We start from the raw sequence: 72,089 nt of genomic DNA on the forward strand, positions 1-72,089 counted from the left end.
GAATTACCCCATCCCTCGTCCACATGTCACCCACCGTGGAGATCCCGATGTTATCCCATTGGGTAAAGCCTTTGCTGTTACGTAGATTCCCCAGGGCTTTGGAGTCCCACAGGGGTGTAAGACGTGTGATCACACCCTCCCAGTGTAGTCGTCTTTGAGCTTTGCGCCATAGAGTAACAGTGTGTTTAGTCGGGCCAACCAATTTCGCGGTTAGTCCCTTATTGTAAAGCGGGGCTAAAAGGGTAGTAGTGCCCAGCTGTCGCCGGTCTGCTAGATACGCCGGGTCGTTTTGAGAAGCATGCATCCACTGGTTAATCACCTTGAGGTGAGCCGCCCAGTAGTATAACTCTAAGTTCGGGAGCGCAATTCCTCCACTGTACCAGTCTCTAACTAACTTCGCCTCTGCGACCCTAGCCGGTCGGTTCCCCCATAAGAGGCCCGACAACTGTCCTGATATCTGTCTAAAAAAGGAAGGTGGGACCATTTCCGGTGTATTTTCCAATACGTACAGGAAACGGGGCAGCGCCACCATCTTAAAAAGCGCCGCCCTACCAACAGCGTCAGCGGAAGGGTCTTCCAGTGCCTGACATCCGCCTTCAGTCTATCTAACAGCGGCTTCAGGTTCATGTCCTTAAAGGTCCCGGGTTCTCGCGTGATTTGGATTCCCAAATATCTGAAGGAGATGGTCTCCAGTATCAGAGGACAATCCTCACTCAATTGCGGCGGATTCCCATGCAGCATGTAGAGTACCGATTTCGTCCAGTTAATTTTATATCCTGAGGCTGCACCGTGTCGCTCACACAGTGCCAACAACACAGGAATCCCCTCCGCCGGGTCGGTTAGGTATATTAACATATCGTCGGCGTATAACGACACTCTGTCCTCCCAATCACCCTCCCAGGCTATTCCTCGTAGGAGCCTGGTGGTTCTAATGACCGTGGCTAATGGCTCCAGCACTAAAGCGAACAACAGTGGTGATAGCGGACAGCCTTGTCTTGTGCCCCTTGCCACCAGAACATCTCTCGAGACGTGGCCATTTGCTGTTACTCGCGCCACAGGAGTGTTGTATAATAACCCAATCCATGCGATAAATTTCGGGCCAAATCCCATATGCCGTAGGACCGCAAAGAGGTACTGCCATTCCACCAAGTCAAACGCCATTTTAGCGTCCAATGAGAGGATTGCTGCGGGTTCCCTCAACAACGGGGCTCTAGCCATTACTCCATGCAGACGTCTGAGATTCATCGCCGTACTTCTATGAGGCATGAACCCCCACTGGTCTGGGTGAATTAGTTGGGCAAGGTGGGGCAGCAGTCTATTGGCTAATAGTTTCGCTAAGATTTTACTCTCAGCATTGAGTAAGGAAATTGGCCGGTAGGATCCGCAATCCTCCGGTGGCTTGCCAGGCTTCGGGATCGCCACAATAGTTGCCATGCGCTGGTCAGGTGGTAGCTGCCCCTTTCCCAGACATTCCACAAACATATTAAGCAGGGGTGCAGCCAGCGTCTCCGACATGGTCTTGTACCACTCAATCGGTATTCCATTGGGGCCTAGGGCCTTTCCTGGGTGCAACGCTGCGATAGCCGACTGCAACTCTTCATTCGTCAAGTCAGCTTCAAGTTCTTCCACCTTGTCTTGCGACAGTGTGGGAGTGGGCACTCCCAGAAGAGCTGTCTCCGCCATTTCCTGCGTAACTTCTATTTCAGGGGTATACACTGTTTGATAATGATCAGCCAGGAGGTCGACTATCAGAGCAGGGCGAGTTTGCACCACCCCCTGCGAGTCTTTTAGTCGTAGGATCGACCTTTGCCCCTCCCGTTTCTTTTCCAGCCACGCCAGAAGTTTGCTGGCCTTATCCCCTATCTCGTATACCCTATTCGCCGTTGCCGTCAAATTGACTCCCTCTCTGTGGCGTAGAAGATCGGTATGACGTTGCTGACATAATTGGAGCGCATGCAGCGTATCCCCGGTCGGGTCAGCCATGTGCTCCTCGTTGGCCTTAGCGAGTTCGTCCTCCACGTTCAGTAGGTCTTGTTTCTGGGTGCGCTTATGCCTTGTTATAGTGGAAATGGCATGTCCCCTGAGAACCGTTTTATAGGCCTCCCATAGGACTGAAGGGGACGACACCGAACCCTCGTTCTCCGCGAGGTAGCATTTGGTCGCTCTTTTAAGTGCCTTGGTCACCTGGGGTACCTTAAGATATCCCGGGTAGATCGGGTAAATGCGCTGTTGGGATCGCTCCGGGTTGGAGAGAGTCAGCGTCAATGGGGAATGGTCCGAGATTCCTCTCGGCTCAATCCGTACCTCGTCTATAGTGAAGAGTCCATGGCCTAACGCCAGAAAATAATCGATCCTGGAGAGGCTAGCATGAACAGCTGAAAGATAGGTGTATTGTTGGGCTGTTGGATGAAAGCTTCTCCATAGGTCTATCAAGCCCTGCGCTTCTAGGAAGTCAGTCAGTCGGGACGGTCCGGGAGCCTGAGGTCGTATCGGGAATCTGTCTAAGGTAGCGTGTACCGTCGCGTTAAAATCTCCTCCCACTATGAGATCCCCCTCTGGGAGTCCTAACAAAAACGTCCCCAGTTCTGGGAGTACAGTCGCATGCAAAGCCGGTGGGATATATACCGAGACCACATTAAGCGGTCTCCCTTCCCACTGTCCAAGCGCCGCCGCAAATCGCCCCTGTGTGTCTATCTTCGTGGATTGAAGTATGTACTTGGAGGACCGGTGCATCAGTATCCCTGTACCACGGGACCCCCTAGTGAATTCCGAGTGGGCAATCATACGGTAGCCTTTCCTGTCCAGTGCTTGTACTGCCTAGCCTGCCAGATGTGTTTCTTGTAGCAGGACCAGGGCCGGGCTAAACCTCCTTATGTGTTGTAAGACTATGCCTCTCTTGACCTTATCCCCTAGTCCCCTCACATTCCAAGATAGGAGACGTAAAGGTGTCGCTGGTCCCATCCCAGGGTCTGCCCCCCCTAAGTCAGTCCGCGTGTTATGTGCCATATTGTGTACGGTAAAGGGTGACTACGTGCCACAGTGAACATGATCTAGTAAATTGCCCGAGGCTCGCCCTGCTGCATACGTGTACCTGCCCAACCAATCTTGACCTAGAAAACTACCCGTTAAATACAAAACCTCCCAACCCTCAACACCGCCCCTCCCTGCCCCCCTGCTAAACGGACTTGAAACTGCCCGCCCCCCAACGTAGCAAAGTGCCTACCCCAAACCCAAAACACAGTACTTGCTCGCTGGGGTGAAGGACTCTCCGGGGTCAGCGGCCCCTCATCACATCCTCGGAGGACCTCTGCCCAGTGTCCTTGGAGGCCCACCCGGCCAGAATCACCTTCGGCTTAACATTACAATTGCGAGAAGTCATTGTTCTTCATTTTCCTCACGGTCCGGAGCTTCGCTCAGGGGGGAGTGCTGTCCCGCGTCGTCACCGGGTACTTGGGAGCTCGGTCTCGTTCCATTATTGCGGTGTCTGTTTGGCCTATTGGAGCGGCGAGGCAGGCCCGTTGGTCTCCACCCCTCCAGCCAGTCATGCGCCACCTCCGGGGTATCAAAAAACCAGGTTTTATTATCCGCCACTATTCTCAGTTTAGCCGGGAAGAGCATTGCATAGGGGATTTCTCTCGCTCGGAGTTCCTTCTTAACTTCAAAGAATGTTCTTCTCCTGCGGGCGACCTCAGCCGTGTAGTCTGGAAAGAACGCCAATGTGGAGTTTTGAACTTTAATTGGGGGTGAGTTTCTCGCCGCCTGTAAGATCGCATCCCTATCTCTGAAATTAAAAAGTCGGGCAATGATCGGTCTCGGGGATGCTCCCGTTTTCGGGCGACCCCCGGGGACTCGGTGAGCTCTTTCCACCGAAAAAAATGCTGAGAGACCCTTGGGCTTAAGTTCTTGTTGGATCAGGCCCTCCACATATAGGTCCATAGCTCTAGTGTCTTCCGATTCAGGAACCCCTAGTATGCGGATGTTGTTCCGTCTTGAGCGTCCCTCTTGCTCGTCCAGTTTGTCACGCAGTTCCCTATTTTCTTTCGAGATCCGCTCCATATTGATTTGCAGTTCCGAGACGTCTTCCACTAGTGACTTTGTAACCACCTCCATCGAGTTCACTTTCTCTGACATTTTGTGGAAGTCCGCTCGTATTAGCGTAATTTCCGTCGATATCGACCCCACTGTCACTTGGACCTGTGTCAAGGCCCGCATCACGTCCTCCAGAGTTGCTTTCTTTCCCCCCGCTGCGTCGGCCGTTTTGTTCGCCTGCAGTTTCGCTTCCATCGGGGAGGATAACGTTTTATCATAGGCATATTTCTCGAGTCTTGTCTGCGTGTTTCCGCCCTTCGGTCCCTTACCCGCCATTCCGGCCGTTGTCGCGGCGGTGTATCGCCGAGGAGTAGGTGCCAGGAACAACGTGCGTAGGGAGCCGAGGCCGACCTCAGGTATTCCGGCGACGGCTCACGGAGTTCCAAGAAGTATCGATGCTAGTGGACCCAGCCGGTGGTTGGACCCTCCGATGTCACCGTCGCTCACTCTGCCCTGCAGGCCACATTGGTGGAGGGACGCGCGGTTCGGGCCGGTACTCCTTATGGTCCGCCTGGGAGTCGGCCCAGGTGGTTCACGGCAAGGGGTCGTGGGTCACCCTCTTTCTCAGGCGCTGCCCTCACCGTGTCCCCGCTACGTTGCTGATGGTCGGCAGGGTTCTCGATGTGTAGGTGGCCCCAGTCGGGATCACTCCGGCCGCCGCAGGAGTGTGCCTAACGTTTGCTGTTGCCAGTGTCTCTTTTACGTCACACTCTGTGGCGACCACTCCAGTGACTCTGCCCACTCCCCAGTCGGGTGAGCTAAATGGGGTAATGGCGCCACTCCCTCGCGGTGGTGTACAATGCAAGGCGTGGGGTACGGGGCTTTGAACTGCTGTGCCTCCACCGGGACCCCCTCCGTCCGTGATGGCGAATGGGTTGGAGTGGTGTCTTGGCGGACCCTCTCGCCAGGCACTTTGAGGTCTGAGCGGGGACTCCCGCGGCCCCCACGCTACAGTCCGGGCACCTCACCGATGCAGGCACTGCCTTCCCTGTCCTCTGTTCCGATCCGCCGGCGGGCCTGGATCCAAGATGGCGGGTCCGTGGTCGGACGCGGCTGGTCCGTCTGTCTCAGGGGCGCGGCGCGGGGCGCTCCCCGACTCGGATCTGGTCGCAGCAGACACCGGATGGTCCCGGGTCACAGGTACCTGGAGTCCGACTTCTTCAACGATCTGTGCCCACCTCTCGCCCTCAGAGCTGCATCTTCAGCGGTAGCTTCCGGCTCCTCGCAGCCCAGTCCGCAGCACTTCCTGTCGGGTCCCGGAGGCAGGCAGCCTCCCGGCTTCAATGTCGCTCTGTGGCCTAAACAAGTTGCGTGACAAATTCCACTTCCCTCGGTCGGATTTTCGTTTTGGTTGCTGCCGGTTGTGCCTCCCGGCCCCGGGCTTCAGTGCCTACCCGCAGGGTAGTGGTTACTCATCGGATAGTTAATCGGATTTGCGAGGAGGCCGCTTCAACCTCGGAGCTCGCCTTCTAAGCTGCCGCCATCGTCGGCTGCTAGCCACGCCCCCCAAGATTTTGTTAATTTGTGCCAAGCTGCATAGTCAAATCTGGCCCATCACAATTGATGTGCCCTGGTATTCAATGCTTGCGAGGGAGATAACTCCTCAGTGTTTCAATGCTTATGTATTCTTTTTGGAAAAATGGGAATATGGCAAAACAAATGTTTGAACAATGTTTGATAATTATTTGCACCAACAGATATATGTATGTGTGCGTGTGAGTATATGTATATATATATATATATATATATATATATATATATATATATATACACACATATACACACACATACACACACACATATATACACACAGACACCCACAGACACACAGGTGTGTGTTAGTTTTCATGTATACATACATTCTAGAGTTAGAGATAATACACAAGATTTTGCAGTTCGCAAGGTCTGAGGATGCCATTGAAGTTTTCTGGCAATAAGATATTAAATAACTATGTTGAAGAATGAGAGGTTTATAAATGTTACCAGAATCGCAATGGTTAGACCTAGATACATTTGGCAATTAAATAGTTTTCATATGGCGTGCTTTTATTTTAATATGGCATGACAAAGGGCAAAAGTGATCACTGTCTGTTTGCTTTTTAGGTTGTGCAAAGGCTCGGACATGATTCTCAAATAGAATTTTATAAGAAGTCCTGTGTATTCATATTTTGTTTAGCATGGGCTGTCTGTCTTTGTTCACTTTAATTATCAGTCAAGGATCAGCAGGGCAATTGCAAACCGCATTTTAAAGTGTTTTCTTCTAACATTTACCCTTTAAAATATGTACTGATAAGGGGCAATTTATTATCTAATTCTTATACCGGCAGGAACATTAAAATCCTGTTTTTTGCTGGTTTAAATCTGGCCAGGTACCATCTTTAGTTGGAGTCCTGTGTATACAGTGACAAAATGGACATAGAGCTGTGATAGGACATGAAAGGATAGGTATACTGGGTACAAATATTGTGCATAGGTCAGAAAATAGTATAGCCCAGATTCAGTAAGAGTCGCCTAATGATGATGTCATCAGCAGCACATGCACTAAATCTAGCTATTGTGCTAGGCGAGGCAGCAACATCTTGTCGCAAAGAGATTTGGGCATGGTGCAAAGACCAATTTTCGGCATGTCTTTTAGGGTGAAAGTTGATCAGTCTCTGCTGTTTGCTATGCGTTGCATTGCATGAGAGCCAGCACAAACCTTTAGTAAACCTGGGCGTAAGAATGTACCATCACTGTTGTCCAGTCACCATGAGCCGAAGAGACTGATTTTACAGCCCCGAGGAGAGCTAATGGATATTCAGTGCATCAGCTTTGCCCATTTCCAATTAGCCACCCCTTCAGAGCCTCATCAAATAAGCAGGCTGTAACACTTTGACATGAAACAAACTCACCTCCCTGGACCCTCCCTGAACTGACTAGCTGAGGGATCTCTTTTCTGGCAGGACACCTTTAGGAGTGTAACCTAAGGTGAAGCCCACACCTATCCTGTGGCCATGATTCACTAAACGTATCCTGTGGCAATGGGACTGCCAATAAAAGGCAACGGTCACCACTCCTGGACTGGGAAGAGAAACCAGCCCTGGCAATTCCACTCGATCGTCTGAGGGAACGGAGGGGTGGCGCTGAGAAGCTCTAGTGGCAAGGCACCGCTGTTGCTTCAATTTTGTTACAAGGGGTACAACTGCCCCCCACTGCTGCAAAACTGGCCCCCACCCCTCCGGCCCACCGAGGAAAAGCCCGGTGCCTGCTATGGCCAGTCCGGCCCTGAACGTCACAGACCCCTCAGTTTTGGAGAGGACGGAGCTGCCGACTTTCAAACTGTGGAACCAGTTTAGCATCCCAGCCTCAGATCAACGTCCTGATTCTGGGCAAATCGCTTAATCTCCTTGTGCCATAAAGAAGTGTAACATAATCTGGTGCACATGTAAAGCGCTCTAATGCCATTGGGCCAAGTTCACATTATATAAAACTGCCAGAAAAGGGAGCAGTGGGTCTCAGTTGCTGACTTTGTGGGGCCTGAGAGAGCCCCCATGCATTGAGGGGGCTATTGTTACGCCACTGCCTGAAGCCTATAGGTGTGGCAGTCCACTAGTGGCATGCAAGTTTCTGTCTCTGGATACACTTTGTGCACCATATACAAGGGGCTTATTGGCAAGTTAAATATACCAATTAGGAATAGGCTAATTCAACCATATTTAAAGAGGGACACGGGCCTTCTCCACCTGGTTAGCAGGGGAAAAGTGTGCAGAGTTATTAAGGCAGTAAAAATATTGGATCAATCTCAAGGTACACAATCTGGGTAGACCATGCAGAAATGGTGGCATTCTAGTACAAAAGCTATGCTTGACATAAACTTGCACTTTGGTTGTTGCACTGCAGTGTGTGAAAAAATAGTAAATCTGCTCCCATTCAGGGGCATATTTACAAGAAAATGACACAGCGCGGTGCTGCAAGCTAGCTTGCAGCGCCGAGCTGCGTCATTAGGAAAGTGCAGGGATGCATTGTATTTACAACAATATGATGCATCCCTGTGCTCCCTGCTGGCCCACAATAGGCTGCCTGTTGCCAAAGCAGGCACCCTTGTACCATGGTGCACGGGTGCCTGCATTGCAGGGATGATTGTTTTTGTGTAGGAAGGGATGCCTTGCACAAAAACAATTATTTATGGCATTTCCCCCCTATGTTTGCTGCGAATGCAGCACACATATAGGAAAAACGAGGAGATATAAATGTTTTTGTTCGCGTTGCGCTACTTTTACGCCTCCCCTGGGGAGGCATTCGAATATGATGCGTTCCAAGGTTTACGAAACCGTGTCAATCTGGGAATGCATCAGAATCTTTAGGTGTTGTGTGGGCACAACCCACAGCCATACCAATGGAGCACCCCTTTCACCCAGAGTAATGTATGAAATTGGGCCATATTTAAAAGGCCATGAAAAGCCACACAGTGTGGCTTCTGAAATATGGTCCAGCACACTGCACCTTTGGAGCGTCAACAAAGGTGATGCTCCAGTGGTGAAAGAATGCTTGTAAATATGAACCTCAATCTGTTGAACCACATACCTTCCAAACAAAGACCTTGCCTGGTCATTTGTTCACCTTCATTGGCAGCCATGAACACAAACCATTTATTACAAAGTGGCTCCCTAAATAAGATAGAAATCCAAAGCCTGGACACCCAGATAGGTGCATCTGAGGAGTACACCTTTGCATAGCTGCAGCCTGCCTGTGCATTTTGAGTACTACACGTTTTTTTCCCAGTCCTGCAGCACAAGGCTGTGGGCTGTGTCTGGTCTCTTTTGCAAGCTCTGCAGAATGCACAGGTTACTACCGAAAATAAACCCGGGGCTTTAAGTGGGCCGGGTCTGAGCACCCGCAGTTTTTTTAAGAGGGCCTCCAAACGGGTCTCTATTGGGCTCTGTTTTGTGCCCTGGCGCAGGCGGTCTGTTGTTTTTTTCCGGACTGCAGTGACATCAGGCACATCGATGTGCGCGTGGTGAGCGTTGTAGGGGAAGGGAAATCCTTTAAAGAGAGTCATTTTCCCTCTGGATTTCCCTTCTCTTTTTGAATCTCAGGAGCAGCAACATTGTCGTGGTGTCACCACCAGGGCTTTAAGTGGAAGTGTTTTCAATATTATATACAAGCCACAGTTGCTGCTTATTTATCTTATGCAACTAGCCACCATTGACAAAGCCAATAGTCCTGACTTGTAGGTTTGATGTGACTTGTTGTATCATATATCTGGACGCAAAGACAGGAACAGCAAAATACAGGTCGGGCGGCACACTGTGCTAAACACAGATTTTTACCTTACGTGTTTTTAAGCCATGCCCTTAGTTACATTGACCACGCCCCTTTGAGAGACACCCCCCCCACCAGTTTTTTCATCCATTTAAAGCCCAGACTAAACCTATTGAAAAACTTGTATCATATATTTTATTTTAACATATAATGTGTTCCTGAAGGCAGGTGTATGCCTCCGTCCCAGTCCATATTTTTGTATCAATAAGACCACTAGCTTTGCAGTAGAATACATTCTGTATGCACTATAGTTTCCCCTTTCCGCTGGTAAATTCTGCTACAATGTGTTGTGTTGCAGGGAAGCAGTGGGCTGCCATCTGACTCAAAATAACAGGAGGCGTTGTTCAGTAAAGAATTTGCACAGTCATTGGGGTTTTCCCTTCCTTCAACCCGTTCTTATCTTTATGCGACATGTTTCTGCTTCAGAGCTGCCCCGCTGCTCAGTAGGAAACAGTCTCTCTTCCTTGCGCTTTTAATTCTGTGTCGCAGTGAGGTGTGCCCAGAACGTACAGTTATCATGGATCAGAATTGCTCATTTTGTATAACCTTGCAAAGTGAGTGCTCTCCAATATGGCGCGTCCTACCTTTTATATCCCCTCAGAAGTATATGGCAGGCAGGGCCGGCTTTTGCACTGGTGGCGCCCAGTGCGACAATCATTTTTGGTGCCCCTACACCATATGACCGCCTCCTCGAATTCTGTCACTACCACCAGTCAAAAGTGCCCCTCATCTCTCCAATAATAAGTTACTGCCCAACACAGCCCCCCCCTGAGGCCGGCGCCCCCTCCACTGGTCAGCGCCAAGTGCGGCTGCACCAGTCGCACTGCCCTAAAGCCGGCCCTGACGGCAGGCAGCGCACACGCTCCTTCATTATAAGAGAGAAAGGCCTGGGTTGAAATTCGGAGCTGTTTATGAAAGGCGGAGCCTGTCACCCGAGTGGCCGAGCTGAACCAATATGTGTGTCACGACAGTCCCTACTTCTTCACGTGGCAGTCAGCGGTAGATGCAATTTAAGTGGATGAGCAAAGACCAAGGCTGGTAGCCTTAAACCCACCTCAGGCCTCTTTAATTCACACCAGACACTACTGCCCCTTCATCTCACGCTTGCTCACTCCTGCGTTCTCCCTTTGTGATGGTTTTGCCGTCTTTCTGCGGCTGCCCGAGGCCACCCGGTGGCCATCAGGAGGGCGGGCCCGTAGTCGCAGAGGGCCTCCCCCGCCCCCTGTCTTTGTTCATCCACTCCTCCCCGGGCAGGTGGAGCCCGGCAGGAGGGTGGGCGGGCCAGTGACGCGCGTCCGGGGCGGCAGGCAAGGCGAGGGGTATATAACTTCCCCTCGCCATTTTAGTAGCCTCTTTGCCGCTCTGGACGTCGCCCGTCGATTCACATGTTCCAGCAGGCGACGCTTTACATCCTCCTGATAGGGCTAGTAGGAGGCAGTACAGCGTCACGTGCAGCGAATAGTTTGTGTAAATAAGCTATTGGAATTGCCTTTTCAGCTATTGTGAAACACTTTAAGTGCTGTGCGAAAATTCACCTGGGCACCTTAAATTATACAATTTACAGATTGGTTGTCTGGGCTTACTCCTGTGGCGCTCAATGGGGAGGGGTCCTCACAATTTTCCCCGCTTAGTTTGCGAGGGTTCACACTGATCTTTCTGGTAACCCAACACCCCTTTTGCTTGTTTTCACTCAGATGGGTTGTGGCTTTGCACGGTGGGCTCCTATCAGGAATTGGACACACGGCTTCACGAACACGATTACGTGTGGTTGGGCTCCCCTGGCTTGCGCCGGAACAGCCTCGTAAATACATTTGAGTAACCTATAGATTTTCTTGGAAGCCCCTCCCAGTGTGCGAAGTTGGCCTGATGTATGATGTCTCCAAATCTGGGGGCACCTTGCAGCAGTCATAGCAATCCCTTATGGTGGTGGTTGTTTGTCAACTTTATAGTCAAGCTATCCTAGAGGTAGCATGGACTAGCTGGCTCGAGGCTAACTCACGAGGGCATGTGAAGCCAGTGTTTTACCATTGCAATCCTGTGATATCAAATGTAGGGACCCCACACAAGTTATATATTATAAAATATATGTAATTTTCACCAGAATGATCCCCTGTACTCTTGAGTATAGAATCACAAGCTTTAATAAAAGTACTTTTAAATGATTATTCGGGGGACCGCAGTATGGCAGAAGTTTAAACTTACCGGGGTGTAGTCTGCTGACGCTTTGTGTGAAGGTGTGTGGTTGGGTCTCAGTGGCATGCGCTGGATCTCCTATTGTACAGATTACAGGAAGCGCTATCAGCAATGGGGGCCCCCTCCTCAGCACTTGGTCCTTCACCTGGGGGTATGACCCTCCGAACCGGGGACGGTCTACACTAATGCCTTAGAGGAATATGGACCCGGGGGTAAGCTGCAAATTAGTGACAGAGGGGCTTTGGTTCGTCAGGCATGTGTTTCAGGACAGGAGCAAAGGTCTCTTTGAAGTGGAAGGGGTCCACCTCTCACCTGTCATTTTGGACTTGTTCCTATTGGACTGATGAGAAGCTCTGCAGAGCAAGGGTTGCAGGTTCCTAAGTAGCGAAGTGGTGGGGGGCCCGGACGGCGACGGTGGCCGCCGGCCGGGCTGTGGCGGAGTTACAGGGCGATCCGGAAGCAGAGAGGTGCAGTACTGTACTTCAGCGGGCACATAGGGGTGCCAGAGCCTAACCTGGAACCTCATGGGAGGTCCAGGAACCTGTTTCGGCGCCCCAGTAGTCCTTCGGGCGGTTGTGTGCCTGTGCAACCGGGGGTTTGCCTAGATACGCCCCGCAAGGGGCGTGAGTAGAGTGATTATCATAATGGCGCAGCAGATGGGTGGTTCGCCACTGTGCTGCTTGGCTCATCAGGCGGGCAGGTGGCGAGAATGCGGCCTGCCCTTGGATCGTTCGTAAGATAACCCACCGTGATTACATAACGAGTTGTATGTAATAAACCTGCAGCAACTTTTCCCAATCTAACACCGGTGTCTGTGTGTTATTTGCGGGATGTTGGGTATGATGCGGGGCGGGGGGTTCTGTTGACCTGATGTGACTATGCGGCTGCCCGAGGCCACCCGGTGGCCATCAGGAGGGCGGGCCCGTAGTCGCAGAGGGCCTCCCCCGCCCCCTGCCTTTGTTCATCCACTCCTCCCCGAGCAGGTGGAGCCCGGCAGGAGGGTGGGCGGGCCAGTGACGTGCGTCCGGGGCGGCAGGCAAGGCGAGGGGTATATAACTTCCCCTCGTGATTTAGTAGCCTCTTTGCCGCTCCGGACGTCGCGCGTCGATTCACGGGACACTCTTTTCCCTCCCTACCTCTTACCCCGAGTGTCAGCTAGGGGGGGGCACCTGTGGGAACTTTAATGTGTTCTTTTTCGTTGCAGGCGGAGTTACAGGGCGATCCGGAAGCAGAGAGGTGCAGCCCTGTACTTCAGCGGGCACATAGGGGTGCCAGAGCCTAACCTGGAACCTCATGGGAGGTCCAGGAACCCGTGTCGGCGCCCCAGTAGTCCTTCGGGCGGTTGTGTGCCTGTGCAACCGGGGGTTTGCCTAGATACGCCCCGCAAGGGGCGTGAGTAGAGTGATTACCATAATGGCGCAGCAGATCGGTGGTTCGCCACTGTGCTGCTTGGCTCATCAGGCGGGCAGGTGGCGAGAATGCGGCCTGCCCTTGGATCGTCCGTAAGATAACCCACCGTGATTACATAACGTGTTGTATGTAATAAACCTGCAGCAACTTTTCCCAATCTAACACTGGTGTCTGTGTGTTATTTGCGGGATGTTGGGTATGCTGCGGGGCGGGGGGTTCTGTTGACCTGATGTGACTATGATCTGTGCGTTTTTCCCTCTCTTGCACGTCGTATATGCGTTTCGGTTCGAATATTGAAAATATGTTGTTGCTGCTGCGGTTGAGGTGGAAGCAGCACTTTAAGTGAGCAGGTACTGTTGGGTACTGAGTACCTGCACTTTTTCCGTTTGAAACAGAGAGCATCTGCACTTCTCAGCACTGCTGCAATACATTTAATGGGGGAGTGCTGGCACTTCTCAGGAGCTAGCAGTTACTCTGAAGAGTAAGTACCTGCACTTCTATATTTCCATTTAAACATTGGGTAGAAGTGGTGCATAAAGTAGTGTTGTAGTAGCACTTAATGTACATTAATGGCATGTAAAACACACAGGCATATTTACTCTATTTCGGCTTAGAGAAGCGCTGCAAGCCTTCTAACTGCGCTGCCCTACGTCAAACAACAAGGGCAGGAATGGGCCGTATGTACCAGATACCGCACATTGCTGTCCTTTCTTCTGGCGCACAAACTGCAGCCGAGTGTTAATGCAGGCACCCTTGCACCATGGTGCAACGATGTCTGTGTTTTGGCCTGATTGTTTTTGTGAATGAAGGCACACCTCCCTGCACACAAACAGTCAAAGGAGATGTTTTCCTCGTTCTATGTGTGTTGCATAATGTAATGTAAACATTTCACCTCGTTATGCCTGCTTTGAGAAGGTGTTCATTTTGGCGCAGCCCCAGATTTACAGCATGTTGTAAATCTGGGGCAGCATGGAAAACCATGGGTGTTGTGTGGGAACACCCACAGCAACAACCATGGATTGCCCCTTCCAAGCAGAGTAAGGGATTGCCTTACTCAATATTTGCACATGAGGTGATGTACATTATATTACATAAGAACTTTGCAACACACCATTTTAACAGTACCAGCCCGGGGGCCCATTAACCCTTTAGGTGCTGCCGTCGGCCAACGGTCGTCACGGGCACTACCTCCCCAGTGCTGCGTGCGACCGCTGGACGTCCAGTTCAGCACTGGATAATGGACAGCGCAGCACTGGGGAGGTTTGTTTACTAGCTCCTAAGGTGTTAAAAAATCTTTAGTACACCCCCACGAGCCAGGCACTTTTTAACCATCACAATAAACACTTCAAACCCCACTACTCACTTACTATCACAAACACCCTCACACACACCTCACAAAGTCTGAGTAAATAGTGCTCCCGCGCAGACATGGGTAGTAGCACGCCGCATCCCGAAGAGGGGTGCGAAGACCCCAATGATGAAGCATGACACCAAGGGGCCTTTTGGTGTCTGAGGGGTATTTAAAGAACACTACGTGCTCCCCACCATTATAGGGATCATCCATACCCACCAGTGGATTCCAACTGTTTATGAAACCTTGGCTAGGGAGAATGAATCCACACCTTCGCTCTCTCATCCTTTTTGTTATTTTCTTACTCTAAATTTACAAGGCCATGAAAAGCCACGCAAGGTGGCTTTGTGTTGTAAATGTGGGCCAGCACACTGTTTTTGTGACACTCCAAAGGTGTAATGTGCAGCAGAGACGTTGTAAATATGCCCCACAGTCTATTAACAGCTTCTCATGGTGCTGCCAGCTACTATCTCAAGAGTACCTTTCCACACGGTCAGGACCAGCTTTTGGCATGGGCAAGCTAGGCCCTGGTGCCGTCTTCAGAGGGGCTTACAGAGCTCTTTCTTTCTATTAAGGTCCTGCCCTTTAGTTTAAAGTTGTTCTAATTATTTTGAACGTGTGCCAATTTAACACCCTATCAGCCCCCTCTGTGCCCTCACATTTACCTTTCATCTCATGCTGCCATACATTAACACCCCCTCTCAACCCCAACAAACAAACTTGGCACCAGCCTAATGGACTTAAGCTATGGGCGATTGGGGTGAGTTTGGGGAGGTGCAAGATGTTTAACTTGGGTGCAAGCAGTGGTCGAAGTGGAGGGGATCTATGGTGCATGATGTGCCCTTACTTTTTTTATTTTAAAAAAATAGTTCCCTTACTTTTTGTGAAAAGACAACTGCCCTGGGATGGTTAATTCCGCCAGTTGAAATGCTTCAGCTGAAGTTCAGGCAGGGAGTTTCCTGTGCTGTGAAACCGAAGGGCAGACAGCTAAACAAGTCTTATTGCCAGGGTGCCCCCTGCCTGAGAGAAAGGAAAATGTGCCCAATTGGTCAGTCTGCAATGTAAAGGGTGCTTGGAAGCCAGTATTGGCTTTAATCGATTAAATCACTTGAAGCTTCCAGATGTAACACGTTCATTCTTTTTAAGAGGTATTGTAAGGGAGCTACCAGGTAAGCTGTGAATTGTGTACTTTTGAGACCGTTATAAAAAAATTTGCTTTATGTACAGACTGATCTATATTTTTGAAGCATTTTTTTATCTTGAACCTTTTTTGCATATTTTGTAGCAGTATATCTTATACTGTGCGTAATACAAGTTTTAAATAATGGCTTATATGTTCATAGTGCTTTCTGTGACAGACTGGGACTTTGTAGCACTAAACATACACAAGTCACTACTCTCCAACTCACCAACCAGGATTCAGTACTGCCGCTCTCTGGTGCAATGCATTAACTTATAGAGGTTTCATAATGTACAATAGTGTATTTCCTACTTATTAACATAACTTGCATTTAATTTTCATTTAAGATGTGCGATCTGAAGGTGAAAGACCATACAAATTTGCAGAATATTTTTGTTTTAGGCACTCCTTTGACCATGCTCACTCGCCCAGCCCCCATTGCATGAGGCATCACAGTTCCCATACTACTTTTTAATGCACTTCGACCACTGGATACAAGTCACTGCTTTGACATAGCCTACTGGGAACTCACCTGTGAAAAGCGGCCCCGTTACCCCATTTTACACCAACAGCAGGGAGGACTGCACATTTCTTTGCACCCAGGGCGCACTCTGAGTAGGGGCCGGCTCTGCACACTGTTCTCAGGTTTTTGGAGCAGCCTAGAATCTGATTCAGCTTGTGATGTTTCGGTTGTTGTGTTGTTAATGCTTAGTTTGTAGAACAAATAAATTGGGAGGCTGGCCACTGCTGCTTGTACTCTGCCAGTGACCTGCTCTTCAGCTCTAGCATCAGCCTGATGAGTGAGCAACATCTACACCACCGGGAGAGAGAGCTACAGTCCTACTGTCATTTTCATTGTGGTTCATGCAAACAGAAGAAGGGCTGCTAATACATTGACATAGTGCATGGTGAATGATCACGGTCTTGTCTGTCCTTCATTTCTATGCTCTTTGGAAGTAAACAGAGGATTAATCTGCCTTCAGCTGCGCAGACGGGGACCAGGAGAATGGAGGGGTTGTCATGGAGTTGATGCCCCCTAAAATAAGTGCTGTGTGCCAACCGGCAACCACCAACACAAATTAGCCACTGGTCATGGTTATTCATTGAGACATGGATGTATGATTTCAGTACTGGAGAGATGCAGCCGGAGTCATTTACTGATTACTGAATCCGCTCTTAGGTCGGATCTTGCCCGTTGCTTACCAGTTACAGATGAGGGGGCAGATCTACAAGAAAGTGCCGCAGCGTTGCACCGCAAGCCCTTTGGCTGCGCCACGCTGCGGCACTTTCAGAGCACAGGAATGCGACATATTTACAAGAATATGTTGCATTCCTGTGCTCTCCCCTGCGCTGGTGCACAATAAGCTGCCAAGTGTCAGCGCAGGCACCCTTGCATCATGGTGCAAGGATGCCTGCGTCGTGTGGAGATTGTTTTTATGTACCTTCCTGCACAAAAACAATCACTAAAGGCTTTTTCCTCTTTCAATGCGTGCTGCAGTGCTGCCCTGTTCTTTTATCTCTTCTTTTCACAAATTCCAGATATGAATAGTGTCAGCTGAGACATGTTTCATCTTGATTACAGAGTTAACAAGGATGTTGGAAGTTTATACATCACAATTTAGAATTTGCTTGTCAATTAGCTTGTTGTTTAACAAGTTTACCGACTTGACATCTTCACCATATTATGTAAATGTAGACTGTGATTTGGTGTGAGTAGTTATGCATTTAATTAAATAGAGGTTTTGATGTGTTACCAGTGCCTTACCATTGCAATGAATACTAACAAGGTATTCCAAAATTCCCACAAGGCAATGTACATATGGCATGTATTGTTGAACTATGTTCAAATTACATGATGTTTGTGTTAGTTTATGCATGTTAGTAGTTACCTTTATATTCTCACGTAGGATAGAAATAAAGAATAAATTATCATGTTCAACGTTTAATGTCTACAAGAATCTGGATCAATTCACAGTCAAACAGTAGAAACCTTTCTTCTCTTTATAACTTCGTCAATGACATGTGGGCCCAGATTAACAGTGCTGAGTTGCACAAAGGGGAAAACAGAGTGCAGAGCAATATTCATTGAGTGGGCCTGTTGCTGCTGTCACAGCCTGCACCAGTCCATGAACAAGCTGCCTTGCGTCACGCACAGTCTCACACCATGGCAGAGAGGAGAGTTTGCATTATGCAGAATAGGATTTGTAATTGAAGCATACCCTTCCAGGACAAATTGCTTTACATAAACAATAGCAAAAGGGTCGGATGCACTGGGTGTGTGCATTCTGTGCACTGCAGCACAAATGCAATCCATTGGTTTTCTGGAGAAATGAACACATTTCCTTTTCTTCATGCCTGCCTCAAGTAGTGGCTATCTTAGGAGACAGGGCTTTGTAGTGAAACTTTTTTTTTTTCTTTCAAAACTTTATTCGTGATTGTACATTCAGGGCAGCATATACATCAGTAAATCTTGAGCAGTTAACACATCACGTTTTTTCATTTTAACCCCTGCCCTCCCCAACAATCCCTCCCTTGCTCTCCAATCCCAGGTGTCGATAGTCTCTCCACCTTTCAATCTCTGCTCCACGGTACTGACCACTTTTATTCCAGAATAATCGAAAAGAAAGGAAAAAATAAAATGCATACTTAAACATTTCAGTTCCACCCTGGCTTTTGTCATACCCGGCCTCCTTCACTCAGTGTAAAATGTGCGGTCATTCGGTTTGGGGCAGTGGTAGATCTAATCTGTCCAACTCCAGTAGCATAACCTCCCAATCCATTGCCATGGGAATTTTCCACCTCCCGCCCTCCTCTTCTTTCCTGAGGGTAATGCATTCTGCACGGCTCCACCTCACCACTTCTGCCCGCCATGTCTCCACCCCAGGCGCTCTTGGGGATTTCCATCTCATCGTGATCGTCCTAATGGCCAAAATGTGGGCAAGATCTACAAATCTCAACTTAGTTTTTAGCGGCTTGGGACGTGGGCGAGCTCCTATTAGACAATGTAAGGCGCTTTCCCTTACCCGTATCCGCGAGACCTCTCCTCTTGTCTCCAGTAGTGGCTCAGCTGCGGGCATGTCCAAGCATATGTAGAAGGCCCGCCTCATCTTCCCTGCAGCGCGGGCAATGATAGGGGGCGTCTGGGAACATCCGGTGGATTCTCTCCGGGGTAAGGTATGCCCTATGGAGGACCATGGTTTGAATGAATCTAAATTTCACGTTTCGTGAAACCCTTTTTGGGTGTTCCAGGATCAGTCTCCACGTGGCATCTGTGATTTCCTCCCCAGTGTCTTGTGACCAGGTCTCTCGCAGTGTGGCAAGGGACAACGCTGCATGCGTTCTAATCCCCGTATACAGCCAGCGCACTAAGTGCCACCCTGCTCCCATGTAGTGCACCAGGTGTACCAGCTCATGTTGCTGTGGTTTAATGCTTTGGGGCGCCCAGGTCGTCCTAATATAGTGGGAGATAGTGGCATGCAAGAAATAGTGTCTGTCCGAGGTCCCAGTCACCTGAACGATATTGCGATGGTCTAGCAGTGAGTCATCTCCAAAGAAGCTGCCTATCTCCTCAACTCCGCCCTCCGTCCAGTGTCGTAGTGTGCGTTTCGTGAGTTTTCCCTGCGGTGTCGTTGCCGTCGATGTGTAAGCCAGTGCCTTCTTCCAACAGAGGAGGGCAGTGCGAAGCAGTGGGTGGCATTTCCCCGGTATTTTACTTTTGGGTAGCAATAGATTGTGTAATTCGTCCCGTTCCAGCCGTTCCGTAGTCCAGCCAATCTCATGGAGGTGCCTTCCGGCCAGCCAATAAGACAGCCATTGGAGTTGACTGGCGTAATAGTACCCTTGAAAGTCAGGGGCACATAGGTCCCCTAGTTTAGTACCAAGCTGTAGTTTACGTAAACTAATCCGTCGTCTGTCCGACCCCCATATCAGAGTGATTAGTAAAGTATTTATTGTCGCGAAGATTCGGTGCGGGAGACATATGGGCAGATTCACGAAGTAGTACAGCAGGCGAGGTAACATCACCATTTTAGCTATTGCAATGCGGCCCATGACTGACAAAGGCAGCGAGGTCCAAAAACCAATACTGCCCCGAAGGCCAGCAATGGCCCGGGAGACATTGCCATCTAACTGGTCTTCCGTTTTCCTGTATATACGGATCCCTAGGTATTTAAAATTGGACTGGGCCACTGGAATCATGTAAGCGCCAAAGGGTATATAGGGTGGGCGAGGTGTGTCCCAGAAGTAGAATCCCACCAACTTTTCTGGGTTTATAGCCAAGCTCGACACCTTTTCAAACTTACGGAAGGTGTCATATAACAGCGTATGATCAGCCTTCAGGTCCCGGAAATATAATAGCATATCATCCGCATATATGGAGAGTATATGGGAGGACCCTGCCATTGGTATGCCTAATCCAGTCGCGCTCTTACGAATAGCAATGGCCAGTGGTTCGAGCGCCAGGACAAATAACAGCGGGGACAGGGGGCAACCCTGTCTGGTACCATGGTAGACCGGGCATTCGGCCGACACATAGCGTCCCGCACTTGCCCGGGCTGTGGGGTCGGTGTACAACAGCCTGATCCACCGCAGTAAAGGGGCAGGGAAGCCAAAGCGCCGCAGGGCTGCTTTGTAGTGAAACCTAGGGGTGTGTGCTGATCCACCACTGCAAGGCCCCCTTGACACAAAATAAAACAAAGTGGCTTAGACACTATAAAAAAGTGTAAACATGTTTTGCGCTGGATAGTAGATAGAATGCCCCAGTTTGCATTGTCTTGCATCGCTTCAATCTGCACTGGCACTGAAGCAAAGTCATAGTAAAACTGGCCTCTGACTGCTAATAGTGGTATTGTAAACGTGCATCTGCATTAAACTTCTCTGTTCGTACCTATTACTTCAGAATGTGATTGCAAGAGAATGTCATCTATATAACTGAGTGCACATGGGGGCAGATTTACAAGCCCCTTGCGACACATTTGCGCCTCTGTTGCGTCTGTGATGCAACGGCGGTGTAAACCATGCGCCACGTTGCGACTTATTTACAACGTGACACATCTAGGCAGATGCGTCACGCTGTAAAGAACTGCACCACATGAAACCTAACGTTGGTTTCATGTGGGCGTTCCGTCGCAGGGTGGGAGTTCCATCGCACGAAAGCCTCGTAAAAGTTTACGACGCCGCTACGTCAAACTCTTATACCTGCTTGAAGCACCACGTTAAGTATGGGCGGCCCCTGAGCATTGCAGGAGTTGCGTCACGCTTGGGACATGACTCCAGCAATGCGCCGCCCTTACGGCACAAGATGCCACACGTCTCTGCCTATCCTCATGCTGCATTGTAAGTGCGACGCATCCGTGGTGGCACAAGGGGAGAATTGCGTGTCGCATCTATTCTGGCGCATCCCTGATGATTTGCAGAGATGCGCCAGACCTTGTAAATATACCCCCTAGTTACGAACAGTGGCACTGCAGACTTATAGCTACATTTAATGTCTGTGAGGACATGCTGTATTTTACACTGCACCAGCCTTTATTTTCTTTACAATCTCAGCACAGTAGAGACATTTAACTGCTAAGAATGATACTGCAGACTGTAGTTCCCATGCATTCACTAGGAGGATATTGATGTAGGGAAACCACAGCTGGTATACACTATGGGGCATTATTATAAATATTTCACACAATGCAGTAAGCCTCCATGCTGCTTGAAAGGGAGATGGCAGGAGTGTGCCATATTTAACATTATATGGCGCATTACTGATGTCTGCCTTCACAGGTGCACAAAATTCTGCCTAGCGCCAACGCAGGCACCCTTGCAACACCCTTACACCTTTCTGCACAGAAAACAGTCCTCAGGGGCATTTTTCTCTTTCTACGTGTGCTGCAGGGAGGCGCTGTATTATGACTGATTCCCAGGTTTACCACTGACAGTAAATCTGGGAATGCGCCACAATCCATGAATGGATGCATGGAAATACCCTCACTCTACCCATGGAACGCCTCCCTGAGGCAGAGTAACGCGAGGCAGGGACTTGTTCTGCCTTGCATTATTCCATATTTACCAAGCCACGCTGGGCCATGCAAGGTGGCCATGCTAGGCCATGCAAGGTGGCCTTGCATGCCTTGGTAAATATCATTCCAGGTGTTGTGTTGTTTATGCGTCCCCTTGCGTGGCACAAGGGCGGCGCAAACCCATGATAAATATGGGCCTCTGTATCTGTTGTGAGGATTTCTAGTTAGTGTCTCAAAGACTGGACCATTTAGGGGGATATTTACAAGAAAATTCATGCAGTTCAGCCCCCACGAGCTGCGTTGCATGACAGGGAGGGAGCAGGAGAGCGCCATATCTTCAGGGATATGGCTGTCTCCTCCCCTTTCCCTAGCGCTGATTACAGCTGCTGTGCGCCAAGCAGACACCTTAGCGCCATAGCGCTAGGGTGTGTGCATTAGTCTAGCATAGGTTTTGTACAGGAAGGCTACCCTTCCTGTGCAAAATACGATGCCCAGACACAATGCAAAGTTGTTCCCACTTTGTATGCACAGTGCAGCATGCATGCAAAGTCGGAAAAGGAAGGAGAAATTAAAGCATTTCTCCTTCCGTGAACCTACTTGAAAAGGGCACAGTGTTGTCACGCCAAACCCAATCAACTGTATTTACTAAATTGGGTTTAGTGTGAGAAACCTTGGGTGGGTGCATGGGAACACCCATGCTCCACCCTTGGTACGCACCCATGGCACTAAATAATGCATTACTTTTCCTTTATTTCCAGAGCTAAGCAAGTTACAAAAGGTGTGTGGTTTTTAACTGGATACTTACTTATTTGCCACTCTCAAAAGATATTGCACATCGCAATGTGTGTTGGGAATCTCCGTGCCTCTGAAATCCATTGTCTCTGCAGCAGTGATTGGGGATTTGTTCTCCTTGCTATCAAATCGAAAGAAAAGTAAGGAACCTTCTACTTTTAGCTGCCTCCAAATACCGCTAAGGTAACAGCAAACAGGCAATGGCACACAACTTTCTGTGAGCATGAAGCAGGTGTGTTAGCATTCTATACAAAGCTACAAGACATACAACTAGACATATATAATAATAACATTATTATTAAAAAATACAGCTCTAGGTAAAACTGAAGGTTCTGTCTACACTGTGTTGTGCTGGCTTTCAAGCACATATGCCACCCAGCTTTACCAAAGTACAACAAATCGACAATTAGTTTAAATCATAAAGTACTTATTTTTCCATTCTGTATCCTATTTACAACTAAACATATTTTTCGATGAGCACCAAGACAATGATATGTCTAAATTTCTCATGTTGCTTAAAGTTAAATGCATAATATTCTTGATCAAAGCACAATATGCCTGATTTTAACATGAACTTTACAAATGAATATCAAAACAAGTTTTCTCTTCTGACGCAAGCCCTATTCTTTAAATAGATATTTAAAAGCAATTCTTAAACACATAGGGCTAGATTTACCAACAATTTGCCCAATATTTGAATAACAAACGTTACGAAAATCAACACAAAAGGTTTTTTGTTATTTGCTTCCCAGTGCAAAACTTGATGTGCCCTGGAAATTGCCTAAAAGTGAAGCAAAGTAGCGCAAAGCACATGGGAGTTCCTGGGCAACTACCTATGCTTTTGACGTGAAACCCTATCTCCCAAAAATATTAGACAAGGTTTTGCATCAAAAATTAACACCATTTGAAAGCAGGAATTAAAAGGAGAAATGTTTTGATTTCTCCTTTCCGACTTTGCAAGTGTACAGCACACATACAAAGTAGGTAAAGATTTAAATGTTGTCTAGGCATAGTATTTTGTACTGGAAAGGCCCTTCCAGTACAAAACCTATGATAGACTCACGTACACACTCTTGTAGTAGAACGCAAATGTTTCATAAACCACTGGAACAATAAATGTTACAAATTGGTGGAGAGTCAAAAAAAGGAAAAAATAATAACACTGTTTGAATGAAAGAATAATCACATTTATTTGTTGGATATCTCATAACAATATTTATTTAATTACTTCTTCATTTTAATTTTGCAAGTTCGTACCTTCACATAGTACATAACATTACTTCCAAAATATAGTGTTACTAGTTTAAATGTTTCTGATGTAGTACAGTCAAACAATTTATAATTTCAATACAGTCACTTTCCATTCATATCAAGTGCAATAATTGGTTTCTTTGATGGTGTACAGCCAACACATGTTTCGTGGCTTAAAGTGAATTAAGAATTAATATTTGCAAAATAATGTCTGAGAACATTGCTGTTTTTATTTGATCAATTAATTTGAGTTTTCTAATTATTTTGGAAATATTAATTCTTAACAGCCCTGAAGAAGCGACAGTTCACTTTAAGCCACAAAACACATATTGACTGTAAAACAGTAAAGAAACAGAATATAACACATGATATGAATGGATAGTGACTCTATTGAAATTTGAAATGTGTTAGACTGTACTTCATCAATAACATTTTAACTAGCAACACTGAATTTTGGAAGTAATGTTATGTACTACTTAAAGGTAAAAACTTGAAAAATGAAAATGAAGAACTAATGAAATTAATATTGTATTTAGATGTTCAACAAATACATGTAACTGTTCTTTATTTCAATCAATAGTATTATGTTTTCCCTTTTTGGACTCTCCACTAATTTGCAACATTTATTGTTACAGTGTTTCATGAAATTTTGGTACTAAGGTTGTTTTTCCAGGATTTTGTCAACCCAGTGGATTGAGTCCAGCTGAGCGATTATTACCCAAACCCCTCTGGTTTCGGCATTTTTTATGTTGCAAAGGTATATGGGTGGCGCTCTGCAGCAAAATTCTGCGCCGGCACTTTTTAAATCAGAATGCGGAAACACAAAAAACCAGAGAACATCATAATACAACAAGCCAAAGGTAAGTAACATTGTTCACGTCATATAGTGGAAATTCATTTGTTTTTCATTATTTTCATTGTGCATTTTTTATCCATGTGCATAGTTACAAAATGACTCATCCTGTCACTTGTAGTTCTGTTTCTGTCATTCTAAGTATAGGTTTAAAAGCCAAAGCATGGAAAATAGAGGCTGAAGGTTTCGTATGGGGACTTCTGCTGGTGTTTGTATTAGGGCTGAGAGATCACACCAGTGAAATTCCTGAAATTCATGTTATGTGGCATTTGTGAAATTTATCAACATTTCTCATAATGCAATTTGCATAAAAAAGTTTGTGATTTCACAAAGGTTTCATGGAATTTCGTACAAAAGTTACACATACTAGACAGCTGTAGTTCACATGTGCCTATATGTATGGGGTACGAATTTCACATGAGTTAAATGTGCATAATTGTATGCAAAATTTCAGAAAAATTGCTCAGATTTATAGATAGTTGTGTGTAATGGGCCAAGGATGCATTTCATGCAAAAAAGTGCAGTGAACACAAGTGCTGCAGACAGTAGCCAATCGCGTTCTGGTTGTTTGTCGTTCCAGTACATTTGCGCTACCTCTTTTGAGCAATTAGCGTGTAATTACACGACATGGGGTAGAAGCCCAATTTTGTAACAAGTGCAACGCCAAATAGGGAAAATGATTTGAGGATATACCAGCATAATGGAAATTTTGATCTGGCCTGTGCTTGTTATATAAGCTTCTTGGGTTTATCTGTGTACGCACATACCTTTTCAAAATTTTCCATTTTCTAATATGGTACTCTGAGCATCATCCGTTTTTAAACAAATTACTTGAATGGGTCTGGTACTTGTAGCACTGCATTTATAATAGAAATACAACTACATATCCCACAGAGCAAAGAAAAAAAGCAGGACTTGAGCTGCTGATGCCTGACACAGGACAAATTACGGTCTCTTTGACATCACCTTGTGCCCGCTTACCGCACATTGATATGTGCTCCCTGTTGTCCCAATTCTACACCGCTAAAAAGACAGAATGGAGTACGCCAACAGTCATAGATGCCTGAATCAATCAAGGGACTCTTGAATAATTTGTGCGTCTACAACTGTTGTACTCCATCCCGTCTTCTTAGCTGTGTTGACTGTTGGCATACTCCATCCTGTTCTTTTAGCTGTGTTAACTGTTGGCGTACTTCATCCCATCTTCTTAGCTGTGTTGACTATTGGTGTACTCCATCCCGTTTTCTTAGAGGTATGTGGCTTAGACTCTGTGATCTGCACTCAAGTATTCATTGTTTCGTCCCATTAAATGCATTTAGTTGGGCTTCTAGGTTTTATTTTGGGTCCTTAATTGATGTTAAACCCAACACTTTGTCCTGAAGAGGGCTTCACGTACTTTTTAGGTAACAAGGAACCGAAATGTCGATGTACCGCCCACTACAGCCTCTCCTATATGGACTATTGATTTATTCCATATCAAAGGACATCAAGTTAAGACATCAGGACTTATGTAATCAGCTGAGTGGTCACCAGTGCTGACTGAGGTCACTACTAAAACTCTGAACTTTTGTGACTAGTATAATAGCAAGGGGGTGCTGATGTATGTGACCCAATAGAATGTATTTATGTTACATAAATACGAGTGGATTTCACATTGATGTATAACTAAGTAGGCATACTGTTTTATACCATTGGGCAGCTCTTCAACACAGTATACGCAATTGATTTTAAATTTGGCATCTCAGTACATTATGGGCTTTATATTCCAGTCAATGTAATTGAGAATAAAGACATAAATACCAGCATGGATTGGTTTGTAAATGGAAAGCAGAAGACATGGCTGTCTCTGAAGCTGTCTGGTTGACCTAATTAAGAACTCGCATACTTAACATAATTCTGATAATAAAAAGTTTATGGACTCTTAATAAGAAGGACTAAAACAGCCTCTGAATTTTGCTCATTGAATGCTGATCCAATTTCAGACTTATATGAATGCAGTCCGAAAAAAGTCCATTGTATTCTAGAATTCTTTGCCGAATCTAAAACACTTTTTCAACTACTTCTGTTACATGCTCAGTTTCCTCTTCCTCCTCTTCAAAATCCCCTTCTATGTCAGCTGTAGCTTCCTGATACTGCTGGTACTCGGACACGAGGTCGTGGCTGTTGCATTCAGCTTCAGTAAACTCCATCTCGTCCATGCCTTCCCCCGTGTACCAGTGCAGAAATGCCTTTCTCTTGAACATGGCCGAGAACTGCTCACCCACTCGCCGGAAGATCTCTTGAATGGCGGTGTTGTTGCCGATAAAAGTGGAGGATAGTTTGAGACCACGAGGGGGTATGTCGCAAACTGCCACCTTGACGTTGTTTGGGATCCACTCCACAAAGTAAGCACTGTTCTTTGTCTGGACAGCTAGCATTTGCTCGTCCACCTCCTTGGTGGACATTTGCCCTCTGAAGATGGCTGCAACAGTCAAATAGCGACCATGACGTGGGTCGCACGCCGTCATCATATTGCGTGCCTCAAACATTTGCTGGGTGAGCTCGGGCACAGTGAGAGCTCGGTACTGCTGGCTTGCACGAGATGTCAGGGGTACGAACCCCGGCATGAAGAAATGTAGGCGAGGGAAGGGCACCATGTTTACTGCCAGCTTCCGTAGATCTGCATTGAGCTGACCAGGAAAACGTAGAGAAGTTGTGACGCCACTCATCGTCATCGACACTAAATGATTGAGGTCTCCATAGGTTGGGGTGGTCAACTTCAAGGTTTTGAAGCATATGTCGTACAATGCCTCATTGTCGATGCAGAAGGTCTCATCTGCGTTCTCAATCAGCTGGTGAATGGAGAGGATGGCGTTGTATGGTTCGACTACTGTGTCCGACACTTTGGGCGATGGCATCACGCTGAAGGTGTTCATGATTCTATCAGGGTACTCTTCTCGGATTTTGTTCATGAGAAGGGTGCCCATGCCAGACCCCGTTCCTCCACCTAGTGACTGGACAAATTGAAATCCTTGCAGGCAGTCGCAACTCTCGCATTCGTTTCGAATAACATCTAACACTGATTCCACCAGTTCAGCTCCTTCGGTGTAATGGCCCTTTGCCCAGTTGTTGCCAGCACCCGAATTCCCTGTAGACAGGAAACAGTAAAAGAGCCAGTGAGACACTTAAAAAAATGTATCTAGACAGAAGAGAATGAAACACAAAAAGACAATTCTCACAGGTTGCAAATCTACATATTTGTAAAGTCATACATCTCGACAGGGTGCAAGTTGTCAATAAATAACCAGGCCACTAAACAGCATGGCATCATAGCTTCACCAAACACCTCCTATAATGAGTATTTGAAGATTTTTAAGTCTATAACAGTTTAATATTTCGTAGGTTCAGCTTGGCAGCATTCTGTCTACTTACCTAAATTAAATATGTGTACTGCTGTGCGTACATTTCTATACATTTCCCACAATGTTCTGCTTCATATTATATCTTAATACTGAAGATGTACAAACATATTTTAATATCCTGACATCTGAGATCGATGTGTGGCTAGCCGGTTACACATTCAGGTTGGTTAATTCAGCTATTCATCTTTCTACGGTCCATGAAATGAGAGTAATCTTAAATTGGATAGCAGCCACATATGTAAAATGTACTTTGTGACCACCAGAGGGTGGGATGTTAGGGTCTCCACCAACTTGGCAGCTGGTGGGCCCGCCCTCCGTGCTGTAAATGACACCATAAGTTAATTACGCCCACTGTTTCACTTGTTTTTGGAGTATACATAATGTGGTCAACCCGCTCGCCATAGAATTACAACTGAAGTGATTTAACTACTTTATTTAAAATCTTGCTGTTGTATTTCGCCTGAAATAGGTCTAATTTACCATTGAAGCTAACCTGCATCCTACTATAATGTACAGAAATGTACAGCATCAGGGTGGAGGTCAACACTGCTCTGTGATGTGATTTTAAGTAGGATATATGCAATGCAGCCAGTTGTCAGCAACTTACACTCTGTAGCAGACTAAATCTAAAGGAAAGCTGCCATGCTTGCATTGAAATTCTCTTCACTTGCAGGTTCTCCACAACACGAAAGCTAACCCATCACAGTTGAAATACAACTACCAATGTATCTGCCCATGAATGTGGTGATGATGCTCCAGACAGTTAATTGCAGGTGCCTTTTCCACTGGGATGACAGCACAGGCTCTCTCCACTCCAAGGTAGCCATAGAGATGGAGACACCAAAGAAACAGTAAGAGCTGCAAATTGAAAACAGGACTGGCACAAGGAAACTTCTGGATCCATGAGAACCAGAGGCACAGGTGAGCAAACCCAAGAAACAGAAGGTAATGGAACAGCTAGTAAGAGCACTGTGGGCTGGGAGTCACTGGGGCGGACTAAGCTCGAGAGCAGGGAAGTGTCTGATGGTCCAAGAAAGTATGTCAAGAACTGAGGGGAAGCAAAAACATAATTAACGTTGGGGATACCCCCTGTGTTAGGGTTATTGTAGCTGCTCAAGTCCCTGTGCATGAACCAAACAAAAAAGAGTGAGCGGAGGAGGCAATGTTTGTCGTGGATTCTCATCTCCAAAGTGAAGAATAGGGGCAGACAACAGGAGCCAGGTAGGTCTACTAATGTTTCTTTTTTCATTACCGCACTCCCTCCATAGAATTTGTTCTTCTACTGATGTAAGCGCTAGCCTCTGCCCATTTTGCTGTGTTTCTGTCCTCGCTGTGTAAGTTAGGTCCTTTTTGCCCATACTCCCTATCCTGCTTTCTTCTCCCGGAAGCGGTCATTTACCAGTCAGGTTGCAAGACCCCTGGACCCTGATCTTTTCCCAGGATCCTAATGCCTACTCTATAGTTAAAATCATAGGCAATCAGTGGAGGCTAGCTTAAATAAAATTTAGCGAGGCGCCAAGGAGCATGACTCACCATAAATTCGGGAACACGACCGGTGCAGCACTTCTCTTTGCTGTCCACGAGGAAGAAAAGGAAGGACTTCCTCCCACCCTGTGGAACACAACTCCAACCAATCTTGGAGCTGCTCTCGTGCTATGAAAGCAGCTCCAGGATTGGTGAGAGCAGCCTCACCCAGTGCTCATTTTGAGACTGGGCGCCTGTGGCAGCAATCCCCATGGTGTTTCACAGCCTTTGGATTGCTGCGTCTACAGTGCGCATGTGGCCGACCCAACATGAGTACTGTAGACCCTTGCTGTCATCCTGCATTTACAGGATTCAGCCCTGCCCCCACCCTTGTGATGTACACAGTGCAAGCCGGTGCGGTGGCAAAAGAAATACAATGGCATTGTCGCGCCATTTTATTTATTTGTTTTTGCCTGCTGCGCTCCAAGCAGGCGGGGTGACGCTCCTCTGCTCCTAAGGAGGAGCCACCCCGGCAGGCAATGACACTGTAACAGTGAGCTACCAGCGCTGTATTGACCTAGAATTAATATGCTATATTATTAGATATAACTTACTTGGTTCTGCAAGGTTCATTCCTCCAATGTCCGTAACATAAATTGATAATGTAATTCACCTGCACCCAGTTCAACAGTAGCAGAGTTAATACACCTAGTACTGTATGCTACTCAAACAAAAAACAAATTTAGGTCTGCGGCAAAGTCCTCTAGTGGGCATGAAGGTAAAGAATAAAACAGCCTTGTGTAGCCATACTAAAGGCAGTAGAAGCAGCATATTTGCAAACATGACACAACATATCATTTCCCCTTTCTGTGGGTTAGTTCTGCTGGTGGAGTTTTTTTTTTTAACCCATTCTACCATAATTCTTGTGAGGTGGGATAGCGTCAATATAGAGGTGAAAAAACATTGTTATAATTTAACTATTAATGGTTACAGCCAATATTGTGATATGCCTGGCACCTATTGTAACTTGTGAATATTTAACTTTAGTTTGTAAGCTAGCATAAACTTAAAAACTGGGCTAAACCCAGGGGCGGCTCATCCACTAAGGCAGAGGACCGTCGCCCCACTTCTATGTGAGCAGTTGACAAAAGGAAAAATGAAATGATAATAACTAACTTTATTATCATTTTATTTTTCAATCTGTGTGTCATCTGGTTAGAGGTGGGGCGGGGCGGGCGGGGCTGCACGTCACCAGAACAGCAGCGGCACTCTCTTTAGTGCACATGAATGTTTGGCCAGCCGTCTCAGGCCGGCCAAACATTCATGAGCACTTTGCATGTTCAGCAAGGCTGCATTAAAGTCTGGGTGGAGAACATGCCCAGGGCCCCAGTCCCTCTCTGAATGCCGAACCATAGTGCTCAGACCAATCACAATGCTGCTGTAAGGCAGCATTCTGACCGGCTGGGAGAAACTGGGAGCCTGGGTTCTTCCTGGTTCCTGCTTCCTTCATGCTCCTGGAATCAACCGAAGAGTCAAAGAGAACATAGAGGAAGCGGCCGGCCGGCATGCATGTAAGTGCTGTTTTTCTTTTCCTAGTTAGGAATATAAAGGCCCTTAAAATGTCAAATTGTCAATATGTTCATGCAGTGGATGTGCCAAACCTCTATGACATACATAAATTCTTATATAACGTGTATGGCCATAAGCATTTACAATGAATACAATGGGACTAGCCACATTAATTTCAGTGAGGGAAACCTAATTGGCTGCCCTTAAACATGGAACGCTCAACTACTTGGTTATAATTGAGCGATTGCCCAGCACTCAAGAACATCCATTTAGTGGACATTGCTGCATTGGTCATTATGTTATTTACCTTAGAGAAGAAAAGGTTGGCATGGTGTTGACAGGGTTAGAATCAGGTTGGACAGACCCTGTACTTGGTTCATTAACGAAGCCCACAGTTCTTGCATCAATATCAAATCATCACCTGATAGATACATGGGTTTCGATGTTGGTTTTGTAGTGAAGTCATGGAATACTGAAAACTTCTTGAAATGTTCAAAGGAAAAGCTGCCTTATACAGTACTTACCTACCACTCTGTAAATCATAGCTCTATCATTTTGAATACATACCGTGAATAAAGTTATCAGGCCTGAAGAGAGTTCCTATCCTGCTAGATCGTAAGCTGTCCATGGTTCCTGGCTCCAGATCGACCAAGATGGCCCGGGGCACATACTTGTGCGCTGAAATTAAGAAGAAGGCTTTGAAAACATCCATATGTTTTAAGAACAGCAAATGCAGAGCAGTCAGTCTATAAACATTAACAATTCAGTCACATGACACTGATTTATTTTGATGGGAGTTCGATTTTTATCCAGTTCAGGCCTTTCGTGCAAGAACATTTATATAAATTGTTCTAAAAAAAATGAAATCTAAAATTATTTTAAATAATGACACCAATGGGTATTCCTGGTAAAATTGAAGGGCTTAGGCCATGTCTAAATATGTATTTCAATAGTAATATTGAAAAGATGCCTGGAAGACCATTTAAGGTAAGGAACACTCTTTAGCTTCAAGTATTTGTACATGCGACTGGCAGGATCACAGGAACTGCTCCCTCCTTAATACACGATAACATTCTGAACAGCATAAACAACATTCTTAAACTATACTTTTTAGAGATATTTATTACCTCACACAATACTGTAAGACCCAACACATCTTTCCCATTTAGAGAATAACACAAGACCCCAAACATTACCTCCCAAAATACTAAAGAATAACATAAACAAATAGATATAGCTCTACTCAATAACTCATAATGAACTGAACCTTACTGGAAGCGATCTTCTCTGGTAAAACTCCTAGAAGGTTCCAATTGGATGTAAAAAGTTTCTTGTTTATGAGATTCACCATGAACCTTGCCACTCTTTCTTTATTCCAACAATTTCCATCATCCACCCTTACAGGATGTTCAAGCACCTTGACCCCTCTTTTGGACATAGGGAACCAAGAACCTTCCTTAATGATACATCCACTTCTCCTTCCTTCACACTGCAACAACCTCCCTTATGATATGTCTCTTTGGCCTTCCTCATTTGTTCACGCGCACATTGGAATAAACTATCTGGTGATAATTTTCTCCATCCATTTTCTGGTCATATATGAACCTCGAAACGTTTCCTTCAATAGAAAGCAAGGAGAAACCATAGTGTCCACAGTTGGAGTTGTGCGGATTGCCCACAGTAAATTCTTAACATCTTGTATCCAAATAAGCCCACCAAGCAGTGACAACCGAATATTTTCCTTTATCACTCTATTGCATCTTTCCATAAGACCATTGCTTCTAGGGTGGTACAATGAGGTAAATACATTTTTATGACCAAGATTCTCAATACAGAAAAACTTCAAAGTGATTATAACTAAAGGGTCGTCCACTGTCTGTGATAATATCATCCAGTATACCCTCTCAAAATTAAGTTCTCAAACACTTCTTTCACCATGGCAGTGGTAATGCTGTTCACAAACACTACCTCATGCCACCTAGAGTAGTAGTTTATAACTACAGTTCCATATTTGACTTGAAAAGCCACATTTAAAGGTCTAATTTTATCAATGGGCAATTTGCACCAAGCTTTATCTGGCACAGGATCAGAACTCACAGGATTAGAAACAGCATTTGCATCTTGTCAGTTGTCATTCCATCCTCATCACCAATGAAAAGAGGCCAAAGACACTGCTAGAAATGGGGGTTTCTAGTTGGCAGGGATAGGTACCACTGTCCAAATAGGAACCCTTGCTTCTAGTCAGGGTAAGGAGGAAACCCTCTGCGATAACCCCTGCTCACCCTCTAGGTAGCTTGGCACGAGCAGTCTAGGCTAACCAGAGGAAATGTGTAAAGTATTTGTACCAACATTCACAGTAACACAGTGAAAACACCACAAACTGACTCCACAACAGTTTAGAAAAATAAAGGTATTTAATCTAAACTACACAAGACCAAAACGACAAAAATCCAACATACACAGTTCAAGAATATGGTTTCAAAAGAGTTCTTAAGGTTGCGATAAAGTTCTTTAGGTTGCGATAAAATAATCCACAGTTATGTGAAAAGTTCAAAATGCGGCACGTTTAGCTCACAGTACCTTTAGTTACGACAAAGTTCCAAAAGCAGAAGCTGGTGCGGTGGAAAAGAAGCGATGCATTGCTCCTGAGACCCTGGGGAGGCGTTTGCGACAGCCCCACTGCAGCAGTGGGCATGTTGTGACGTATCCGGTCTGTATGGAGAGGAAGGCCACTTGTATGGATTCCGGTGCGTAGGTTCCGTAGGAAGTTTGTTCTCGCAAAGGCACGATGCGACGATCTTTGAAGGTGCGACGATCTCCAGGGCGACGATGCGCGGACCAGCGGTGATTTCTCTCTCGCAGTTCCTCGATGCGTTGGCTTCGGCTTTGACTCTCGCAGCGACGTGATGCAGTCCGCAAGCAGGCGGTGCGGCGATCTCACCCAGCGACGACAGGCTCTTTTTTTGTTTTTTTGCAGAGTTTTATATAGCGCGAACTAGACCCGAACCAAATCAGGTATCAGAGCGCTTTACATATTTTCCAGTTACGTTACATGAGGACACACTTTCATTTTAGGCACGGGGAGATTAAGTGATTTGCCCAGAATCACAGGAGGTTTTGGCGTCGTTACCGAGACTCGAACCCAGATCCCCAGGTTCGAGGTCGAGCGCCCTAGCCGTTAGGCCAACTCGCTCTGCGACGACACTCGCAGTGATGTTAGATTTCCCGCACCGATCGGGTGCGTCCCGCAAACGAAGGATGCGAGGGCTCTGACAGCGGCGACAGGCGCTGTGACGATCTCGACCTTCGTAGCGGCGAGAATTTCCTCGCACTGTCGGGGATGCGCTCCGCAGCGAGCGATGCGATAACTTTTCTGTAGTAAAGTCTCTCAAGCTTAGTTTCCAGCTTCCCAACACAGATACAACTTCCAGAGGCACCACACAGGGGCCAAGCACTCCAGGAAGGACAGAACTCTCTCAGTAGAGCTCAGGGGAAGCTGGGGGTGAAGTCCTTTTGTTCCTGGGACTTCAAAACAGGAAGCCAGCTCTTCTCAGGCCCTTGGAGATTCCTTCAAGCAAGGGGACACCGCACAAAGCAAAGTCCTTCCCCTCTCCTTGGCAGCAAAGCAACAGCAGGGTAATCCAGCAGAGCAACAGCTGGACAATCTTCCTTCTTCAGTTTCGGCTTTCTCCTTGGCAGAGGTTCCTTCTTGATTCCAGGATGATCTAATTTTCTGTTGTCAGGGGTCCTGTACTTATACCCCTAAAAGTCTTTTTTCTCTTTGTGCAAGTGGGCCCTGAGCCCGGTCTGAACCAGTTCTGGGTGTTTCTTGAGCACTATGTTTTCCTGGCTTCTCCTTTCCTTTCAGAGTGAGGGGCAGGGTCGTCAGCCGCCCAGCAGGAGGTGGAGCCAGCATTGTGGAAGGCAGGCACAGCCCTATTCAGGCTCTGGTGCTATCTCCTCCAACCACTCAAGTTGCAAATGCAGTCATTCAGCCTAGGGCTGACTCAGCCAGCCTCCTGGGGAATCCCCAGCCCCTGTCACTCTCAAACCAGACAGTCAATACACAAACAGGCCAAGGCACACAGGAAGGTCAGACAAGAGAACAGCAACTTTCTAAAAGTGCTGTTCTCAAACACAGGATTCAAAAACAACCTTTCCTAAAAGATGTACCTTTGGCCTTCCATAGGGGTGACCAATGTGCACAAAAAGGGGAGGGTTAGGCCTGGTCAGTGGGGTCACTGACCAGGAGGACATGGCAGTTCACAGACTGCACACAGGCACTGCGGTGGCAGGCCTGAGACACCATTTTAGGGCTACTCATGTGGGTGGCACAATCAGTGCTGCAGGCTCACTAGTAGCATTTGTCATCACCAGCCCTGGCACACCCAGTGCACTTTACTAGGGACTTCTTGGTGATACAAATATGCCAATCATGTATATCCAATCATAATAACAATTTACATAGGGAGCACTTACACTCTGGCACTGATCAGCAGTGGCAGAGTGTCCAACGAATCTAAACCAGCAAAAACGAAATCCAGCACAGCATCAAAAATACAGGAGGTAGTGGCAAAAAGATAGGGGGAACCACGCCAAAGATGCCAGGTCTAACAGACACCATTTGAGGGAAGTAAAACTTCTTTACTTCAAGTGTCTGTACATGCGACTGGCAGGGAAATAGGATCAGTGTAACTGCTCCCTACACATTCAATTGTAAAATTCCGAACATCATAAGCAACACTACACTTGTCATAGTTATTTATTACATCATGCAGTAATGTAAGACCCAACATATATCATATGTTCTTGTTAGTGCTGTTTGTGAAGTGTATATTCAAATTCTCAAATCTAACCTCTAGCAAAAGAAAAAAGCTGAAGTTTAAAAAGAGAATTTAATGGACACAGTAGTGAAGGAGGGTTACCGCCTAATTTACATAATGTGTTTCTTTCAAAATGCATTATCATCATTGCTTTTATGTTTTCAACATCTGTTATCGTTGGTGTGAAGATGAAAAAATAACTAAGATGTTGTGTGGATTACAGCTAATAAGAGGAATGTTCTTCAACAACCATTATACCCACTCTAAATAAAACAGAGCCTGAAATATGTTATCAGCCATTTCAAATCTGAACATCTCATGACCCAGCTTTGCGAGTGTTGGTGTAATAAAATTTTTCAGACAGGAAGCAATATTTTTCATGTTTCTGTATTTTAAACATTATCTAGTAGTTTCACGTTCAGTACATTGGTGTGTATATACCCCTTGCTTTGAAATCACCAGTACACTAGATCCTGTAACTAGGACTCCCAGTTCCATAGTATTTATTTATGTATTTATTTTCCATCTGTATTTTCCACATTCAGCCATTTATTTATAATTTCATATTTTAATGACTTCATTTAAAAGTGTTTTATGTATGATATCACAGTGTATAAACCCCAACTCACAAAGGTAAATCCAGTCAGAAGTTAAGGTTTAAGACCGAATTTAGATTTTTTTTTTACTGCTAGGGATTCACAAACAGAGTCTTAGCTGGTGTAAGCCTATTAACATGAGTGGAGACCTCTGCAATGACCGCAGAGTTCTCCACACCAGTAAATTCCACTCAATGGTTGTTCCAAGGCGTGGTTAAGCTTAGAATTTTGGGAGCTTGCACATTTGTGGGCATTCAGAGAGTCTGATCTATCCCATGTCCACCTTCAAAATCGGCCTGTAATTTTCAGATTTTTTTTATGAATCATACCCCACAATGTAATCAGTATAATTTTGTAGTACTCACTATTTCGCATGAATTGTTGAACCACGGAAATGCTACCAACTCCTGTTGTATTATAAAAGTCGAGACATAAAGGTCATCTTCATACAAGTCACACAGCCAAACTAGGAGCTCCCTTCTTGTCATGATCTGTATAGTACCTTATAAAGAATGCCTAATACATGAGGCACATTGCAGTTGTATAGTACACAAATTTTAGGAGGGTATATTGGCTCACAGATATTTAATTGGGGCTTCAGTGCAAACAATCACTCCATCTCTTAGGGGGTATATTCACAAAGAGCCATCACTGAATTAATGGCACAATATCACAGCCAAAGTAGTGATAAAATTACCCCACCATTCACAAGCTGGTGCTAACAGCCCACAGCACCAGTTTACCCGCGATAGCATCCGCAAAAAACATCGCCACAGAGGACCCCCGCAACTATCGCTAATGAGATGCAGAGTAGGCGTTCCCATGCCAAAACCCGCAACAACACCACACCTCAACATTCACAACGACCAGCCAGATCGGCGATAAGAACACAAAACACGCTATAAGGCGCGTTAGCAGCAGGAATTTTACACCTGCTCCTCTTCCCCTTGCCCTTCCCTGAACACGCGGTTCCATGCTGGTCCTCCGTGGGGTTGTGGGGTTCGGCTTGTCGACTTGTCCTCTGCACTCGGTCCGGGTGCATCCATGGTGCTACGCAGTTAGAATTGGTTTTTCCTTTCTTTTATAGTGCATTTTCCCGCATGACGCGTGGGATTTGCAGGCCTGTGGCTGGTTTTCTCTGATTTTTGTCCCGCGATTTACCTCATCGCATGTTTTTTTTCGTTCACGTGTCGCATTTTTGCGGCATGGTGTTGATTTTCACACGGACCTTTGACGTGTTATGTGGTGTCTATCGCCTGCTACCGCCTTGTTGTGAATTCCAAGTTGACACTGGGTTATTTTCCCACGATAGGCTACGATGTTGCAAGTTGTGTTCCGCTACTCTTGCGGTAGTTATCATACGTTCTTGTGAATATACCCCTTAGAGCATTATCATTTGTCTTCGGTTGGCGATGGACATATCAAATGATTTAGAATAATTTAGTTTAAATTCTGATACTTCAGAAAATCATATGGATTCTGTCTCCCAACTTTGGTAGCGGGTGTTCCTGTTGAGGCACAGAATAAAGTTTATCATTGGGGAAAAGTGGTAGTCTGTGATGTCCTATATTAAATCTTATTTATTTAATGTTTAAGAAGTTCCATAGATAAGCAAATATAAGGGGTGAGGTGATAAACCATGTCTAGTCACTCCTGCAAGATATGTTTGTTGGGAATGTACAATTAATTTTAAGGCTGGATTTTTGGGTGAAGTTATTCAGCTAACAGAATTGTTCTATCAAAACAGGGAGGAATTTAAGTACTATTTGTCGTCTAGAAAAATTCTGAAATGTAAAGTTCAGTGGAGCTAATTACCAAAGCTAGGAAAAATACACACATAGCAAGGTCCTATTAAAAATTAGATGTTTCTCCTATGTTTTCTGCATTCATGCAACACTTGGTAAAACAAATGCTTAGAGAGTCGCAGTCCAGGCAGTTTTGTCTTCAGTAGAAGCATGCTAGCACTGAGCTTGGCTGAAATGCCCTATAGGTCTTCCGGTGTTCATGTTGACTAACATAATGGATTCTTCATGTTTTAAAACTGGGGCTCAGCCACATGAAGAGTTATTGTGTTAGGTAAATGAGGAGGCTTTCACAAATCTGTAAGAGCAACAGCAGGCTTTCCATGCAAAAGAGAGGCTAGCCTGTTTCTCAGATATGGGAGATGGTGATGACACAGCTGTCTAGAGAAACAAATTATGTGGTTTAGAGCGAAGAAGTGACAGTGAAATGAAGGAATGGTGAACGTTGCCTAACGCAGAGGTTCATGTCAGGCAAATAGAAGGCTATCTTAAGAATGGAAATCAGCAAACAAGAGCCCTCTGTCTGCACCAAACCCACATCCATTCACAAACATACAAGAATTAATGTGCGCACCTTCCATTAAATGCTGCACTTGGCTCGGCCAATCAGAAAACTTGGAATGCGAGCATTAACGGATGTCGTGAATAAGCATTCTAAGGGTCTTATTTTGGGGATTTTGGCGAAGGACAGCACAGCAAGGCATCTTGCTGCGCTGCCCAATGCCAACATTTAAAGTAAAAGGGCAGGAATGTACTGTATATAAGCTATACGGTACATTCCTGTCCTTTCTACCTGCGATGGCACCGTTTCGTCACCCTAGCGCCAACGTAGGCACCCTTGTATCATGGTACAAGGGTGCTGCCATTGAATGCAGGATTGTTTTTGTGTCGGAAGGGGCACTCTCCTTCGCAAAAACAATCCTAAGAGGCATTTTTGTCTTTCTATGTGTGCTGCAGAATGCGGCACACATTCTGCAGCACACATGAAAAGAAAAAAAAACTAGGAGAAGTAAACCTATTACTTCTTCTTCTTACACTTCACCTCGGGAGGTGTACGGATTTGGTGCTTCCCCAGGTTTACATCACTTTGTAAGTCTGGGGCAGAGTCAAATTGCATGGATGTTACATGGGAAAACCCATTGCAACCCCCATGGAACGCTTCCTGGGTGCCAAGTAAGGTGGTGGATTGATGTGTGCTGCATTGCCTTACTCATGATGTATGAGGCCACTCAAAGCCACGCAGGCTTAGCTCCTGAGGTCTATTTTTTGTAACTCAAAACCAGGCCAACTGGAATTATGTGATTGTGTGGGTTGCGCCGATTTTCACATAATTGTAGATTTGCCACATTTGACACTTAATCTATCATCTGGCGCATAATCTGCTGAATTTAACAAAAAAAACATTTTGTTTCTAGCTCAAACGGTTCAAAAGTTACTAAAAAGGCAACAACGCATGTTGCTGCTCAGTGGTAGGACCTTTGCAAAGCTGGACTGGTCACCTTTCTGATGATATTTGCTATATTTTGGTGTTAAATGTGTACTAATGTAACGCAACCAATGCTCAGAAAGTGTTACCAAGTATAAAAATCACAAATTAATAAAGTAATACTATTTCAAAATGTGGCGCATTATGCAGCATAATTATCCTTTTCTTGCTTCATAATTCACTTAACTCTGCCACATAATTTGCTCCTCTCTTGCCGCATAATTCTAGTGGCCCTGCTCACAGCCCCTCACAGTTAAAAAGACCCCAATGTATTCACAGTTACCATCAACACTTCTACATATTAAAAACTTGCTGCCCCTGAACTGTAACTACTGTTAATTGCCCTCTTCCCTTATTATGAGCTCTTGCACTCGGCCCTGGCTCATTTTGCATGGTGGGCAATTAATACCCGTAAATGCCCTCACGTAAATTAAGCTGGAGTACTCACAGTAAGCTTCATTGAAGTAGACATTGATGCGCTCGAGCTGCAGGACGGAGTCGCCCACGTAGTTTCCGGTGCAGTCCATTCCATGTTCATCGATTATCACTTCCCAGAACTGAGAATGGTAAACAGGAAGAGGCGTCAGTGGTGTGGGAGGGGACCCAGAGCGATCATTTCCGAGACTTCAGAGACACACAGTGAACCATAACTCATAAAATACAATTTTATTTAATTCAGTATGCTGATCAGCAGATGGGAGATATCATTTATAGAGTGGGCACCAGAAACTGTACTGTGCCATGAAACTGAAATAATATATTTTATCACCAACCTCGTCAGGGGCTTAGCGTCTGGGGGAGGGATTGGGGTGTTACACCCCACTAAAAATTGTATTCTGCAGTAAATAGTAGGGTACAGGTGGTTTCAGGTGGGTATTGTGAGGTATCTGTCGGATTTCAACCTGGATTTTTACATGCCCACACAGACTAAAGCTGTCTCTCAAAACTTGGTTAGTTTGAAAACTATTTGGATGCATATTTACAAGCCCCTATCGCCACAAGAACGTCATCTTTTTATGACGTTCCTGTGGCGATAGGGTCTTCGCCTTAATTATAGGGCGGCGGTAAGCCACTTAACGTGACTTAATGCTGCCTTGTAAATATGGCACTGTTTCACGCTATACTAAGCGTCAAAGGGGAGGTCAATGGGGGCTATGGTGAGCGTTCCGCCGCAACACCAATTGATTTTGACGTTGTCCCCTATTTACAATTGTGCCGTAAAAAGGAGGCAGCACCAAAATTAAGGGAAAACCTGGTCTTAACATGGCGAAACGAGGAGAAATGCTTTATTTCTCCTCGTTTTTGCTGTTTCTATGTGTGCTGTGTTGTGCAGCACACATAGAAACAGCAAATTGCCATGAATTATTGTTTATGTGCAGAAAGGTGTCCATACCGGCACATAAGCAATCATTAAAAAAAGGACGATTTTCAACTTCTATGCGTGCTGCACAATGAAGCATACATTGAAGTTACAAATTGTAATTATAGATTGTTTATGTGCAGGAAGGAGCACCTTCCTGCACATAAACAATCATTCCGTCAATGCAGGCACCCTTGCACTATGGGGCAAGGGGGCCTGTGTTGGCGTTAGGCAGCTGAATTTAGCGCCAGCACAGGGAGAAACGCAGGGTTACGCTGTATTATTGCAAATATGGCACATACCTGCATTTCTAATGTGACGTAGCGCGGCGTTAGCAATTTTGGAGAGAACCCTAGCTCTGCAACTTTCTTCCAAATATGCCCCTATGTGTTTTAAGTACCCATAGCAATCCTCTCTGGTTCCACTGCCTCTTAAGCCCCCCTCGTGTGCTTCTTCTCATAATGTATTTTAACAAGATATGCCAGTGTGATTGATGGTAAATCTGAAGCTTCCCCCCCAACCTCCAATCTTGCTGACCAAGCTACGCCCCTGAACCTCATTAATACTAATTTCATTGATGTTAAAAGGACCAAAGCATGAGTATGCCCAGCCAGAATTCGAATCTGTGGTGAGGTTCATGGGGAATACCTTGTGTAAATCCAGTTTCTGTGTGTGTTTTTTCCCCATTTATTGATGTGGAAATACCACCTACACTGGGGTGTTTATCCATGCTGTAGTGTTTTACAAATGGATGTTATGAATTACTCAAGAGGATCGTTCAGAGTACCTTGGCAAAATGATGTGGTAATATACATGGGTAATTGCGGATACAGTGGGATTCTTTCTTTCCTGGGTACAGTGTTACTGACCCCCTAAGGATTCCACAGGTCGGAATGACTTATGTTATTCCCCATTATTAAGTGGAAACTTGTAATTGGAGATACTTGTTGCAAATGATGCATAACGTTCCTCAAAGAATAGTTATTTATCAGGTACAATAACTATAACAGTAAACACCAGCCCACTTGTAATGAAGGCCTTGGCTAGTTTTAAGAAGCTTCTTCTGGAGTATTGCTGTGTAGTTTTGGAGTATTGTGTACAGTTCTGGAACTACACTAGGAGTATCTTACCCAGTCCATGTCACAACTGAAATACTATGTCCATTTTTAGAAACCTCCTCAAGAGTATTGTACCTAAGTTTGGAAGACTCCTGGTGAGTCATGAGTCCAGATCTGAATGCCACTGGTCATGTTTTCTGCCCAGTCCTAGAGGCCACTGCCTGCAGTCATGTGCATATGGGGAGATATACAATGTGTGGTCCAGATCTCTGGCCGTTATGCCACATCCTCCCCTATGACTTCACGTCAGTTCTTGACAGAGGTCTAAGTAATAGCTCACTCCATCAACCTGACAGCAACCCCATTAAAAGAAGCTAGAACTCCCTCCAGAAGCCCAGGGTTCATCACAGGAGAAGCCTGAACACACTCCATGAACTTGGCTATGGACACAAAAGAACTAAAAGCTCCCTCCAGGAGGCTGATGTATTCTTTTTTGGCAAAACGCAGCACAGCCACCATAGCTGTTGAGTTGCAAGAAAGCAATGCAGAGCCATTTTAATAAATATAGCCTGCTGCTGCTGCTCACTACCCCACGCTGGTTCATAAATGGGTTGCCTAGCACCGTGCACAACCTTTCCACCATGGTGCAGAAATTTTATATATGCTGTCTAGCATAGGTTTTTACTAGATGCATACTGTTCCATCCGAAAACTGTACACCAAAACAAAATTATTCCACACATTGAGTGCTGTACAGCGAGGCCCGCCTACAATGCATGGAACGTTTGGCGAAAAGAAATCATTTCTCCTTATAAGCACCTGCTTCACGGATGTGTTTTTGTGTTTGTATTCAAAGCCCAATCTGACCATCCTAGTAGATCAGGCTTTGCGTCAAAAACCGTAAGTGCTTGCAGTGAGCCACTGTAGTAGTAAGGCACACTTGACTCAAAGTTGTACAAAGCAACACAGCACTATTTTGGGCTGAGAAAAATTTAACATTTCCAGAGCAAGATAACTTTTGCCCTGAAAAGAAAACAGCCCCTCATGAGCTTGCAATACTTTGCATCACTTTGCCCCAGCGAAAACCTTAAGTACACACAGAAGTCAAAGCACCTCATTCCAAACATGATTCAAGTGGGAGAGCCCACCGCAGTATGCGTGTGGGATACGCATTATTTTAACATTCATAACAGAGCTCTGTGCTTTAAACACACTTGGAAATGTGGGCAGTATCGCCCCAGTTCAAAAACAACCGTAAAGGAAAGAGATAGCACCCTGTGAAGGAAAACCCTTTAACTTAAAACATTGAGCTAAATTAGCCTTTATTTGTCAACTTCAAATTCAACAAAATGCAATGAGGATCACACCCGGAAAAAACACATTTGATACCGTTTATCTAAAAGAAGCAGTTGTATGTACAGCCTGGCCTTCCCTTATCGCTGCGGTGCAGTCAGTCTCTCTCTGTACCCCAGCCACACCCTGCATGGCCAGCCTGGTCCTCTTTGAAAAAGGGTTTCAAATGGGACTTTAAAGATGGCGCCCGGAATTTACATCGAGGATTTATGCCAGTGCAGCAGCTTCCATTTTGTATCTGTGTGATTCTGTACAGTGTTCATTTATTTCTGAACTCCGCCCAAGTCTTTTCCTCTCTGTCATCTCGGTGAGGTTTATAAACATAATGCTCGGGCAGGGAGCCAGGAATCTCTATAGAAAATAGGCCATGGCAATCAGCTATTTCCTTAAGCAGAAGTAAGCAAGCCTGAAGTGAGCAGTAAAACTGGCGGATTCATACTTAAGTATGAACTCCACCTTATTTTGCATAATATTACTGTCAATGATATTGTCAGTTTATATAGCACATATCTCAAACTGAATGGTCTGTGGCCCTTTAATGATGAACCAAATTGGTGGAGGTCTGGGCATTAGTGGCTGCTTTGATGGCCTTAGTATATTTTTACTATTTAATGCTTTCAAAAACATGGCAAATGTTCAAAGAATTCACGCAGTACAAAGTAGCTCAAAGGTGCTGCGTATGTTGTGTGAAAGGGAGGGAGCAAAACAATGCCATACCTATTAAATATATGGCACTGTTTTCGTCTCTCCGATGGCACACTTTAGGTTGCTTTGTGCCAACAGACACACCCTTGCACTATAGTCGAAGGTATGTCAAGTAAAGCATTTGTTTTGTGCTAGAAGGAGACTATTTCAGTACAAAATACTATATATGCTTTGACATAGTTTAACAAATTCAGAACTTTGTATGTGTGATGTACTGTACAGCACACGTGCAATGTTAGATATGTTTTAAGAAAGGAAAACTTTTCTCTAACGTTATGTCTGCCTGACCGAGACTTAGCACAAATCCCCGGCTACCAATGTTAGTAGATAGGAATTTGCGTCAAACCCCTAGGTGATTGCTTGGGTACTTGTTTTACACTTGAAAGTAAATCCCCAAATCAATACTTTACACCGGTTTGCGCCTTTTTTTTTATGCAACCGCAGCACACAGTGTTGATATATTTTGGCCCCATTGCCTCTTATTTCTTTAAACAAAATAAAAGTGCAGTTTTCATGCTTTGATGGTGTCAATGTTATGAATATCTCTACAGGGAATTTGCCAGCTATTCTATTCCTCTAGTGCATAACATTACCTTTATCATGATTTTTGCGGTGCGATAGAGCCCCTAGCAGCATGGGTTCGGGGGTACCACCTAGTGTGGGGCATCAAGGAGACGGGAGAGTGGGAAGAACGTATCTCGCTCTATGCAGACAATATACTACTCTTTGTCATCCGACCCTATAGCACAAATGGCTAGGCTGCTTCACCTATTCTGCCTCTTTGGTAGCTACTCAGGCTACCAGATCAACTGGGACAAGTCCCTTCTTCTTCCTTTGTCGGGCGACACCACTGGCGTAACGAAAATTGAGAGGGCCTCCCTGCACGGTGCGAAGAGGGGCCCCCCCCCAGGCTCAATAAGGAGCTCTCTGGCCAGAGTGCAGTGCCGATGGGGCCCCTTGGAGCTTGAGGCCCCCCCGCACTGCAGGGGCTGCGGCGGCCTGTGTTACGCCCCTGGGCGACACCCCACCGAGATTGGCGAGAGACACATCCTTGACGAAGCAGACTCGATTTAAGTATCTTGGTATCAAGGTCTCCAAGGAGCCTAATGACTTCATGCACGATAATCTCCCTCCTCTGATTCAGAAGCTTAATTTGGATGTGGCGCACTGGAGAGGCCTCCCATTGTCCCTGATAGGCAGGGTGGTCCTGTTTAAGATACTGTCCCTGCCCAGTTTCCTTTACGTTCTCCAAAATTCACCCTACAGGGTCCCTCCCGAATTCTTTCGGAAAATCAATGGGGAGGTACACAAGCTCCTCTGGGACGGGGGAGCTCTAGAATTGCGTTATATAAGTTACAGAGGGGGTTGTACGATGGAGGACTAGTGGTCCCAGACATTAGGAGGTACTATTGTGCAGCGCAGCTGACCGCGATTAATGAGTGGGTGTACGCTGACAGAGAGGAGCTGGCTTATTGGGTAGATGGTCAGGCAGTGGGCGAGCGGGGTTACCCAGTGGCGCTATAACGTAGGAAGGGAATGCAACAGATGCCACTGCACACCCAGACTGTGATACGTATATCGAACGAGGTCCACTGCTATCCGAAGTGCGCGGGCAATTGACAGGGGAAACCCCCCTGTGTGACAGTGATCTATTAAAAGAGGTGGGAAACCTAGGGGGGGGATCCGCATATGGGAACTCCTAGGGATAGACACACTGGGAGACATTTGGAGAAACCAGTCCCTGATCACTTTCGATGATTTGCAAGCAGAATGCAGTATGGCGGAAACAGAAAAGTTCAGCTACTTGCAATTGGGTCATGCACTAAAAAGACACATCACAGAAGGGGAACAATTACTGGAGTTCACGCCCCTGGAGTATAGGCTTCTACTAGACCCTATGGTGTCCAAGGCAATCTCTCTTACATATAAGATCATAAATAATTCACCAGATCCCCTGGGGACACTGAGGGAGGCATGGGAAAAAAAACACTGGACTGTTAGAGGAAGAGGATTATACAGAGGTACTTGCAAGGGGTCATGAGGGTTATGTCTGAAGTCACTGGCCTAGAGATCCCACTCGAAGCGCGATGGCTTATCCTATATGTGACGGGCGAAGAGGCCTGGCCCAAGTACCAGAAGAAGTGGCTCATGATGTCAGCCATGATGGGAAAGAGGAGCAAAGCCAGGGTCTGGGCCAAGTCTGACAGCCCGGAAGCAAGACTTGGACTGGTGTAGTCAAGTCGAGAACATTGTATATCAAAGTCACAGCTGTCCCAAGAAGTGGGGTAAAATGTGGCAAATGTGGGATAAATACAGATGATATTAGCGGGGTAGCCCCGGATGTCTGGAGTGACCCCCATCACTCGCTGGCACATTCTCACACACTGACCCAGACAGGGTACTCATCTGGTGGGATCAGCCTCTTGGAGCCCTATTGCTCAAGGTCCAACAATGTTAGTGTGTCTAGAGCCGTATTCAATGCGAGATTAGTAAGAATATGTATTGTATCTGAGAAAAATGTTGAATAAACAGAATATTAAAAAGATTTTTTTTTAATACCTTTATCTGTTATTTTATGGTTCCAATCATGCCAATGCAGCTGAATGGTTTTCTTTCCTATCATAGCGCATATTAAAAAACATAAACATGTATTTCGCGATGTTATCCCTGTTGGCTATTGTGTGCAAGCAGATAAGATAGCTTTTGGGTTAACACTGGTCACCAATTCGATATTCTACCAGAGTATCGTATCCAAAACATTGTGCTACAAAAACTCAAAAATGTCGTAGCCAAAAATATCCACTACCAAAATGTTGTGAAGTATATATTGGTAAATGTACATTTACTATACTGAAAGACACGTCTATTCTTACCTATATGTGTCTACCTTCACAATATTATGGTGGCCAATATTTTGACTACGATATTTTTGTACCACAATATTTTTGCTCAAAATCCTCGGACATACAACAGCACCGTCCACAGCTAAGTACAGTATTAATTAGGGCGACTGAACAAATTTCAGTATATACAAAAGATTAACAGTCTTTGTCACGTTGGACATTTCACTCCATGTGTCCAAACTCTCGCGCGCTCTTACCTTGGCGCCAATTTGGTTGCCGCACTGGCCGATCTGCAGGTGCACGATCTCGCGCATGGTGCTGGTCTGTGATTGGCCGGTGCGTGGAACAGGTGCTGCTGTGCGTCTTCAGAACAAGCCCCGGCTGAGGCGCTGGAGTGACAGTGAGAGGGGCCGAGGGAGAAGCTTTTATAAGATGACGTCACCAGCGCTGGCCTGCGCGATCCCACCACGCCCTGGCCGTCCGTCAGCACAAGGCTCTCCTTCACGAGACACCGCCGCACCTCCGAGGCTCGCCTTTATCACCACGACGCCATGATAGCTCTATGTGAGGGACCAGCCGTGTTATCTTTGGGGTTCAATAGGGCCAGTGGCCATAATTCGTGTTCCTACTGCCGCTCTCGTTTCACCAGTGCGGAGTTCAGAAAGGACTCAGAGGAAATACTTATTCTTCCACTGTTGAAATTACCAGGACACGGCAGCTAGATAATAAATAGATTTTTGGGGCACGTGAAATAAACGGGCGTAGTTTATAATGATCTTCTTGACTATTTTCGAATTCCCTGCCAGCCCTCCCTGGACTGGGCTTCGTGTCAAAAGCGTCCGCAGCAAGATGATGGTGCACTTTCCATTTGCAAACAGCTGTGTGTACAGATAAGACGGGTGCACGTACCACGCATGGCAACCGGCCTCTGAAAGCCCTCCAGAATAGGACATTTAAACACAACTTTTGCATAGAAGGCAACATGCTTTGCAAAATGTTCGAGCCACAACACCAGTTGGATGCGATAAACAGGAAAAGATAATAATACACGTGGGTGAAAAAGAAAACGAACAGTGCATACTAATGATAAAGTTGACGTGCCATGATGAAATGTATGGAAGAGCATGTGTGTGTGTTGGTAGTCATTAAAGTCCAAAGACACTGGATACATATGTGCAATGTACAAAGGAGGAATCCTTTGTTCCTTGATAGAGGGTGTCTTCTTTCTACAATCCAAGACACACATTTGAAGCATAGACGTGTAGTTTGCTCAGCATCATGATTTGTACATAGGTTCATGGTAAGACTAGCAGTATTAACTTCTAGGTCTGAGGTCACTCGCTTGTTAAAGACAATGATTAATCGCTTCTTTGTTAACCTTGACTAACAGTCCAGGCTGAGCTGCCAGGTCCCCTCTAAATGCAAGTACAAATCGGCTCTAAGGGTCAAACAAAATTGGGCAACATTGACCCTAGGCATTAAAAATCTACTCCTGAAACCTCGTAGATTCCGGAAAGAGAAAACATACAAGCGCTCCTTCTCAGGAATGGCACCCAGGATCTGGAATGCGCTCCCTCCTGAAACCAGGCTGATCTCCTCCACTGCACTCTTCAAGAAAGAGGTGAAAACAATCCTTCTGGCCAAGATCTTCTGAACCGTATTGGTGCTGGTTCAGGGACTCTGCATTGCTTTGTATGACTGCTCACCTTTTCCTCTGACACTATACTTCCAACATGATGGTGTCACTACTATTACTTCCAACATGATGGTGTCACTACTACGCTATTCTCTTACTACCGACCAATATTTGATACACGTTGGTTTTCTGATTCACTCTCCCGATGCCCACACTCAGTGTTCACTCTACACTAAGACATTGATATAAGCCATTCACACACCCAAGGTGTACCTGAACAACTCGGTAGTGGGATCAATGACTTGTACCGTTTTATATAATTTGTTTACTTGATTGTATACTGATTGTATACTGATATGTTTTATGTATGTTATTACTACCCGACCATGTTAGTGACTACTATATTGCTCCCATTATCTCTGTTCACTCCTACTGCCCCTACCCTGTCTTTGTGAAGCGCTCTGATATCTGTAAGGATCCTGTTCGCGCTATATAAAACTTTGAATAAATAAATAAATAAATAATGTACTTTTTGGGCTCTTATATACAGCTGGGGATAGACCCTACAGGCACCACTGTTCTTTGCATGAGAACACTTTCATACATTACAATTTTGTTTTATTCCTGGACAATATATAGCAGGTTTTAGGTTACATTCATTTCCTTGCGATAGTAGATTCTCAGGGAGTTCCACAAGCGGCTTCCTGACCTCCTTGAAAACCACACCTGATAGATCAGCCCTGCCATCATGTATCAATACTTACAGTCTTACGAAGGTTTAGCCGAGCCATGGGGGAAACGCCTACTCCTATTGTATATGCATATAGCAGAGCAGCTAAGAAATTTCAATAGTGTCTCATTAAATGTAGGCCAAGCAAATACTTTTTTGTACATTGGAAAGGTCCACTTGGAGGTACCAGTACTTCTCTGCCCTGCGGAGAAATTATTATTTGAGTTTTGTATAGCGCTAGCTAGACCCGAAGGTATCAGAGCGCTTTACTAAAACTATATAACCTCTGCTGAGAACTGCTGGTACTCTTGTTAAATGAATAGCAGCCCTGACGAGAAGTGTGGGCAATGCCCCTTAAAAGGATAATGTTGCCAATATGAAATATTCTCTCCTTTCCCCAACCATTGAGGTACCTTGCCATCTTGTGACAGGACCAAAGATTGCGTCACAAATCTGTTAAAAATCCGTGCACCTCAATAAAAAGAGTTTTGAAAAAAAAATGCCGTGCACAGTTGGCACCATGCATGTGTGTCCACGCTGTGTTTAGCCACACTTATCTTCTCGCTTCAGGTGTTCGCCTTCACCTGTTCTCCCATGAAGAGGCTAGTGGTGTTACAGTTGTGATTGGTCCTGTGGTGCAGGGGTAGGTTGGTAGGAGGTTGTTGGAAGTAGGAGAAAGCTTTGGGCTAGGAGTAAGACTGTCACCATAAATGTACCTTTATGTTTCTCCCATGCCCTGGAACTCACCTTTTTTTAAATAAATGTACATACTTCCAAGCAAGAGTAACACAGACATGGAGGAGGAAGGTGGCTTTGAGGAGCTGATGTCTAGGCAGACAAATTTTGGGAGACACAAGACATCTTGGGAGAGTTGTGCGTTAGTTTAGGGTGCAACATCGTGGGGCATATTTATGACATTGGCGCCCAGCAAGTCACCTTTCTGTGCTGCACTGCATGACAGGGAAAGGACAGGAATGCTCCGTATTTGAAAGAATACGGCACATTCTTGCCTTTTCCCCTACGTTAATGCCATTTTAGCTGCCTAGCGCCAACGCAGAGACCCTTGGACCCTGATGCAATTGTGCCTGTGTAGCATGCAGGATTGTTTTGGGGCACCTTCCTGTACAATCCTGAGAGGCGTATTTCTCTCTCTATGTCTGCTGCAGAATGCAGCACAAATAGAAAGAGGAAGTAACAGGAGAAATAAAGATATTTTGGCGCATTCTCAAGATTACCAGTTCTGGTAAATCTGGAAATACGCCAAATACCATGGGAGTTGCATGGGAACAGCCAAGCAACTCTCATGGAACGCCTCCCTAGCAGAGTATGGCAACACAGCGATTTGCTGTGCGTTGCTTAACTTGAAAATTATGAAGCCACTTAGGGCCATGCAAAGTGGCCTTGCGTGCTTCATAAGTCTAATTTTTTAGTTGTGTGCACGTACCACAGTGCGTATTGCAAGCACGATGCAACTGCGGTCATAATTATGGCCCAGAGAGTATAATAGGAATGCGTGTGGATCAAAAACTCTTCTGATATGTCAGATGGGAACATGTCTGCAGAACGCAACTGAAGCCACCTTTGCTCTGGTAGTGTGCACTGACATTCCTAAAGGGAAACAGGCAGTGCACAAAGTAAGCAATGTTGAATACAGCAGGTGTCCATTTGGCAGTGGTGGCTCAGGAGGCCATCTTGCTTCTATCAGTGTCACTATGGGTGATGAAAAGATGGAAAGAGGAATGAAGTTCACAGGGCGTATCAAGGCTTTGAAAAAGAAAATAAAAACAATTCAGCCTGCTTGGGATTCTTTCATCTAAATGTACAGGTTATGAGCACTATTCAACAACACATCCAACAGAGAAACAGGGGTCCTCATTGGAAAAGATTTGGCGTAGGGCTGTGCCGCAAATCTTTTTGTCGCGCAGCCCTACGGCAAATCAAAAGGGCAGAAATGCATTGCATTAATAAAATACAGCGTATTCCTGTCTTTGTGCCTGTGCACAAATTAGTGCCTTGCGCCAACGCAGGCACCCTGCACCATGGTGAGAGGGTATCTGCGTTGTTGGCACAATTGTTTTTGTGCCGTAAGCAGTAGCTTCCTGCACAAAAACAACTGTTACGCCTTACCGGGGAGGCGCATGGTTTTGACACGTTCCCAGATGTTGCTGTGTTGTAAATCTGGGAATGTGTCAAATACCATGGGAGTTGAGTGAGAATACCCAAAACAACGCCCATGGCACATCTCCCGATGTAATGTGAGATAACCCAGCAACTTGCGCTGCAATGCCTTACACCATATCTACGAGACCATGAAAAGTCAGACAGGGTGGTATTTTTGTGGCCTCATAGATATGGGTCTGCGCTCTGCGCCCCTGGAACTTCAAAAAAGTGTTGCTCCAGTGGCGCACAGGGTTTGTAAATGTCCCCCAGAAGGTTTGGCTTTCTCAACCAAAACCTCAATTTGCAGAGAAACAGAAGAGGGACTTGTTCCTGTTGGTTTATGCATTTACTTCCTCTTGGCTTTGCTTATCTGTTCTTTTTTAAAAGAATCATTCAAAAGTAAGTTAATCTCCGATATAAGTCCGTTAAACTCACATAATAAAAAGTTGATTACATTGGAAACAAATTAAAATTTACTTAATTTAAAATAGATTCAAAATAAAAACCTTTATCACAAGAACTATACAATATGAATTACAATTTATGTACAATTTATATGAAAATCAAGCAAGAAATCTACAAATGTAAGCACGCCTATGTTTTATGAGGAGGTTAAACTAATTTCCCGATCATGAGCCAACTACTAACCACCATGTTGCCTATCAAAAATTTTGACAATCCCGATGGTCGTGATTATAGACATTCTTTAAAATTGTAGGGCATGAACTACAGTCTTAACATTATTTATTACGAGAGTCTTCGGACTTTTTTTTGGGGGGGGGGGCGCTGTAAAAAAGAAACTAAAAAAAAGTGAATTATGGTCTCTCCTGCTTTTTTCCGCAATGGGCAAAGGCCAGCTTATTCTTCAACTGATCTCTGGTTTGTATGAGTAATTCATGGGTGTAAGCGGGCACCGGGAGAACCCATTACATCAGTCAAGACTGAACGATACAAAGCCAAGTTGTGGCAAGTTCATATTCTGTTGCGATATAGAATGGATTTTAATTGCATCGTATGGTCTAGACCATAACAAGCAAATTATAAATACTTTAAAGGAATACTTGCTACTCTTTGCAATGTAGGAAACATCTTGAAAATAGAATTCTATTTATCATCAAATTTGTTTGCCATGCAACGAGGAAGCTAGCACGCGGTAACAATAAACTTTTTAAGTCCAACCAACTGTGTTTTCTCCAATGATTCTTCTTTCATATCAAAATAAAAGCTCAGTTAATCAAAAAGGCATGCTCGCTCTAATGGGGTATCCAAGCAAATGCATACCGTTATACAGTGCAGAACTTTTAGAGTCATTGATTAACTTTTTCTGCATTCACTTCAATCCCTTCCTTCACTAATCAATCAAAAAGGAATTCAACAACTGATGATGCTACACTGGTGTTTTAGAGATAAGCGTTTCACTAACTATAAATAAATGAATTGTTTTTTATCAATCTGTGATAGGGCAGTAGATTGCACTTTGATAAAATCACAGGCAACATATTTAATATATCATTTTGAAAAGAATGTCCTTTATGGTTTGAGCAGATATTAATAATAAAGTTCTCATCACATTATGGAAATCGAAATCCTGAACAATGACAAGTTAGTATGCACAATCCACACGATATACCACCCCCTTTGGAGACAATTTTCTGTTCATCGAACAAATAATGGAGACCATATCAGTTAACTCTGACCAACTCCCAAACCATATCTTTTTTTTTGTTGAGGATTTCAATTTACACTGGAACGACAATAATGACCTTTTAATATGGACCTTTAGGCTTTCCTCTCTGACCTTGAATTCACAAAATCATGCAACAGGCCTACACATAAAAAGGGTGCCACCCTAGATCTAATCATAGTCAAAGACAATGTCATACAACTGAACGACATATCACCATGTGACTGGTCAGGTCATTGTCTAATATCTTTTCTCATCTTGGAAAGTGTTCTGTTTAAAAAAGGTCAACCGCTTAGGACCGAACAATGATCTAGAGATCTGAGGAACATCAGTTTAAAGTACCTTACCTCCATGAGCAATAATCTTCTTCCTCCCCCCACTCCCCCAAAACAATGAATCTGTATTAACTCACTGATCACTACATTTATTCAATGACAGATATTTTCGACCCACTTACTCCTTTGCATCTCAAAAGAATTCCTAGCAAGCATTCAAAATCTTGGTTTAATGTCTCCCTTATGAGGAATGATGTAAAGTAAGGCTTGCTGAAAGATATTGGAGAAACTCTCCTTTCATAACGAGACTCAAACAGTAAAAGGATGACAAGAAGTGCTTATAACACACATATCCTTAGCGCCAAAACCGATCACTTTAAGGCTCAGCTTGAAGACCAAAAACAGACAAAAAAAACGTCTTTGAAATCATCAAACAACCGAACCACTGTACCAATTATCCCTCGGCACTCAAGGACTCACTCCCAAGTGGGGAGGAATTCTCTTCACACTGTATGGAAAAGAAAAGAAAGATTGAACTAGAACTGCAACACTCCTTCTTGACAGGCAGAACCCGGCCCAATCCTCACCCTCTCCAAGGCCTTTTTGGGCGAGCCTTCTTCTTGCGGGACTGGTGGGTTACATCCCAAACAAGCATTTGCAATGCAATAGGTCCTGCATTAGTGAAAGTTTGAGCTATTGGCTTTGCCAATGTTAATGTTTGTTCGATTTATTTTTTGTCAAAACAAATTTCAGCAGTAGTATAAGGAATAAAGGAAAATCCACGAAGCAAGTAAAGGGTGCAGTACCACAGGCTGTTACTAGGTATCCCTGTGGAGATGTAAAGGGACCTCTAGTAGCCACATAAGGTACTGCACACTTATATTATAAAACAAATATTGCAGCTGAGCATACATTTCCATTTGTTTTTATTAGAAGTGAGATTTTAGTTAGCAACACAAGCTAACAAAAACCTCACATCCAACAAAAAAATTGAAATGTGCTCAGCTGCAATCCTTTTTATAACTGCATTAAGGATGCAGTAACTTATGTGTATAATAGAGGTTCCTTTACAGCTTCACAGGGGCTCACAGTAGCAGTCTGTGGTACTTCACCCTTTCCTTGCTTCATGGATTTTCTTTTATTACTTATGCTACTGCTGGGATTTTTTTGACAACAAATAAAATCGAACAAACATTATTTGCAAAGCAAATAGCTCAAACGTTCTGTAATTCGAGATGTATTGTATTGCATTCCAAATGCTTGTTTCCATTGAATTTTTTCATGAAATATACAAAACACTGTGAAATCTCCTTGAGAGGGATTCACGTTATCCCAGATCTCAGTGGCAAGGTAAGTGAGAGGAGGAAACAGATTGAGTAAAGGGAACTGAGAAAGGAATCGGTTGAATAGGGAGGGAACAGAGATATGATGTGAGGGTGCACTTTATAACCTGTGGTGAACAACACTTACAACGCAACTTTTACAACGAAGTGCCTTTACAATGCGGTATTTACAACACAAACCATTACGACGCATTGCGCTGGGGGGCGCTCTAGGATAGGGTATAGATTTAATTTACTATCCAACACCTTCCCTACTATCCACGGGGACTGGAGTTGGAATAGTGAATTAAACTATTCACTATCCAGCGCCCCAAAGCACTATGCGTTGTAATGGTATGCGTTGTAAAACTCGCGTTGTAAAAGCATGCAATGTAAAAGCATGCGTTGTAATGTCATACATCCGTAACTTGTATGTCAGAGCTTTCAATCCAATTTCCAAGGCACTATTTATTTGAAAATCTGCTGCTGTTCTGCGCTTTCACGCAAAGAAGCGCAGCTACTTCACTGCGCCAAGTTGCATGAAATGTTACTAAATATGCACCTCAATGATTTAAAACAGATTTCCAGACATACATTTTGTCTTGGACCTTGTACAGTGCTCTGATGCCTTTTGCCTAGGGTTCAACTACTGAAATAACATATACATACAGCCAGAAAATCATTGTTTGTTAAGAAAAGGCTATTTTTCAAAGACTGAGGGAGAAATCAATCCAAGGTTCCAGCATTGAGCATTTGTCTGGCAGGTTACAGTGTGGCACTAAAAGATTTTGGGATAAGTGCACCTGTAGTGTCATTTTAGGTGTTTCTTATTGTACTCTTCGTTCTCCATTAACTGGAAAGGATTAAATAAAAACTTTACAGAAACAGAGGTTACGTCAAAAGGAAATCCCTCCGTTCATAGGCTATGCCTTCCTACCAGTCTGTCCCGCAATCAGCTCTTGAAGTGCTTTTGCCTCAAGGCTGGCACGCTGCACAGGCTGCATAAATAATAGCTACACTTAGAGGTGGTTGAGAAAACACATTAACAGGACGAGCTGACCCAGAGCTGAGTCAAGGGCCTGGCCTGGCTCCTAGAGGCTGTTCATGAGCAGAGCCCTGTAATTGTTTGCCAAGTAATTCATAGAACAAACATCACGTAAAATATGATAACATCTCTTCATAATTCTTTGACATGTGGAAACTTTCACAAGAATGTCACATTATTTCACTACACTGAGTAGTACTTATTAACATGAACTTAGAACCACTACTGCCCTCCCTCCACCCGCACTCTGGTGACAGTGTCATTAGTGAACTAAGAGGCAAGACAGTTGTCATGTGAACCCCCGTTATGTAGACCACATTGTCATAGAAAGCAACATTACAGTCAGAAGCACTGGAATTATGAGATTGTGCAACCAAAGTGTCTTTCGCAGAATTATGGATTTGTTGCATTTTCCACATAATCCATCATCTGGTGCATAAGCGCGTGATGTGTTGCCATGCAGTGGAAGGCCCTTTGCAGAGGTAGCCATCATATATTAAGAGTATCTGATCTGGAGAAATACAAACTCAGGATTTAAAACATAACATAGTGGTTGGAGTTGTTTTTGTGAATAAGTATTTAATATTATCCTAAGGAACCCTATTCAGCAACATTAGAATAATGAGCGATTGGTAAAAATCAACTGCAAGTAACACAACCATTGGTAAATGCATTAGGTTTCACCTAAGTTATTAATAATAAGTACTAAAGCAAAGCAATAACATGCAGTACAAAGTCATGATATTACATTTGCAGTGAATATGAAGCCTCTGTATTGTTGTTGGACATTAACATCCATACCTAGCATTACACATTGCGTTGTAAGCTGTATACCGCACGCCAACAATCTAGACAATGTTGTCGCAGGTTCCTACTGCTATAGAGCTCTTAAGTGAAAGTGTGCACATAGGCTTTGCGCATTCTTCCAAGAGCTTGAAACGCATGGGCTCCAATGGCACGTTCTGTGGCTTATTAATCAAACTGTTGATAGTAGATGAGCAAGGAATACAGGGGCATATTATCAACGCAGTGCAAAAAATATCGCACAACGTTGATAACGGGGAAAACTCTATCGCCGATTTCACATCGCCTGTTAGCAGCGTATTCTCAACGCTAAAGCCAACAGGCAATGTGAAATCGTCAATAGGTCGCATTAGTGCGTGAAAACAAGCGCTGTTTTCCCGCGCAAATGTGTGCCTTGATAATATGGGGGGGGGGGGGTGGATTCAGCTTTATGATCCACCCCCTCATGTTAGCAATGCCTAACACGTACTAAAGCAGGTGTTGGGAGACCAGCGATAGACGCGTTTATTGCAGGTCTCCTTCTCCCAAGGCCTGCCTTGTGAATAAGGCAATCCCACCTCCAACCACATTTTACATGTGGTTGGACGTGGGAACGCCCACCCTGCATCTCATTAGCGTTATTCATCGCCCCCAGCGTGGGGGCGATGAATAACGCATGATAATAGGGCGATAATTAATTCATGCGTTAGCAACCGGAAAAGGTCGCTAACACGTGAATTAAGGCCCTTGATAATATGCCCCACAGTACTATTTAAACGTAACAATGAGTTTGCCCTCTGAAGCCTCTTTACTTCTGGGGGGAGGTGGTTTGCTGAACACCACTGTACGTCAACTTTGGAGTCCGCAGTCACAGCTGGGATTATTGGTCCTTTAGTGACCGCCTCCTGGTAGTTTGCACTTTCTTTGTTCTCCAGTTGTCGATGAATTCGACACGGAAAGAAATGTAGCCTGCTCACTGGCTTGGCAACAGAACTGTAGCTTGTGACAGACTCTTGAGTAAATGCCGTATTTCTAGTTTGTTAAGTTCGTAATTTCCCATAAAGACTGGTTTGGTGTATTGTCCACGGTCTGCAGAGGTAATCATAACGACATATTCTGAATATTATAGAAGTCACTGGTGAATGAAAAGAACCATTCATCTTATATCACATGACCACAAAATAAATCAAGCGGAAAAGAAAACATGTGGCCGAGTAAAGCGAACAGAGAGAGCAAGTTTACTCATACCAAAATTCTGCGACTAAACATGGTGTTGGCGTTTGCTATTTAGTTTAAGACAGTTTATAGTTGTATTACTGGTAAAAGTGCCTTGATGTCCTGTAGTAAAAAAAGATGAATGTTTGCACCTCTCAGTCTCTAGCGTGGCCGACACCCTCAGTGAAAGAAAAATGTCTTGTCATTCCCCACCTTACTGCCTTACATTGAAGCTTTATGGGCGTGCCTTTTTTTGGGTGGGAGATAGGGGCATTGAATCTGTAGCACAAAAAAAGCAAATTTCTATCTCCAAGGACATACCAGCTGTCAACTAATAAAGTATGTGTCATGTGGCACTGATGAAGGCGCTGACATTGTGACAGACTGTGAACTTCAGAAACGCTGCACCTAGTGCACACGCCTTCATATCACAGAAGAGGGCGCCCTCTTCTGCCAAAATGGAGACCTCGGCGGGAATGACGAAATAATGGGGCAGAGGTGCTAACGAGGGTGCTGATTTATTTCGATGAGCTGCGTTTGACCTGCAACCTTAAAATAAATTCTTTCACATGCGTGCAAAGCCTGCTCTGCACATTATTTATCTGTCCTCCTTTGCTGAAACGCTGAAAATGACATGAGGTGGTGGTGAATTGGACGACCTGAGGAAATACGATCGTATACATTGCCCATACCATGGCGAATCTCTAGAACAAGTTCAAGTTCAAGTTCAGGGATTTGTATAGCGCACTACTCACCCAGAGGGTCTCAAGGCGCTTGGGGGAAGGGGGTGCATTATTTATCGAATAGCCAGGTTTTAAGTTCCTTCCTGAAGGAAATGTGGTTCTGGGTGAGGCGCAGGTGTGTGGGGAGAGAGTTCCAGGTTTTGGCCGCCAGGTAGGAGAAGGATCTTCCTCCCATGGTGGATCTTTGAATGCGTGGGACTGCAGCGAGGGCTTGACTGGAGGATCTTAGTTGGCGGGTCGGTGTGTAGAAGGAGAGTTGTGTGTTGAGGCATTCGGGTCCAAGATTGTAGAGGGACTTGTGTGCATGTGTGAGGAGACGGAACGTTATTCTCTTGTTGACGGGAAGCCAGTGGAGGTCTTTCAGGTGACCGGTAATGTGAGCTTGGCGCGGGATGTCCAATATGAGTCTGGCTGATGCGTTTTGGATGCGTTGGAGTTTTTTCTGTAATTTGAAAGTGGTTCCGGCGTAGAGGGTGTTTCCATAGTCCAGTCGGCTAGTGACCAGAGCGTGGGTGACAGTTTTTCTTGTTTCGGTGGGGATCCAGCGAAAGATTTTTTGGAGCATACGAAGTACGTTAAAGCAAGAGGATGTGACGGCGTTGACTTGTCTGGACATCGAGAGGGAGGAGTCTAGGATGAAGCCCAGGTTACGTGCGTGGTCTGTGGGTATGGGTGCCGTGCCCAGGGTCGATGGCCACCATGAGTCATCCCAGGCAGAGGGGGATGATCCTAGGATGAGGACTTCCGTTTTGTCTCAGTTAAGTTTTAGGCGGCTGTTTTTCATCCATTCGGCTACTTCTTTCATGCCTTCGTGGAGGTTGGTTTTGGCGGTGTTAGGGTCTTTGGTAAGGGAAAGGATCAGTTGGGTGTTGTCAGCGTAGGAGATGATGTTGAGGTTGTGTTGTCGCGCGATGGAAGCGAGGGGACTCATGTAAACGTTGAAGAGGGTGGGACTAAGTGATGATCCTTGTGGTACTCCGCAGATGATTTCGGTGGCCTCTGATTTGAATGGGGGGAGTCGGACTCTCTGGGTCCTCCCGGCGAGGAACGAGATGATCCAATCTAAGGCTTTTCCTTGTATGCCGATGTTGCTGAGGCGTTGTATGAGGGTGCTATGACAGACCGTGTTGAAGGCGGCGGAGAGGTCAAGTAGGATGAGGGCAACTGTTTCTCCGTTGTCCAGTAGTGTTCGGATGTCGTCTGTCGCTGCAATAAGGGCGGTTTCAGTGCTGTGTTTGGCTCGAAAGCCAGACTGTGAGGAGTCGAGGGAGTTGTTGGATTCAAGGAAGGCGGCGAGCTGTCTATTGACGGCTTTCTCAATGACTTTGGCAGGGAAAGGGAGGAGGGAAATGGGGCGGTAGTTCTTGAGTTCAGAGGGGTCCGCTGTGGGTTTCTTCAAGAGTGCGCTGAGTTCGGCGTGTTTCCAGCTTTCTGGGAAGGTAGTGGAGTTGAAGGAGCAGTTGATGATATAACGGAGATGGGGTGCGATGATGGAGTCTGCTTTGTTGAAGATGTGGTGGGGACAGGGGTCGGTTGGAGAGCCTGAGTGGATGGAATTCATTAGGCGGGTGGTGTCTTTAGTGGTGATTGGGTTCCAGGCGTTAAGGATGTTAGGGGTCGGTTTAGGTTCGGAGGTGGGTGGAGTGGGTGTGTGTGCATGCGCACACAACCAAAGCTTGCAGCCAGGATTTAACTGCGCAGGCACTTCTAAGAAGAGCTCGATGTAAATAAAAAGTGCACGTTGAAGTCAGGGGCGTCTGGTGACCAGGGCCAGACTGGCCATAGCGGGCACCGGGCAATCCTCCGGTGCACCGCACGGGTGGGGGCCGGTTTTCGGCATAGCTGCGAAATCGGCCCTGTACCAGTGGCCGAGCACTTTGACAGGGCCGGTTGTGGTTCCCAGTCCGGCCCTTCACTGCAAGCGGTGACATTTGAAAGTAGTGCGGCGTACATACTGCATTGTGGCGAGCGAACCAGTCCGAACCACTTGTGGGGGGTTCCGGTGGTCTCTCCCGAGAACATTTTGAAAAAAGAGTGGGCAAATGTTGCATTCTCAAGCAAATTTGAGAAAGAAAATAGGTGGCTTGGTGAACACATCTCTGGGAGTAGGCACATCGCTCACCCTGGACTCACACAGGCACATCACTCACCCTGGACTCACACAGGCACACTGCTCAACCTGCACTCACACAGACATCACTCACCCTGGACTCACTCAGGCACATCGCTCACCCTGGACTCACACAGGCACATCACTCACCCTGGACTCACACAGGCACACTGCTCAACCTGCACTCACACAGACATCACTCACCCTGGACTCACACAGGCACATCACTCACCCTGGACTCACACAGGCACACTGCTCAATCTGCACTCACACAGACATCACTCACCCTTCGCTGCACTGCATTCAATAGGTTTAATTTATCACAGCCTGTCTAGGTATTTGTGATACTATTGTAAAAAGTTTAAATAATCCATTTTAACAATAATGTACAGAGAATTCCTTCAATTACATTGCTCACGGTAACCATAATGTGCCATATAGACGAAGCATTAAACAACAGTGGAAATGATAACACCCTTATAGCATTCGGATTCGGTCCAGTAAAAATTCAGTCATTCCAAAGTTTGTTTGTTTGTTTTATGGAAAATAATTATTTAAAAAAACAAACTTATGTGAAACAGGAAACAGACAGAAATTAAATATGTCTCTGATGAGCCCAAACAGCTGCCATTTAGCAGGAAATGCAGTTAAACAGGCATGAAGGGGGCGCGTCATTTTACTCACCAGGCCCTGGCAGTATTCGCCAACAAAAAACAATTTGGGATTTCTGAGGATCACAAAGTTTCAGGTGGTAACCTGATGTAAACGGGGGCAGTTGTGCGCGAGCCTGCTGCCAATTATGGACTGCCAAATGCTTTAATAGGCACTCGAACTCTGTCACTAATGTAGCTATAGTTTGTTGTTTGTAACCCAACAGCACTCTGCTTGCAGGCCAAAGATGGGAAAAGGAAACTACAAATCCCAGAAATCAGAGTGTTGCTACCTGAAAAGCTGGGGCCAGAGAAAGGTGACCAATCAGAGAAGCTGGCCTTGCGTAAGGGGCACGTATTTCTGAACCAGGTCAAAGATTTAAAGCGTGGGGCCTCTCTAATATTAAATGTGAGAATAGCCCGAGAACGTTCAGTGTGCAGAATCTACTCTACAGGAGGCACCGAGGCAGGAGACTTTCTTTGGCAGTGGCACAACCATTGGGTGCACCTCAAGGTTCGGTGAGCTGGAGGACCCGGGGGACCGCGGATTGAGACATTGGTGCCAGCCCAGGGCTGGCTGGCGGCTTTGGCCCAGCATCGGCGATCTGCTCGCTAGGCTGCGCTGGGCCACAAGGGGGTAGGGCCGGACTGACTGGCAGGCCGCTGTCGCCAGGGGTATGATCGGCCCGATTGCCACAACAACCACACAGGAGATGAGAGGGGGACACGGATGAATGAGTCCGAGCATGCGAGACTCGAGAGCCCATGTTGGACAGTGGCTGGGAGGTGAACTGATGAAGCAGGCCCGGGGATGTGCGAGGCCTGGTGGAATGCAGCACTGGGTCCCCTACGCTGGCACTGAATGTGAGGTGTGCATAGACTGATTGGGGGCCGCAACGGGCTGACCTGGTTGTGCAGGCCGCCCAGTGCCCACACAGGAATCTGTAGTTGACAGAGGCCATTGTTGGTGTTTTGGGATACACTCATTTTGCCCCAGGCGGTGATTTCTTAGACTTGGGCCTACTTGCTGACCCGGCCTTGCAGCATTGGGTAGGCCCTGGCCTGGGACTGAAGCATACATCTCACTGGGGGAGGGGGACATGGAGGCACGTGGAGGGCACCACCACACACAGTCCACACAGGGATCAGAGCTGTGACGGAGGTCACGTGTCACGTGTGAGGGCAAAAAGCCAGGCGCGGTGCATCCATTAAATACACAATCGATCCCTCAGACCATCAAAGATCAGGAAAAAAAGAATTACTGTGCAGCATGCATCGACAACTATAAATTAGAAAACATCACAACACTCACTCGACCTGTCACATACTGCGACCGAGCCACTACTAACTAACACGTTCGAGAGTAGAACTCTTACTTTTGAATTTTTTCGCAATCGCAGCGCAGGATCTCTCTATTCTCTCTAGTCCTGGTCTACACTTAGTAGTGAGTGACTACGTCGACGATACACGTGAGTGAGCGACACGAGTCCAACTCCTCCAAGTCCACCGTCACGAGTCGACGAGCAGCAGGCTGAGGCACCAGCAGACTGTCAGGGAGCAGCCAGACAGACAGCGTGCGTGCTTCCCGAATGGCCAATCACTGCATGGCTTCACATGAAGTCACACAGTGATTGGCCATAGAAAGTGCGGCTGCGGCAGTGTGCCACCACCCACGCGCGGCACCCAATAATGGATTGCTGCACTGTGGACCAACCAATCCTGGCGCTGCATGCAGCGCCAGGATTGGCTAGGGGGGCACAATTACCATCCGCCCTTTCAACCCCGGGTCTGCGACCCTGGGGTGCTGTATGAAACAGCACCCCTTGGGTCCCTCTCTAAGGGGAAGAAGACGTAAAGCGCATGTGCGGGCTGATCAAAGGCCCAAAATACATTTGCGCACTACTAGTACTGCTGCAGCTGAGTGTGTGGACTGTCACTCAAGCTGCAGCAGCCCAGCCCAGCCCCCTGGTGCACTCCAATTGTTGTGTCGGGCGTGAGGAACAGCAAGCAATCCATTATCCTAATGAATTATCATGACTGCAGTGCTTGACGCGGTGCGTCCACGAGGCTTAGTGGGGCGCTACGCCCCTACGCCCCAATGGACGCACCGCGCCTGGTTGAAGTGAACGTGCTCCTACAGCCGAGACAGTGTTAATGGCTGCCAGGAAGTTTATTCTGACAGCAGTGTGCTTTAAAGTGCTAGCAACAGTACTAATGAAAGAGGCCACTCGGAAAACTGCCTCCAATATTTGACCTCAGTCTTTGAATGCACAGCAAATGTAAGGAGATAAGACATTATTTACAAGCACTGTAGGCTCGATCTAAAAAAAAACAAGCATTGGAAATGCAATAGGTCTCGCAATAGAATAGTTAGACATTTTTCTTTTTGCAAATGGAAGAGTGGCGTTGCGTGGATGAGTGGCGTTGCGTGGATGAGTGGCGTTGCGTGGATGAGTGGCGTTGCGTGGATGAGTGGCGTGTGTGAGTGGCGTTGCGTGTGTGAGTGGCGTTGCGTGTGTGAGTGGCGTTGCGTGTGTGAGTGGCGTAGCGTGTGTGAGTGGCGTAGCGTGTGTGAGTGGCGTAGCGTGTGTGAGTGGCGTTGCGTGTGTGAGTGGCGTTGCGTGTGTGAGTGGCGTTGCGTGTGTGAGTGGCGTTGCGTGGATGAGTGGGGTTGGAATGCAATAAGTATCGCATTAGAAAAGTTGTAGTTATTGGTCTTGTAAATGACATAAATTATTTATTTTTGCGATGTTAAAATTGCTATATTGATGGCTTTGTCATTTACAATGCCAATAGTTATAACGTTTGCAAATGTGACACCTATAGCATTTGGAATGCAACATGTTTAGTATTTACGTGACTTATATGGCAGCTCTGGTCGTTATGCTACATCTCTAGATAGTTTTATCTTCCGCAAATGTGACACCTATTGTAACACAATATGTGTTGTGAGGGTGAGTGAGGGTGAGGGGTTGAGGGTGAGGTGTTGAGGGTGAGGGGTTGAGGGTGAGTGAGGGTGAGTGAGGGTGAGGGGTTGAGGGTGAGTGAGGGTGAGGGGTTGAGGGTGAGTGAGGATGAGGGGTTGAGGGTGAGTGAGGGTGAGGGGTTGAGGGTGAGTGAGGGTGAGGGTGATTGAGGGTAAGGGGTTGAGGCTGAGTGAGGGTGAGGGTGAGGGGTTGAGGGTGAGTGAGGGTGAGGTGTTGAGGGTGAGTGAGGGTGAGGTGTTGAGGGTGAGTGAGGGTGAGGGTGAGTGAGGGTGAGGGTGGGTGAGGGTGAGGGTGAGTGAGAGTGAGGGTGAGTGAGGGTGAGTGAGGGTGAGTGAGTGTGAGTGAGGGTGAGTGAGGGTGAGTGAGGGTGAGTGAGGGTGAGTGAGGGTGAGGGTGAGTGAGGTTGAGTGAGGGCGAGGGTGAGTGAGGGTGAGTGAGGGTGAGGCTGAGGGGATGAGGGTGAGTGAGGGTGAGGGGTTGAGGGAGGGTGAGGGTGAGTGAGGGTGAGGGGTTGAGGGTGAGTGAGGCTGTGAGTGAGGATGAGTGAGGGTGAGGGTGAGTGAGGGTGAGTGAGGGTGAGTGAGGGTGAGTGAGGGTGAGTGAGGATGAGGGGTTGAGGGTGGGTGAGGGGTTGAGGCTGAGTGAGGGTGAGGGTGATTGAGGGTAAGGGGTTGAGGCTGAGTGAGGGTGAGGGTGAGGGGTTGAGGGTGAGTGAGGGTGAGGTGTTGAGGGTGAGTGAAGGTGAGGATGAGTGTGGGTGAGGGTGAGTGAGGGTGAGTGTGAGTGAGGGTGAGTGAGGGTGAGTGAGTGTGAGTGAGTGTGAGTGAGGGTGAGTGAGGGTGAGTGAGGGTGAGTGAGGGTGAGTGAGGGTGAGTGAGGGCGAGGGTGAGTGAGGGTGGGTGAGGCTGAGGGGATGAGGGTGAGTGAGGGTGAGGGGTTGAGGGAGGGTGAGGGTGAGTGAGGGTGAGGGGTTGAGGGTGAGTGAGGCTGAGGGTGAGTGAGGGTGAGTGAGGGTGAGTGAGGGTGAGTGAGGGTGTGTGAGGGTGTGTGAGGGTGAGGGTAATTGAGGGTGAGTGAGGGTGAATAATAATGGCACCTCAGCACCGGTGGTGTGAATGCTCATAGGATATTTTTGACTACTGTACATTCTATTGGATACGCTATTTTGCCAGCTCACTGTAACATTAAAACTGGTTGGTTTAAGTCTAACAAAAAATATGATAAAGCTGCACGTGCCTTTTCTTTTTTAAATGTGATGCAGAAGAAAATTATCCATGACCAATAGGACTCAGTCAGTACTGCAAACCTAAGTTACACATACGTCAGTCCGTTCAAAACGAAGACCACAGTTACAAACGGCAGCACCATTCTCAACTTCAAGATGGTGACTATTAAGTTTGGTTCTTTGTTTCAACCAGAAAGTCACAGTGAAAAAAATGAAACTTATTCTTCCATTAGTCACAGTGGGTGGGGCTGAGTCGAAAAATAAAGTGTAGTGTAATCTGCTGCAAAAACGAAGGATTTTGCATGCATAAGAATGGAAACACTTGCCATCTTGCATTATAATCGTTAATAAAGAGGGGCACAAAACAACTGTTTTTGTCCTCTTGTATTGAAATAAACATCGTAAAAGGATGATAATCGCGTGGTAAGCTACACAAACTTGATTCAGTTTAGCTTTGCCGAACTTGTGTGGTGAGGGAAGGCTAGGCCTGCTACTTTTGGTGCTATAATGTGATGTGCAAAAATATTAGTACCATTTAGAACAAGGCTTAACGAATCATTAACAAAAAAGGAACATGTAGAAATAAAATCGTTCTTATGCAACCTGTTCCTATCGAATAACTTAAACACTATTAAAACACGCTCACTAAGTGCAAACAGGATCATTAAAATACTATGACTAATCAATAAAGAGACCTGGAGCAGGTTCTATACAAGATGGACAGATTGTGGCTGGATATTTCTTAAAGGGAGTGGGGCGGACATTTCCTTTCCAAACAGCTTCGCGCGGCCCATATGTCCAAAGAAATAAATCAAAGATAAGACCGGCTGATTGTACCCGCGCTGGTGGGATTCGGAGGCAGTGGCACAGATGCCGCTGATATGCTTTTAATTTAAAAGTAAAGCTTTCTTATTGTAAAAATGATTTAAGATGCCAGTGATAATGGGATGAGCTGGATGAGACTACATTTGTTCTGTCGGGGAGGGGTGGGGGGGTTGGGAATTAGGGAGGGCGCTGACAAATCTTTATCAGCTACAATAGCACACAAGTGCGCGCTGCATACAAGGGCCGTTCATATCTTCGTGGTTCTTATTTTTCACAGATTTGCGGGGCTTAGCTCGACATACGGATGGCATTAAGAGCATTACAGATTTAGAAGATGTGATCATCATGAGAACAAGAAGAAGTCTGCAATGAACCCAGAGCTGGGCGAGCAGGAGGACTTTCCTTCATCTGGCACAGATATTCAACAGCACTTGACAGAAATCAAAGGAAACCCGTTTGACGGCCATCATTACGAGTGCTTACCAAAAACCCAGACACCAAAATTAGTATGAATACAAAATCTCCCGTTTTATTGAATAAATAGTAGTGGTAAAGGATGTACAATAAATAATTCTGCTGGATGGTCTGAGCATTCCACTAGAAAAGTCACCAACAAAGCGAGTTTCCAGCAAATCCACCGATGCAATACAATGCAAGTATTGTGTGAGCAGTTTTAGCTTTAGCTTTAGACAGCTGCGACACGGCAGGCAGGGGAGGAGAGTAGGAGGAGGAGGGGGGAGGAGAGTAGGGGAGGCACGGCCTAGCGGCCGTGCGCTTGAAAGTAGATCAACAAGATTCTGTGATCTGCGACACGGCGGGCAGGGGAGGGGGCGGAGCGGGGAGAGCGGCATGTGGGTGTTAAGAAGCCGGGCCTTTGAAGTGAAGCTAAGCTTCACTTCAAAAGGTGTCGGAGGAATGCGGGAGAGAGGAACAGATGGCGATTGCGGCTGTGCACGCACTTTTAAGCTCAATGCACATGCGCATTGAGCTTAAAAGTCACGGGCACTGCAAGGAATCGCCACGATTCCTTGCTTCTCAGTTAAAGTTGTTTAAGCCGCAATAGGCTCGCAAGCTCGATGCGCATGCGCATCGACAGGCGAGACCTAAAAATGGGGGAAAGCGTGTCTTGCCTACAACCCCAGGCAGGAGAAAGTGATTTGACAAAATAGTGCTTGGAGCTGTAATTAGAACGCACAGAGTAACAACACATGTAACAGGGGATGTCCTCATGGGAGGTTACAAGAAAAGGTGTTACTAAGGAGTGACTACTAAGCCTATTGACCAATGAAAAGCCACCATTTACAAAGGACAGTAACAGGAGCCAATTAAAAAGATGAGTGGAAAGTGGGTGGAGCTTCAAGTCAATACCTCAGTACAGCATGTCTCAAAGAGACAGCGCAAGCACTGCCTATGCGAGACCTAAAATTGAGGCATCATGGAATACCTTAATACTACCGGATTACACGGAGCTGCGAAACATCATAACTTTATTAAAACCTTCAAATCATTTCAAGGATCCTTTGCCCACCAAGTTCTTCAAAAAGCTTACCTCTTCCATTTTCCCTCTCTGGTCTAAGATTGTACAGGAATCTCTTGTGCACGGTTTGATTCCAGATTGCCTCAAGAACGGACAAGTAACCTATCCCAAAGAAACCAAATGCTGATTTATCTGATCCTAACAACTTCTGCACAATTTCCAATATCATTACTTTAGCCAAACTACTTGAGTAGTGCGTACACACACAACTCTGCAATCACATTGAACAGTTTCAACTACTAGATCAATACCAATCAGGCTTCAGATCTGGATATAGTACAGTTCTAACACACATTGTTGATGATGCCCTTAGACTACTTGACCAGGACGAACCTTGCCTACGTATACTGCTTGATCTTTCATCAGCATTTGACCCAGTCAAACATGACAATTTGATTGAACTTCTTGATAAAAGGATAGGGTTATCGGGTAGAGTCTTAAATTGGTTTGCTTCGTTCATGCAAAATAGAACGCAAAGAATCAAAGTCAACCAGGAGCGTTCCAAGGGTGCACGCCAGTCTCAATTGGAGTTCTGCAAGGATCTGCACTTTCACCCACACTATTCAACTTGTAAATGGAACCTCTCACCGACATTCTGAAACACACAATCATACACTATCACATGTACGCGATGATACTCAATTGTACTTGAGAATTTTTTCACCGGACCTCATCAATACTCTCAGATCTGCTATTCTGAAAATGCAACAGTGACTATCTCACAACCACCTTATGCTAAATACTCTCAAGACTGAATTCCTCCTGCTTTCCCCCACAATCATCCTGCCCCCATTCAAAGATTGGATGAAACAACTAACTGTCCTCAAATGCACCCCACATATTGTAAACTCAACTAGATCATTAGGCATAACTTTGGACAAACTCCTGAATATGCAAGACCACGTCAGTGCAACAAAAAGAGGAGCCAATCACCAACTCTACACTTTAAGGAAAATCTAACCGTTCCTGCCACTTGCAGACATACAGCTAGCAGTCCAATGCTTAGTTATCTCTCATTTAGACTATGGTATCATCACCCTAGTCAGACCACTCAAAGCTAGACTGGCACCTTTAAGGGCCACTCTGAACTTTGCTGCCAGGCTCATCACATGATCAAGAAAACATGATCACATCACAGCAGATCTAATCCAACTCTGGCTTTCACCCGATGCAAGGATCAGGGACAAAATAGCCTGTGTATCGCACAAAGTGCTGCATCAGAACACTCCTATTTACCTGGCAAATAAGCTTGAACTATCTGGTGGGAATCAAGCTCTGAGAAGCTCAAACTATTTACTGTTAAAACTACAAAAGTAAAAATAAAAAAAAGGAGAACCTACAACTGTACATTTTCTGGTCTCGCTCCAAGAATTTAGAACACTCTACCTCCCCAAATCAGAAAGAACCCCTTGATCTCTGTATTTAAAAGAGAACTCAAAGGATTGCTACTAAATAGCCACCTACGACAACAGACCTTTAACCATACAATCCCTCTGTATCCGCTTTGCAGCATAGACCTTATTTACCTGTCATACAATGTGCATTTGATGCAACTACATTTATCTCTATTATTTTCTACAATGAGCATGTAATGTAACGGCCTTTATGTCTATGATTTGTTTTTTCCTTTACCAATGTAACTTCTCATTCTGTAGTAGGGGATCTCTGTGTATAGTCATAATCTAGTGAATAGTCCCGCCCATGTGCGTGGACCCCGGAGCAATCAAAAATAATCTCTTACAGTGTCAAAAAATGCAGAAAAGCATAGACACTTAAGAGAGAATTTAAAGACAGATAATGCAGCCTAAAAGGCTACACTGTCCAGTACTTCAACTAGAAATTCCACCATAAAACCCACAAAACAGCAACAGCCTGTACAGATTTCCATTGCTTTAACAGCAAACTCCCTCAGGAATGATAGAGAGAAGAACCTGGACAGACAAGCCCCATAGGCTGCCATTATGTGGCTCAAAACAGGATACTGTGCCTTTAAGAGAATCTTCCAGAACCTTCTCCCAGTATCCCAGAATGCATAGCAGGTCCAACTTACTTTCAGTTCTTTTTTCCGGCTCCTGCAAGCAGGACCCTGGAGCATTGAGCTCTCCCTTTTCAAGGGTTTTGTTGGTGTTTTTTCACTAAATTCGATTTTGTGTACTTTTAAAGTACTTTGGTGACTTTCTTCTTGGTTTTCTGCACCCTTTTGTTGTCCATAATGCCTGCATTATTTGACAAATGCCCGGAGTGCTCCAGGAAGAAGGCCAAGTCAGATCCCCATGAGGTGTGTATCCTCTGCCTTCCCTCTTCCCACATCCCAGAGGAGTGTGAGATCTGTAGAGGCTTCTCTGGCAGGACCCTGAAGGACAGGAGGAAGATTAGACTTCAGGGCCTGGAAGAAAGAAGACTGAAGGCTCAAGGTGGGTCTGGAGGGGCTTCTACTGCCCATGCTGAGGCCTCTGGGGGGCTCCCCAGGGGCAGGAAGTCCAGCAAACATCCACGGTCTCCGTCTGGGTCGGTTGCTCTGACCACGACGTCGAGAGGAAGGTCCACGGCCAGTTCCCGGTCTCCCCAGGGCTCTGGGTCGAGAAAACGTCGCCCGTCGACGTCGAGGGACTTACACAGGCCGCCGTCGAACCCAGTGTCGATTTCTTCGTCGTCGGCGTCGAGTGGACGGCATCGGAGGACCCGGCGTCGGCGCTCGTCGTCGAGGCGACACCGCCGTTCGCCGTCAAGGGCGAGGACATCGTCGTCGTCGAGGGGATCCTCGTCATCGAGATCGCCGTCGAAGAGGGCGAGGTCGCCGTCGAGGCGGAAGAGGTCTCCGGCGCAGAAGAAGTCGACGTCGAGGCGCTCGAGGTCGACGTCGAGGCGATCGAAGAGGTCGTCGTCGAGGCGGTCGAGGTCGCCGTCGAGGCGGTCGAGGTCGCCGTCGAGGCGTCAGCGCTCGTCGTCGAGGTTTAGAGGATCGTCCATCTGGTCGGGATCGACGTCGAGGCATAGAAGCCGGTCGACGCCGAGGCGTGTGAAACGGTCGACGCCGAAGGGCCGCTCGACGTCGAGGGGACCACGTTCGACGTCTGAACACCGGTCTTCGACGTCAGGGCGTCGTAAGGACAGGCCGAGGACTGTGGGGGGCTCCCCTCAGTCAGGACAGGATGGTGGTTCACCGGGAACGGCGTACTCAGAGGTGTATACCCCGAAGAAGACTATTACACCTCCTCCTCCTCCTCCTTTGCCTAGAGGTCCTCCTCCGAGGGCTCCGACCCCTCCTCCATTGCCTCCTCTACCTGCTCTTCCGTCAGGACCGCAGGCCCCGGTGCCGGGTGCTCCTCCTCCGGTTCCACCGAGATCGGTGTCGATGCCCAGACTTCCGACACCTCCGAAGAAAACTCCTAAGTCGAAGGTTCCTCCTAAGCCCAAGACGTCCGACCCGGGGAAGCCGGCGGAGCGTCCCAGACCCAGGAGATCGAGGTCACGCTCAGGGAGGAGAGACAGATCTAGGAGTGGACACGGATCCTCCTCGAGATCCAGACATCGCCATAGGAGGCATAGGTCCAGGTCCCGTTCGGCCTCTGGGACCCGTTCATATTCACCTACATTGTCGGATTCACCGGAGACGAGGGTGTCTCCGATAGATGACATTGGCACGTTCCAGGAGGTTCTCCTGAGAGGGGCGGCGAAGTTGGGGATCAAGGTGACGGCCCCTACGCCCACGACTTCTGTGATCTTCGAGACTTTGCACACGAAGCACCTGTCTCGCCCCCTACTGCCTTTGGTGCCAGGACTGGTTGAGCCTGCTGAACAGCTCTTCCTTACGCCGGCAGTGGTGAAAGCCGCTCCCTCCAGGCTTGTCAAGAAGTACAGGGCTCCAGAGTCGGACCCAGGCCTTCTTACGGAAGGACCCAGTGCCTGATTCGGTGATTGTGACGGCGGCTAGGAAACTACATGCTACCTCCCCATCCTCCACTGTGCCTCCGGATAAGGAGAGCCGCTGGATTGACTCAGCTGGACGGAAGGCGTGTGGGACGTCTTCCACGATGATGAAGGCCTCCAGCGACTCTGCGTTGTTGGGGCGGTACGACCGTGCACTGTGGGATTCCATGGAACAGTTTGCGGACCTTGTCCCGCGGGACAGGAAAGAGGACTTCATGGAGATCATCCAGGAAGGAATGCTGGTTTCGAACCAGGCCATCAGCGTTGCGGCGGATATCTCCCTGTTGGCCGCGCATGGATACTGCCACGGTATCAATCAGAGACGCCATGCTTGGCTCCGGCTGA

At 46.1% G+C, this 72,089-nt stretch overlaps 1 protein-coding gene across 1 annotated transcript; it reads right to left on the reverse strand.

Annotated features, from left to right (window-relative positions):
• Nucleotides 1-26,029: 26,029 nt before the first annotated feature.
• Nucleotides 26,030-47,297, reverse strand: TUBB1 (tubulin beta 1 class VI). The gene is made up of 4 exons (XM_078651833.1): nucleotides 47,145-47,297; nucleotides 40,018-40,126; nucleotides 31,430-31,540; nucleotides 26,030-27,555 (listed from the first exon to the last, which is right to left on the reverse strand). The coding sequence occupies exons 1-4, from the start codon at nucleotides 47,199-47,201 to the stop codon at nucleotides 26,468-26,470; spliced, it is 1,365 nt and encodes a 454-aa protein (XP_078507959.1). The 5' UTR covers nucleotides 47,202-47,297; the 3' UTR covers nucleotides 26,030-26,467.
• Between the last annotated feature and the right edge of the window lie 24,792 nt (nucleotides 47,298-72,089).

This window comes from Lissotriton helveticus, chromosome 7 (genome assembly GCF_964261635.1).
Source record: "Lissotriton helveticus chromosome 7, aLisHel1.1, whole genome shotgun sequence".
Lineage (NCBI taxonomy): Eukaryota > Metazoa > Chordata > Amphibia > Caudata > Salamandridae > Lissotriton > Lissotriton helveticus.

Bases quoted from the DNA above. Each gene is read 5' to 3' on its own strand.
- TUBB1 (XM_078651833.1), bottom strand. From the start codon at position 47,201: ATGCGCGAGATCGTGCACCTGCAGATCGGCCAGTGCGGCAACCAAATT. The intron at 40,127-47,144 runs GTAAGAGCGCGC...TACCATTCTCAG, and splicing joins GCAACCAAATTGGCGCCAAG to TTCTGGGAAGTGATAATCGA. The intron at 27,556-31,429 runs GTATGTATTCAA...TCCTGTCTACAG, and splicing joins GCCTGATAACTTTATTCACG to GGAATTCGGGTGCTGGCAAC.